We start from the raw sequence: 61881 nt of genomic DNA on the forward strand, positions 1-61881 counted from the left end.
CTCCGTAATTGTGTATTGAATGGGAAGGAGGGAGGGAGAGGAGGAAGGAGAGAGGGAAAGGGGGAGGAAAGGAAAGAAGCACGAGAAAGAATAAATTAGCATTGCAGAGAGAAACACAAGGCCTTCCCTATACAAGACTCCCCTGGTGGCTCAGACCATAAAGAATCTGCCTGCAGTGCAGGAGACCTGGGTTTGATCCCTGGGTCGGGAAGATCCCCTGGAGAAGGGAATGGCTACCCACTCAGGTAGCCTGATGGGCTATAGTCCACGGGGTTGCAAAGAGTCGGACACGACTGAGCAACTAACACACACACACACAACAACTTCCTTATACAAAGGAAAACGTCAGGGCCCCAGGTGAAATCAGAGGGTGGCTTGAGAAAATGGAGAAAGACCACCCCCTCTATTACCTCTGCCTTCAAGGATTCCAGCCACCCCACCCCATGGCTCAGGGGCCCCCACGCACCTGAAATTCTCCCTGGAGCTGGGGGGGACGGGAGCCTGTGCTTTGAGGTGAGCCCTCTCTCTCCTGTTGGGAAAGTAGATAGTAGAGAGGGTCCACTGAGCCACAGGGAGTCTGCCTGTCTGGTATAGAAGAGGTTCGTCATCTCTGAGCCAGGGTGGCCCAAGAAATACAGATGCCCTGAATGACCGTGTTCTTTGCCACCATGGCCTCCCCCGATGGCCTGAGGTCAAGATCTCCCACTAGACTTAAACCCACCAAGCCTGACACCCTGTGCCCCCAAACCCAGGTCCCCAGGGTCCCACCCTCTAATAATTTTCACCAGGTGTGTCCGGTTTTCTCCATCCCTGGTACCCCTCTCTGCCAGACCCTACTGCAGCCTCTTGGCTTATCTCCCTATGACCCCCTTTGACTCCTCCCAGCCCTCTGCTCACAGTTGACCAGGTCCCCTCTCCTGGCCCTGCCTCCACGACCCCCAAAGAACTCGGGACACGGTCTCTGCCACAGCCAGAGGCCCTGCCTGCAGCTTCCCAGAGTCACCCCCACCACCCCCACCCACACTCTCTTCCATCTGCTTCCCCCGAGGTCCCCTTCCACTTTGTACACACCGGCCCCTTCCCTCCTCCCCCCTCCACAGCCCCCACCCAACCCCCGGCCACCAACCCCGAATGTTCCCCCTTCTCCTTCAATAACAGCTTATAAGCACATGCCCCACCACCTCCATCAGGAAGCCTTCCTAGACTTCCCAGCCTAGGTGAAGGCCCTCTCTGGGACTCTGCCAGCACCCTGGGTTTCCTGTTGCACTCGGAAGAGTGAGCTGCAGTGGGGCAGAAACCGTGTTCTGCGCATCACTGCACCCCCAGTACTGGGCCGGGGAAGGCATTGGTTACATACCTGCTGAAAGAGTGAATGATAAACAAATGAACAAACCACATCTGTCACACCTGGGTTTAAGCCTCAGGATCCTTCGGAAGGTCTAGTCGCGGGGATTAAAAGCCATCTGAACTCGAGGCCTCCGGGGGTTTGCCTGGCCCCGCAGCCCCTTCTTGCAGGGAATAAAGACATAAGGAGTTTATCGCCTGTTCCGAGCACTTGTCCAACCCCACCTGTAATTCCCCCGCCAAGTAAAGTGAGCATGATATAGCTGATAAAACTGCATTAAAATTCCCCTTGGCCCGATTTCCCTACAGGAAAATGGTGGAACCCTAAATCTTGATGGGCATGAAATACAGCCGGAGGTGGGCAAGAGCCATGCTGCTGGGAGGAACCAGGGAGCAGGGAGATGCAGCCTCATAAATTGCCTGGAGCTGCTGCCCTAGAGGCTCAGCCCAGAGAAGGCATCCTGAGCCGCTCCCAGGCGGAGGTCAGGGGGAGGCATACCCTCTCCCAAGCAGCATGGAACACTGTCCAGATAGGCTAGGCCTGGAACATTTCCGGCGGGGGTGTGGGTAGGGGGAGGAGTTACGAACCCTTTTAAGCCTTCAGCCCCTCTGAAGCACCTACTTTAATTAATCCCTACAACAGCCCCAGGAGGAAAGTGCCTTCATCATGCCTGTTTCCAGATTTGAGGCTCAGAGAAGTTTAGGACCTTGCCCCATGTCACACAGCTGAACAGGGCAGAAGAGGCAGACGGAGGCCAGGCTTGAGGATGGTCTGGTATGGGGAGAGGATGTTTAAACAGTAACTTTTTCCTTTCCACCCTCTCTATATCCTTACAACTTCCTGTCTTTGGCAGCTCCCACCATCCTTCACAACAAAGGAGGTGCAGACCTCGAGAGATCTCAAGGAAGAGCAGGGAACGCCATCCAGGCAGGTTTCTCATGACAGCGTTTGCTTCCCACTGTGTTTATTTTTGAAGACACCTTCTGTTGGCAGCCAGTGATCTCGGTTTCCTGTTATGTTCAGTGAGATAAAGCTTCCCTTTTAAGAAATCTCTTCGTGTGTTTCAAGTGAGTCAACTTAAAGAAAATATTAAGTAAGTAACACAGGTGATAATGAGTTATACCCCAGACCCGCAGACCTCACCTCCTTCCTGCCGCGTCAGCTCCTTGTGTTTTGTCACTGCCTCCTCCCTGGGGCGAGGGCCACGAGGTAGGGATTGTTGCCAGCTCAGTTCATGGGTCTCTCCTGAGTGGCCTGGTGCTCAGCACTCAGTAGACGATCAATAAATAAACGTGAAATGAAGGCAGTGGCGATACAGGAGTGGGGTACTGAAAACTTGCACAGCCAGCCCCTTTCCGTGCAATTCTAAAATCCTCCAATCCTGATATTCTATTGTTGTCCAGTATTTAACGGACTCAGATTCTAGAGTCCTAGGGTGCGGGGAACCCAGGATCTTGGCTCTGTGGTTCTCTGATGCCAGCCTTCGCTGGATGGAAGGATGGGCAGTGGATGGGTGAGTGAGCGGACAGAAGAATGAGGAGAGAGACAGGACAGTTTAATGGACGACTGCTTGGCAAATGGTTCGTTTCATGAAGAGTGTCTCTCCCCTCTTCCCAAAGCTTCCAATCATCCACCAGCTTCTTCATCCCTATCCTGTGCAAGATACGTCCCAAGAACATAACATCAAGCTAATGACTGCAAGAGAGAACTGCAAGGAGATAAGAACAAAGCTTCAAATACTGGTGAGACCTGCCAGACGAGAGGAAACCAGCGCTGAGAACGTAAAGAGGAATGAACGGCTTTCTCAGAGACCTGAAGCAGGAACTCAGTGGCACTCAGGGTATTTAAGCAGCAGAACTGAGAGCCGTGGGACTGAGGCTCTGCACCGAGGAGGAGAAGAGGGCCTCACGGGTGGAGTTTGCACTGGGCTTGATGCCACGGGTTTCGGACCCCCGACACGGCGCCCGGCTCACCGCTGCTCCCAGGGGGCAGGGAGGGGTGGGAGGGGGACAAGAGCGGCAGAGGAGAGACAGGGCGGCAGGGCAGGGAGGCGGCCGAGCGCAGCTCGGGCCTGTTCGGAGGGGGACCGTCAGGTCTTGGCGATGGGTGGCCTGTGGAGAACGGCCAGTGCAGGAAGCAGGGGTGACTCTCAAGTCTTCTGGATTTCAGCTCTGAGAGCACGGTGGGAGCCGAGATGGAGCTGGGGAAGCCTGGCTGGGATTGTAGCTGGGACGCCCAGTGCTCCTCTATTCCTCCATCCACAGAGAAGTGCTTGATGAAGCACCTACTATGTGCCTGGCCGTGCACTGGACTCTCAGAGAGAATGTACCAACTCCCCCACCTCCCGGCCACCCAGCACATCACGTACCCGACCGAGTTCCCACCAGCTCACCAAATCCCCTGGGAGTGACAGGACCAAGTGTCCGGGGGTGTCAGATTCCCCCCAGTCCCTCCCCCCCAGCAACCAGCTGGCCCCGTGTTCATGGCGCCAGGCCGCTCAGAGTGCAGGCGACCTTCCCGAGTGGCCGGTGCCCTGGGTGCTAATCCCTGCCTCCCCCCCGCCTCCTCCTGGACGGGCACACCCGGGACTTACACAATGGTGGCCTGGGTCACCCCCGGAGGTCATGCCCTCAGAGAAGAGACAACAGCTACCCAGCTGGCCCTCGCCAACTGCGTGACCTTGGGTGGGCCATGTTCTGGGAAAGATCACCCTTAGAAGGTGTCATCTGTTGCCCCATGTTCACACGGCACCTTCTGTGTGCCAGGCTCAGTGGGAACAAAAAAGACCCTTCTTGTTGGATAACTGCCTCCCCCACCAACACCCTACCCAGAAGCAGATGAATCAAGAAAGATTTCCAGAGCGAGGGCCTCTGGGGAAGCCCAAGAGAAGGCACAGATCATCACAGATCACACATCCCTTCTTTCACCTCACCTTCATGTTACCCCTGGGACAGCCGGGGAGACATGGGGAAACTGAGGGCCTCAGAGCCGGAAGCTCCTTCCCAAGTTGCACACATATCACATCTGCCTCTTACAGCAGCTCCTGAAGTGTTCGTCTTGCTATCAGCTTTATCTGACAATGAGAGAGCCAAGTGACCACGTGACCTGGAGGCTCGTGGGCAGAGAAGAATAGACTAAGAAATGGAATGTGTTCTGGGGGTGTCTGATGGAGGACTTGAGGGTCTCTTGCCTCCTCTGAAACCCCTCTCCTGACCATGCCAATTCTATCCCTTCCAAAAAGGATCTGAGAACTCCCCAGGTCCCACATGAGAGCCAGGGTTGGAAAGATGAATCGGTCAGGGTTACACAGGGCTTTGCCTGTTGCTAAATTTACAACTGCAATGTGAACCTCAGGACAGAGTAAAAACACTTGGGGGGAAAGACTGGGGCCAAAGGGAGAACTTCAGACACCTCTCCAGGCCCTCTGAGTCCAGCAGAGTGAGGCAGTTCCCAGTTGGGCCCAGAGAGAGGCTCTCAAAACCAGCCTTGCAGACGGTTGGAGAGTTACCAGCCTGCCCAGCCCGAAGAGTTTTGCAAGCCTACCCTGGTCGCTGGAGCTACTCTCTGCTCTCTGGCTCTTGCCTGGAGGGCCTTGTTCCCGATTCCAGGAGGGAAGGAGAGAGAGAGAGAGAGAGAAAGACCCTCTTTACTGGCCCTTGAAGCAAATAATTTTTTTGTAAAAGGAGCATCTCTCCCTACAAACATCTCCACACAGATTAAGATATTAAGTTCATGAGTACTGATAGGAAATGTTCAGAGCAAGCACAAATCCATACCTTACAAATATCTGCTAGGCTTGACCTACTCATCATGAACATACATTTCACGTGCAATGTCCACAAATACATTTAAAAAGGATGTGCCTGTGTGTGTCTTGCTTCTATTGTGTGCAGACACTCACCCACGTGGCACATGTGAACACGCACAGGTGATAAGCACAACACATGTACTCACATAAGATTCCGGACCCAATTTGCTGCGCGCGCGCACACACACACGCACCCTACATCAGCATCATACGTAATTCATGTAGAGCTAACTGTGGGCCAAACGGGCTTCCCTGGTGGCTCAGACAGTAATGAATCAGCCTGCAGTGCAGAAGACGCAGGTTCAATCCCTGGGTCAGGAAGATCCCCTAGAGAAGTGAATGGCTACCCACTCTAGTTTTCTTGCCTGGAGAAGTCCATGGACAGAAGCCTGGCAGGCTATATAGTTCACGGGGTCACAAAGATTCAGACACCCCTAAGAGTGACTAACACTTTTACTTTCACATAGACCAAATACCATTCCCCATAGCCCCTGTTCTTTGTGACCCCCATGGACTGTAGCCCGCCAGACTTGCCCTACCTAAACAAGGGCTCCTATGGGCATGGCCCCACTCACTGAGAAAAGGCAGCCCCAGCCTCTGGCCCTTGGCACTGCCGGGGTCCCACCGGCTCCCAGTAAGTCACAGCAGGGGACTCCAGGGGCAACTCTGCAGGTGGGGAGAGAAAAGTCCTCTAGGACCCGGGTCCCCAACCCCCAGGCCACCGACCAGTACCTCTACATACCGCCACATCAACACACTGGTGTGAGGCTGTCACTTCTCTGACGGGGAAACAAAGGCATGAGCCTCAGAGTCGCCTGCCCAGGGTGCCAGAGCCAAGTAAACAAGGAGGCTGACAGGTCTAGCAACTCTGGCTCCAACCAGCCCCGAGGCCCTGTGCCCCGTTCCTGCTCCCAGCCCCCCGCCCCGGGTTCCGACCCCAGACAGTGCCATTTTCTTCCTGCTACCCAGATGGTGCCTTCTCTCTTTGTCTTGAGGGGTTTTCTCCCTTCCCTTTTCTTTTTTTCCTCCGCTTTCTTTTCCACCTCCCCCCGCTCCCCAGTTCGAAGGATGAAGGAGCAACTCCCGGGATGGCATCTGAAAACAAAAGTGTCTGCTGTCACCCAGAGCTGGGGGATATGGAAATGAGCTGGTGGGTATGCAAATGAGGCTCCTGGGTGATTTGCATAGAGGCAGCCAGGGCGGGGCTGCGGTGGAGCAGGTGGGAGAGGCTGTGGGAAGACCTCCTGGGGGCCCTTCCCCCAGGTACCAGGCTTCTCCAGGCCCACCTCGCCGCCGGGAAGGTCTCCCTCAATGCCCCGGCCTCTGCAGCGAGAAATACCTGGACAGCTGTTAGGGTCTAATCGTTTCTCTTTGGGTAAACGAAATTAAATTTCTGTTTGCTATCTCGTGGTGCACACACATGGCTGGTTTAATTTTTTTTTTTTTAATCAAGTTTGGAGGGTAAGTTTGGGATGACTTAACAAGATATTCCTGGATGGAAGAAGGAAAGTGAAAGGAAGGAGGGAGGAGGAAAGAATAAAGGTAATGGATGCATGGATGGATAATGAGTGGATGGATGGATATGGAAGGATGGATAATAGGTGGACGGATGGTTGGATGGATGTATAGATATAGATGGATGGATGGGTAGATTAGATGATGGAAGGATAGGTAAGTGGAGAGAAAGAAAGAAAAGAGAAAAGAAGGAAAAAGGATTGGAAGGTGTACAGTCAGCTTGGGCTGCCATGACAAAATACTACAGACTGGGTGGTTTGGAACAACAGAAATGTATTTCCTCATCACTCTGGAAGCTAGAAGTCTAAGATCAAGGTTCCAGCCAATTTAGCGTCTGGTGAGGCCTTGGTTTATACCCTTCTTGCTGTGCACGTGGAGGACCCTTCCTCTGTGCATACAGGGGCAGAGAGAGCTCTCTGGGCTCTCGTCTTAGAAGGACTCCTATCCTATTGAATCAGGCCCCATCCTCATGATCTCATTTAATCTTATTACTTCCTTGCTGTGCTGTGCTTAGGCACTCAGTCCTGTCTGACTCTTTGCGACCCATGGACTGTAGCCGCCAGGTTCCTCTGTCCATGGGGATTCTCCTGGCAAGAATACTGGAGTGAGTTGCCACACCCTCCTCCAGGGGATCTTCTCAACCCAGGGATCGAACTCAGGTCTCCCACGTTGCAGGCAGATTCTTTACCATCTGAGCCACCCGGGAAGCCCTGTGTTACTTTCTTAGAGGCCCCGTCTCCAAATACAGCCACACTGGAGTTTAGAGCGTCAGTGTATGGATTTGGGACGATACAAGCGTTCAGTCCACAGGTAGATGGGTGGATGGATGGGTGGGTGGATGCGGAAGCTTCACATCCTTCCCTGATATTCTTCCAATTATCCAACAAGCCCTCCTGAAGCATCTGCACTGAGCTCCAGTCCAGGTCCTGGAAACACAGGAGGAGGTTTATTCTCAAGGTCACATGCAGGGAGGGAGTAGGGACAGTCCAGGCTGCCTTAGCCTCCGGCCAGGATGAAGAAGGTTTGCGGGTGGCCAGAAGGCAGCTGCTCCACGTCTCACACCCTCCCCTGCCCACGAGGGGAGGGACACATGTTTCCTCCTTTGTCTCTCTGCCCAGCCCTCGTGCCATCAATCCCCCTGCCAGTCATGGGACAGCGCGGGCATGCCCTGCCCTGCCTCTGGACGTGCCCCGTGGAAACAGCTACATTTCAGGGTGGAATTACTGCCCGACCATCTCCACTGGGCTCTTCCAGTGGATCTCCCGGTGATTTAAAGTCTTATTCATATTCTATCAATAAATGAAGTTCTTGGGCCCACATTTTGATGTAAGCACTCCTGAGCTTCTGGAAGGTGGAGGAAAAAAAACTCCTCGTGAAAATGCAGTGTCTCGTCGAACAGGATTCTATGACTTACAGTTCTCTCCTCTTCGCTGCACTTGAATATTAAATGTTGTATTAATAGCTCACTCTTAATTATCCATGAGTAATGTACTACAGCTCAGAAATTAATGAAGGCAAAGACCCAAGCGAGAATATTTCCCACTCCTCTGGGGGCAGCAGGGCTGATGGGAGCGGGGGGTAGATTTGCATAAGGTTTGTATGAGCCGCTGTGGGTCTGGCGGTCCTGGCTGGGAGGGTGATAGGAAGACGTGAGATCCAATGTGGGGGACTGCCGTGGATAGACTCAGCCCCTTCCCAGCTCTTTCCAAAGAGAGAACTCACTTCTCTCACTCCCACCTTCCAGCTTGTGCCCATTTGATCCTCTTGCCAGGAATGCCCAACCCACACACCTCTATGGACAGAGGACAGAAACTATCACACTAGCTGCCATCCCAGGAGATGCTAGTGGTAAAGAACCAGCCTGCAGATGCAGACTTAAGAGACGCAGGTCGGGAAGATCCCTTGGAGGATGGTATGGCAACCCATTCCAGTATTCTTGCCTGGAGAATCCCATGGACAGAAGATGCTAGGGGGCTACAGTCCATAGGATTGCAAAGAGTCAGCACATACACACAAGGACAATTCATCTCAGACACATATACAAATATATTTATATGTGCAGCACGCATGTACAAATGCAAATGCCCATGCACAAACACACATTTACTACCATTACAAACAAAGTTCAGGAGCTTCCCTGGGGGTCCAGTGGTAAGACTTCACCTTTCAATGCAGGGTACGAGAGTTCAGTCCCTGGTAGAGAAGCTAGGATCTCACATGCCTGGAGGCCAAAAAACCAAAACATGAAACAGAAGCAATATTATAAAAATTCAATTAAAAAGACTTTAAAAATGATCCACATAAAAAAAAAATCTTTTTTAAAGAAAGTTCAGAAAACATATGGTAAATATACATGTCTCAATGCTATTCTCTCAAATCATCCCACCCTCACCTTCTCTCACACAGTCCAAAAGTCAGAAAAGAATCCACAAAAATTTCAACTTGGATTTACCCTGCTGCTGCTGCTGCTAAGTCACGTCAGTCATGTCCATCTCTGTGCAACCCCATAGACGGCAGCCCACCAGGCTCCTCCGTCCCTGGGATTCTCGAGTCAAGAACTATGGAGTGGGTTGCCATTTCCTTCTCCAATGCATGAAACTGAAAAGTGAAAGTGAAGTCGCTCCGACCCAGCAATTCCTCGACTGGGCATCCACCCAAGGGAAATGAAAACACGTAGACATAGAGAAACGTACATGAATGTTGAAGGCAGCAGCATTACTCATAATAGTCAAAAGGTAGAAATAAGCCATATGGCCATCACTGAAGGAATACTAAACTAAACATGATGTGGATTCATAGGACGGAATATTATTCAGCTACAAACAGGAACGATGTACTGATGCATGCTACAATTTGGATGAACCGTGAAAACCAGACACAGAAGATCATGTTGCATGGTTTCATTTATAGGAAATGTCCAGAAGAGGTGAATCTATAGGGACAAAGTCGATGAGCGGTTGCCAGGGGTCGGGGGGGAAGGAACGAAGGGAGTAGGGAGAGCTAGGGGTACACAGTTTCTTCTTGAGGTGATGAAAATGCTCTGAGGTTCACTGTGCCCTCCAGGCCCCTCTGTCCATGGAATTCTCCAGGCGAGAATACTGGAGCAGGTTGCCATTCCTTTCTCCACGGGATCTTCCCGACCCAGAGATTGAACCAAGGTCTCCTTGCTAGCAGACTCTTTACTATCTGAGCCACCAGGAAAATGAATATACCAAAAGCCGCTGAATTGTAGACTTCAAATGGGTGAACTGCGTGGTTTGTGAGTTATAGCTCAATCAAGAAATTACAATAAAAACCCACACGTTGGACCTTGCCTGACGGTTCGATGGTTAAGAATCCATCTTGCAATGCCGGGGACCTGGGTCCGATCCCCGGTGGTGGAACTAGGATCCCACATGACACACATGGGCCACAACTAGAGTCCGCAACGAGAGATCCCACATGACGCATCTAAGACTCAACACAGCCAAACAAATAGCACACATTTAAAAACCCACGGGTTTATGTCCTGTCCTACCTAGGACTTTGCATACGCCATTCCCACCGGTGGAAACACCCTTCCACATCTCCCTTCCTCTGACCAATAGTGATATTCCCTGGGGGCTGAGAAGCAGAGCCTCAGGTAGGGCACGTGGGGTCTGTAGAGACCTGTCGTGACGACCAGCTGCTGGGCTGTGTGATGTCGTGGGCGAGTGACCCTGTAGCCCCGAGGGTCTGCTGAGTCTGAGCGTGGGGGCACGCGTGAGCTGGTGGGAAGAAGGCTCACAGACCAGGCTCTGGCCCCACCTGGGTGCCCAGTGAGCAATGGTCCTCAGGCCTCCTCTTGCCATAGGGCTGAGGTCACAGGGTCGCTGGGAGGCCAAGCAAAGCAGGACACGGCCAGCCTGGCTCTGGGTGATGCCCAGGAGCGGGGGTGACACAGGGCCTCACAGGCGGGCAGGGCATTGGCTTGGCCAAGGAAGGGATTTGCTGTTCCCAACTCCCTGCAGTGGGGTCAGGCGGTCCCCCACAACAAGTGCACGGGGCCCTTGGCCTGTGGCCCAGCTGATGGACCCACCTATGGGGCACTCCCCCTACCCCAAGGATGCCAGAAGGGAAGGGCAGGGGAGGGTCCTTGCATCAGGAGGCCGGCAGACTGCCAGCCACAGCCCTACAGCAGCCAAGGACCTTTCAGAACGTGGATCTGGTCACGTCCCTCCCCTACTGAAACCCTCTGCTCACCTCTGACGGCGGCCTGTGTGTCCTGGCCATGCCCAGCAATCTGACCCCGTCCCCTCCCACCCTCACCCTTACCCAGCCGAGCCAGCATCCAGGACTTCACCCTTGCCGGTCCCTCCAACTTTCTCACTGCTTCCATCCCTCTGCCCCAGCTCAGGGGTCACCTCCCAGTGAGACCATCTTCCCCCACACTCTCTCTTCTCCACCTGACTCTGTCTTCAGCTCCCAGCCCTCCAATCACAAACTCCAACTGCTCAGGCCTTCGTCTGATAACCCAGGTTTTGCAGCCACCCTCGTGGAACAGAAGCTTCGGGAAAGCAGAGACCAAGTCTGGTTCAGCCCTGATCCTGCAGGACCTAGCCCAGTGGCTGGCATACAGCTGGTGCCCACTAATGATTGTCCAAAGAATGTGTAAAGCGGGCAGCCTGGGTCCCAGCCTCGGGGCTGCTCCTGATTTGCTGAGAGACATTGGTCAAGTCACACATCTTCTCTAGATGACACGCCTGGCCTTTTTGAAGCCAAGGAATTCTTTTTGATCAAAATTCTGGGTGGCCCCACAATATCAAAAGCAGCCAGAGACAATTGTCTGGGCTCAGAGTGGGGGGGTCTGGGACCCCAGGTGCCCAGTCCCTCCTTTGCCATCCTTCCCTACAAAACCGTGGGACTTCTCAAACCCCAGGGATGGGTCATGTCCATCGGAGATCCCCACACTTGGAATATTCCAGTGCTGAGTAAAGAACCCCAGGGACTTCAATCGATATGACGTAAAACTAGCACATACCAGACTGTACATTTACGATGAGGCCAACCATGTAAAGAGAAATATGGAGCGCAAAATATACCCAAATGCCGATGTTGATTGTTCTGATGGTAGAAAGATGGGGATAGCGGTTTCTGTTCCTTCATACTTTGATCATTTTTTCATTTCCCCACAATGAATAGTTCTTTATTTATCAGAGATAAAAGATTATTTAAAGGAAAAAGTCTAAAAAATCATCTGAGAATGTAGAGCTAGATAATGTCTCAAGGTTCCTCCAGGTCTAGAAAAGGCAGTGAGGAATTGAAAAAAAGGTGGGGGCGGGGGAGGGGTGGGCAGGAGGGACCCTTGGCTTTTTCAGAACAGACGGAACACAGATGGGAAATTTCAGGGAGTATGACAACCCGGTGGAGCAGACATCAATACATCATGCTCCTCTATCATTTCTCATTCGAGGTCTGCAGAACTCTCCCCTCATCTTGCCCATGGGCTTTTCTGGTTTCATTCGTTCATTAATTCACTCATTTTCTCCCTTAACTCACATGCGTTGAGCACCTCCTGACCTTAATGTTGCCATCTGAGAAATGGGTATATTCCTAGCACCCACCTCTGTGGTCACTGTGAGAGCTAAAGATCCAGATCGCTGCCTGGTACCTGGCACTGAAAAGTGAAAGTGAAGTCGCTCAGTCGTGTCCGACTCCTTGTGACCCCATGGACTGTAGCCTACCAGGCTCCTCCGCCCGTGGGATTTTCAAGGCAAGAGTACTGGAGTGGGTTGCCATTTCCCTCTCCAGGGATCAAACCTGGGTCTCCTGAGTTGTAGGCAGACGCTTTTACCATCTGAGCCACCAGGGCACCGAAGAAACTCAAAATAAACGAGTTAATGTGAAGAAGACAAAGAAGGACATGCAGCTCCACTCTCAGGGACAAATCTGGACAACATTTTGGTTCACTTCCTTCCAGATATGTTTTCTCTGCACAGATTTACAGAGATATAAAATGAAGTTGTACAACAGTTGGGATCATGTGACAGTTCTGTTCGGTCATTGGGTCCTCTTTTCATTTAACAACCTGAAGGTTATCATGTCAATACATTCTCTTTGAAAGCTGATTTCCACCGCTGAACAACATTTCAGTATGCAGCCATATCATAATGCATTCAAGCAATACTAGTCAAAATTAGTCAACAGTAAGAAATCGTATATGAGCAGCAAATAAGCAACCATGGTTCTTTTGTGTTCATCTTTTAGTTTGTTTCTACTCGTTCAGTATAAACAGTGGGGTACTTGTTGATAAATCTTTGTCTACAAGAAAGAAATGCTTTAGTATTTCCAGAGATAACGAATCCTCAAAGCTGAGACTACAAATAAGCTTTCCTGAGTGTTGTCCCCAGGATATGCTAACAGAGCAGGCGACCAATCTTTTGGGTCATTTTTTAGGTAGCAAATGTTATGTTTTGCATCTGACCAGTCATTGAGTCTCCATAATAACCTGTGAGATGGGTACTCTTTCCCCCATTTTCCCCGTTTTAGGTCTTCCCTAGTGACTCAGATGGTAAAGAATCTGCCTGCAATGCAGTAAACCCAGGTTCAATCCCTAGGTCAGGAAGATGCCCTGGAGAGGGAAGTGGCAACATACTTCAATATTCTTGCCTGGGAAATCCTATGGACAGAGGGGCCTGACAGACTACAGTCCGTGGGGTCACAAGAAGTTGGACACAACTGAGTGACTAACACCCCCACTTTCCAGATTAGGAAACTGAGGCCCACAAGATTATAATATCACCTTGAACTTATAAGCCTGTTCATGTTTAGTTACTTTAATGGGTATACATGAAATATTAGCTAACTGCTCCCCTGACAGTTGTATGTGATAAAGCCTCTTTGCCCCCACCATTGCTGCTGCTGCTGCTAAGTCACTTCAGTCGTGTCCGACTCTGTGTGACCCCATAGACGGCAGCCCACCAGGCTCCCCGTCCCTGGGATTCTCCAGGCAAGAACACTGGAGTGGCTTGCCATTGCCTTCTCCATTACCCATTGCCAATGTTGGGTATCATGATTTGTGTCAGTTAGCCACTGCTGTGTAACAAACCACCACAAAACTCAATGGCTTAAAACAGTAAGCATTTCGTACTGCTCCTGTACCTACAGGTCAGTTAGGCAGCTCTGCCAGGCCCGCTTCTGCACTATTGGTTGGCTCTATTAGCTTTGACTGGGCACTCTCATATGTCTGGAGCTTGGTTCTGCTCCACACGGTCCCTCATCCTCCAGGAGGCTAGCCCAGGCTTGTTCACAGCGTGGCAGCAGGGTTCCAAGAGACCAAGCAGAAGTTGCAAGGCTTCTTGAGGCCTGGGCTCAGAATGGGCACTGCATCGCGTCCGCCACATCCTATTGGCCCAAACAAGTCACATGACCGAGTCTGATTCAGAGGGTGAGACATAGACTCTGTCTATTGATGGGAAGAACTACAAAGCTCATTGCCAAGGGGATAGATACAGGGAGGGCCAGAGAATTGAGAATATTTTTGCAACCATTTTATCGTATTTTTTTAATCATTTAAATTTTTTAATTTCTGCCAATTTTGTAACTTAAAAATTTTTTGTTTTAAGGTATATTTTTGGATCACCGACTACTGTGATGACCTTTTGTTTCCCTCCCATCTGCTTATTGGGGGGAGATTGATTCCTTGCACCCAAGCACTAGTCTTTACATCCACCTTGGCCCACGGTCCCCTTGGAAGTCCTGCTCGTGCCCCTTCTGGAAACCACCCGTCATCCCCACACATCAGCTCCTCCTTCCCATAATGAATAGCCCAGGAGCCCGCAGGAGAGAGAGCCGTGCCCGCCCCCTGCCCGCACTCCCCCCCTGGGCAAGCCCCGTGATGACACCATTCATCACTGTCACCCTCAGAGGCTGGACGCCCCAGGCCCGGCCAAGGAGGGGAGGAAATGCTGCCCACAGCTCAGTGGAGCCCTTAATGATTACGTCAAGTGGCAAGCCATCTATTAGTCTCCTTAGCAGCCAAAAAAAATAAGACCCGAGAAGCCGGCAAGAACATTGGGGGACTGCGGTTTAATTTTTTATGACGGCGTCAAGCCTCAGACACAGAGGGGGATACAGGCCTTGCTGGTTGGGGGTAGCAGGCAGGAGTTCTGGGCTCTACGCCTGTCTCTGCCAATAGACATGGGTACAGAGAGTTCCTGCGTATCCTGTCTGAGGTCACAGAGCTCCTAGGTCAGGTCTGCGTCCATGTTAACAGCCCCCGTGGGGAGCACGGCCAAAAACAGGTTTTTGGAGTTTGGCAGCTAAAAATCAGCTGAGTGGACATGGGTGGGGAAAAATAGAGAGTGCTCTGGAGTGAGTATACCAGGGCTCTAGTCCCTGCCATTTCACTCCCTGGAGCCTCACTTTTTCTCATCTGTGAAATGGGCGTGATCAGGATCTGCTTTAGGCATGTGCGGTCTCTGGGGTCAGAAGGGCTCCACACCAGCTTTCACATTTTGCAGACATTTTCTCAAAATTTATTACAGTTTTATCTTAGAATCTGTATTTTGAAAGTGAAGTCCAATGAGACAGTAGAGGGTAGGCATGAGCAAAAGAAAAGGAAGGCTTTATATTTTAGTACCTCTGTGGGGACAACCCATGCTGTTTGAACAAGGAGCCTTGAAGTTTTAAAAAACTATTTTTTTATTTCTCTGGCTACATCGGTACACGGGTTTTCTCTCTTTGTTGCTGTGTGAGGGCTTCGCTGCTCCGTGGCATGTGGGATCTTAGTTTCCCAACTAGGGATCGAACTTGTGTCCCCTGCATTGAAAGTCGGATTCTTAACCACTAGACCACCAGGGAATTCCAAGCCCTGCATTTTTATTTTCCACTGAGCCCTGCAAATTATTTCGCTGGCCCTGGGCTTGACGATCTCTCCCAGGTTTCTCTTGTACCTACAAGGCTCACTGCACCAGGCAAGGCCCCCATGTCCCCCTTCCTCATTTGATTTGGCTCCTCACCTCCATCGGGACCTGTATCATTCCAGACAGCACCCCCTCTTCTCAGGCCACATCCGGACCAGAACCAAGTCCTTCCATGCCGCCCTCTCCTCTACCTCACCACTGCCTCTGCTCTGACCTAGTCCCCCAGTATCATACCCCTGACCTCACCCATCCCCACATACTCGCCTCCCAGGGACAAGTCAACCCCCCCAGACCCTTCCCTGGCTCCCCAGGCTCCCAAACCAGGCCCACCACCTCCCACTCTGGGCTTTAGACATTCCCGCCAACCACCGGCTGGCAGGTGCCAAGTTCCACGTGTCTTTTACTCCCCACACCCTCTCAGCAGCGCATGTTTTATTGAGCATCGACTGTGTACCAGGTCTTGTGGATTAGCTAAGCACCCTACATGGATTACCTCATTAAGGCTATGAGCATCATGATATCTTCAACTTACAGGTGAGGAAACAGAGGCTCAGAGCAGTTCCTCCACATGCTCCAGGTCACACAGCAAGCGGCAGAGCCAGGATTTGACCCCATACATCAGCTCCAGCACCCACTCCCTTAACCATCATAGAACTCCTCCCCAGTACCTTAGTACAAGTCAAGGCTTTCTCTGGAAATGCTCTTCCTGAAAGACTTAACCTGCCCAATGATACTTGCCAAAATGATGAGTAAGTAAATGATTCTGCCCCTTGTTTGCTGTGTAGCTTTGGGTGAGTCACTGCCCATCTCTGGACTTCCATTTCCTCTCACGTCCAAAGAGGGTGAGCTCAGAACCCCTCACTGAGCAAAGCGAAGCCTCAGATTCACTGGGATTGGCCACAGCTGCTTGGGAGGAAGCTAGATAGAGATACTGCCTCCTGGGGCCAAGATTATATCTGGGCCATGACTAAATGTGCCCAGCCCTGTCCCATCCGTCACTGTAAGGAGGGGTGGAGGGTGGCATCCCTGAGCTCCAGCCTCGCAGGACACCTCCCAAGAGGGTAGAGCTGGGTGTTTCAGGCTGCCAGCTTCTCAGCCATCCCACCACACAACCACAGCCCCTCCAGGGCTCCCATCCTTCCTTCCTGGGCAGGAAGGGCCAGGAGGAGCTCTGGGCTGGTCCCAGCTCACCCTCGGCCAGGACCTTGAGGAAATCCTCACTGTGGCCAGGCACCAGGCATCAGCTGTGCCACTCATCCTGCTAGCCAATGCCAGGCTCTTAGCCAATGCTGTGTGTGTTACCTCCTTGAACTCCGCACCCCCAACCCAACCTTGGGATGTGCATACTCACATTAGAACCACTTCACAGAGGGGGCAAACTGAGACGTGCGGGGGGTTGGGACCATTTCGAGGTCAGACAGAGGCTGTGGCTGGAACCACTGGGCTTTCCTGCCCACCTTGTGCAGATACTGGAGGGAGAGAGGGGACCCAAGGCAGATGCAGCACCCACCACCCTCAGGAGGCTTCTAGAAGCCAGTGCACTCATGCAAGTGGCCCCGTCACTCTTCCTCACCAAGGCAAAGGGCCTGCCTCGACCCAGGCCCTTGTAGATGGAGGCAAACGGGTTCCTGTCTCCCTGCTTGTCCAGCCGTTGGCGAGCACCTGATTTCTTCCCCATTTCAAGGTTAAGCTGTGTGACCTTGGGCAAGTCACTCTGCCTCTCTGGGCTGCCCATTTCTCCTTCATCAACAGGCTTGCAGATGCAGTCGACCACGTGACTCGTCTAGATGGAGCCTCAACACCATCTGTAGAGGTTGGTGGGTGATGATTCCCATTATCCAGATGTGGAAACTGAGGCTCAGAGAAAGGGAAGCTACTCACGCGAGGTCAGGAAGTGCATTCAGGGCGCAGCAGAGGATGTGGTGTCCACAGGGCATAGGTGCTTCCTGCCCAGGGCTGAGGCCAGGGCCAACCCGAAGGGAGGGACAGTAACCCTTTCCTGGCCATGCTCCTCCCTCCCACCCTCCTTCCCCTGCCCCCTCTGAGGCCTCCAAACAAAGCTGCCTTTATCCAGACTGTAGCTGCATTCCTCAGTGACACATGAGGACAAAGGCGGGGGGCCACCGGCAGCGACAGGAAAGGCCGACCGCCCCAAACCAGTTTGCAGCCTTCCCACGCCCTGCCCCCACCCACAGGGCCTCCCCGGGGCCCCCAGCCTAGCCCAGGGGAGGTCTGGGAGGAAGCCTGTCCAAGGCCTTGGGCCTCGGGCCTCGCCTGTCCCCACTGGGGCCGCGCTGGTCATCCTGGTGAGGGGCTGGGCTCATGCAACTGAGGCCTGGGTCCCTCCACAGGCCTCCTCCCCTCTGGGCCTCTGTTGCCTTGTCTGTAAAATGGGGGTGGATGTCTGGGAGGGCTCGGAGAGTTGATGCGTACGGGAAAGGGGATTGTTGTTGTTATTACTGATTTCCCATCTCTGCTCACTTCTAAGCTGGTTTCCGTCCACTCTCAGAGTTTTGTATATCCACTCCCTTCCGCCCTTCCACCCTCCCCCGCTTCACTCCTGCAGGTGTTTCCCTAGACACCCCCTCCTCCAGGCAGCCTGTCCTGACACTTAGGGGCTTCCTGTGGGCTCCCACATGCCCTGTGCATCCCCAGCACAGCCCCAGTGCCCTGAATGACCATATCTGTGGGCCTACTGTCACCCCCACCAGGCACCCAAGGGCGAAAGCACAAATGTTTTGTTCCCTGTTCAATTCCCAGAACCTGGCACGGGCCTGGCCCAGCTCTGTCGGTGTTTTTGAGGTAGATGGTGTGTGGTTGAATGGATGGAGAGATGAATGGATGAATAAGTGGATGGGCAAATGGATGGAGAGATGTGTGGGTGGATACGTGGATGGGTGGGTGGGTGGATGAGTGGATGGGTGGATGGATGGATGGATGGAGGGGGATGGATGGGGGGGATGGATGGGTGAATGGATAAGTGGATGGATGGGTGGATGAGCGGATGGGTGGATAGATAGATGAATGGACAGATGGATGGGTGGATGGGTGACTATGTGGGTGGATGGATGGGTGGATGAAGTAACAGGTGAATTGCAGGACCCTATTTCCTGAGAAGGAAGGAAGGCAGTAAAGCAGTGGTTTGAGTCCCGTGGGTGGGAAGGGAAGGGCAGGGCTTGTTACCTCTCCAATCCACCAGAAGGTTGTCAGGGGAGGTCTCTGAAGCAGAACTGGCCTCCCAATCCCACCCTATCTCCATTTTTGCCTCACTGGTGGCAGATTCTGAGGCCAAAGTGATTCCATGAAAATAAGAAGTGCAACAATCTGTCCCGTTCCACCCCTGACCCTGGCCCAGCTCTCCCAGGAGAATGAGCTCCACTCGGACAGCCAGAGCCCTCCAACCAGATCTGCACAGTTTGGGCCGCAGACATAGCTGACTAACAATCCACTCACCTCATTCCCACGCTCCTTTCTGGAGTACCTTCTATGTGTTAGACAAGATAGAAAGATAGAACTGAGTCCAGTTTTCCCAAGAACTGGCAACCTGGACCCGTAGCTCCAGAACGGACCTTTGAGATGATCTGGTCAGATCAGAGAGGGACGGATATTCGCCCAAGGTCACACAGCAGGGTACAGCAAAGTGAGAATGAGGACCCGGGGTTCTAGACTCCTGACCCCGTGCTCCCTTCTCTACAGCACAGGTCCAGGTGGGGAGAAGCCTGAGTGACAGAGCCCAGGAGAGATGGGCCAGGGAGGAGAGGAAGAGGTTCCAAGCACCTGCTGTGTGCCAGGCCAGTGCCAGATACTTCTCTCATCCAGGATGTTGAGACCTCTCCCAGCCACCCCTGGAGGCTGGTTTTACCATGCCCATTTAGTAGATAAGGAAGCTGAGGCGCTAGGGCAGGAGTGGGACTGGGGTTCAATTCCAAGGCTGCTGAATTTCACAGCCTGGTCTTTTAACATCAAAAGGATGCCCATAGAGAACAAAGACGCTGGCATTACAAGCACCTGGCTTGCAGTAGGTTCCTAATACGCGGTGGTTAGAGGAAGGAAGGGAGGAGAAAGGGCGAGACGGCTGCCCACAAGTTGCTCACAGTGGAGGGTGGATGGAGGGACCTCCACGCAGACAAGCCCAGGGCTGCCTTGATGCAGGAGCACAGGGTGGGCCCCTGGGCTCCCAGTGTGACCATCTGTGAGCGTGAGCAGCCCCGCCTGGGGGTGACAGTCCCCCAGGCAGCACCCCCAGCCCTGGGACAACTTTCAGCCTGCCTCCAGCTTGGACGGGCGGCTCCGGGGAGGCCCCCGGGGGCCTTGCAGCTGGGCATAAAGGCTGTGTCTAAAAACAAACAAACGACTTCCGGGGCAGAGGGCAGGGAAGCGGTTCTAGTGGGGTGTTTGGGCGGCATGTCGGCCATTCAGTCAGACCCGCTGGGCTGTGAGGGAAATGGCAGAGAATCAATCATGGGCCGTGTGTGTTTGCTAAAGGACGTGTGTGGCTGTGACAGCGGCAGGAGCCCCCAGGGAGGCCCCCTGGGGACACGTGTCCACCACCTGGGCTCCCATGTCCGCTTAGCCCCAGAGGCCACAGCTGCTTAAATACAGTTTCCCAGTCCCCGGACTACAGCCTTGCAACTGAATTGCCAGAGATGGGACCCAGGACTCTGCAGTTTTCCTCGAGGGTCTCCCAGGCACTTCTGGTGAGCAGCCAGGCTTGGGAGCCCCGCTTGGGAGCACCAGCAGTAGTTGGGACCACTACTCCATCTCCAGCCATGTTTGGGCTACTATGAGAGTCCGTTGGACAGCCAGGAGATCAAACCAGTCAAACCTAAAGGAAATCAGTCCTGAAGATTCACTGGGAGGACTGATGCTGAAGCTGAATCTCCAATACTTTGGCCACCTGATGCGAAGAACTGACTCATTGGAAAAGACCCTGATGCTGGGAAAGATGGAAGGTGGGAGGAGACGGGGACGACAGAGGATGAGATGGTTGGATGGCATCACCAACTCAATGGCCATGCGTTTGAGTGAACTCCGGGAGCTGGTGATGGACAGGGAGGCCTGGCGTGCTGCAGTCCATGGTGTCACAAAGAGTCGGACACGACTGAGCAACTGAACAACAACAGTGGGGTCAGAAAGGAATGTCGGGGCTGAGGAGAAAGCTTATCAGCTGGAGAAGCTGCCCCCTCCCCGCCCCCACCCTGAGGCCGTTAGCACGCTGTCTGCGCTTGGGCTTCCACCTTGCAGAAGCACGGCCACTATCTTCATTCCAACCAATCCCTCCCCCGGACCAGGCCATCAACCATCTTTTTCTGAGCCCTGGCCCCACCCCTGTCCACTGCCACAGAAAGTCACCCACAGGACCGAGCCACCCACTGCGCAGACAGGGGGATGGGCAGGGAAGGGAGCACTGGCCCAGAACCGCCCTGAAAGTCTATGGCAGCCCTTACGACCCGCATCACGGGTGGTGTTCTCTCTCAAAGGCAGCCTAGAGCCCCAGACTCTCAAAGGGCATCCATTTCATTCAAGTCCATGCCCCTCCCCTACAGATGATGTTACAAATGACAACCCAAAACCCAGAAAAATAAGATGACCCGCCTGGAACCGCTTTAGGACCACCTTTCAGGTTTTTTTGACACAACCCTGATTGTCTGGATGGTGCAGGGGGTGTTGGGAGTAAAAATGGAGAATTGGTTAATCAAGAGTTAAGTCCTTCATGTGCTTGGCCTTGCATCCTATGTACATTTAACTGACTTTAGTTCACTTTGGTTAAGGTCAACGTCCCGAAACTCACTGACTGCCCTTCCTCCCAAGACGGGGGACGAGGGATTCCCCACACCCCTGGCTTTGAGGTGTGTCTTCCATAAGCCGTGACCTCACCTCCGGCCCCAGACCTCCCTCTGGGTGTGAGCACCAGTGACTCGGTCTCTGTGGCCCTCTCAAACTTCTCCTGTATGTGGAGTCTGAACGAGAGAAAGCGTGATCTGTCTTCACGTGGGAGGAAAAACTAGCCGTGCTGGATTTATTGAGAGATGGCAGTGGGCTCTAACATGACGGCTTCCCAAGGAACTTTCAAGGGTGTTGAAACTATACGTGATTTTCCCCTTGCACACTTGTCCTCTACATAAGATGCAATCCCACTGGCTCACTGGCAATGAGAAAAGAAACAAGAAAATTGGCATTTTTTTTTTCATCTCTACCAAGGTATAACCTACATAGAAATGCATACATTGCAGGCATACAGCTCAACAAAGTTTCACCTGGTGGACATTCCCAGATAACCAGCCCCCAGAAGTCCCCCCTCACACCTCCTCCTAGTCACTGCCCCCCTAGGGTAAGCACTTTCCTGACTTATCTCATTATAGGTTACTTTTACCTCTTTCTGGACTTTCTGTATGAATGGGATCATGCAGCGTGCATTCTTCTTGGCTGAGCTTCCTTTGCTCTACATGGTATCTGAGGTCTCTCTACATCCTGCGTTCAGTTCAGTTCAGTCGCTCAGTCGCGTCCGACTCTTTGTGACCCCATGAACTGCAGCACTCCAGGCCTCCCTGTCCATCACCAACTCCCGGAGTCCACCCAAACCCATGTCCATTGAGTTGGTGATGCCATCCAACCATCTCCTCCTCTGTCTTCCCCTTCTCCTCCCACCCTCAATCTTTCCCAGCATCACGGTCTTTTCAAGTGAGTCAGCTCTTCGCATGAGGTGGCCAAAGTATTGGAGTTTCAGCTTCAACATCAGACCTTCCAATGAACATCCTGCGAAGCAGTAGTTCATTCTCTATACTGTATGCTATTCCATTGTGTGACTATTCCTCATGTATATTACTCTTGAGGATGTATCAATTAGCTATTGCTGTGTAACAAAGCATCCCAAAGCTTAGTGTCTTAAAACAACAGCCACCTAATTAGCAAACGCTTCTGTTGGTTGATTTGGATTGGAATCTGCTGGGTTGTTCTTCAGGACTGGGCTGGGCTGATCTCAGCTGGGTTCGCTCACGTGTTCCCTCACATTGTCTGCCATCTGCTGCTGGGGCCGGCAGGTCTAGGATGATGTCAGCTGGGAAAGAATATCTCTGCTCCACCCATCTCTCACCCTCCAAACCTCTAGCCCAGACTTTTCACGCAGTGACCACAGAACAAGGAGAAATGTGTAAGGCCCCTGGAAATCTGGGCTCAAAAGAAACACACATTCTGCCACACACTATTGGCCACAGCATGTAACAAGACCAGCCCCAATTCAGAGGGAGAAGAAACAGACTCTGCCTCTTAATGAAATGGGCTGCCAAGAATTGAAGCTGTTTTTGCAGTCTACTGAAATAGGCATTTGGTCATTTTCAGTTTTCAGCTGAGATAAATAATTCCATTGTGAACATTCTATGCTTGTCTTCCGAAGACTGCAGGACTCATCCCGAGTGGGGATGTTCATAGAGGTGAAGTTGCTGGGTTATGAAGAGAGCTTTCATTCAGCCTACTTAACTATTTGTCCAGATGAACAGAAGCTGCTGTGAGATTTATCTTCAGGGAATCCCTTAAAGGGGCATGTGCACATTCTGAAGCCCCTCCCACCTCCAGACAAGCCCCCTCCTCATGCAAGAACTGCCCTGTCACCCTCTGGACTGGATTGACTAGTGCCCCTGCCTCAAAATTCAGGTCCACCCAGAATCTCAGAATGCAACTCTACTTGGAAATAGAGTCTTTGTAGGTGTAATCAAGTTAAGACAAGGCTCTTATTTGGTGATTAGTGTCGTAAGAAGAGATGGGGGTTGTTTTTTGGATACAGAGGCAGAGACAGAAATTTGAGGGATGGATCTATAAGCCAAGAAACAAGGGTGCCAGCAAACACCAGAAGCTAGAAGAAACAAGGAAGGATTCTCCCCCTAGAGCTTTCAGAGGCAGCACAGCCCCATGGGCACCACGATGTCAAACTTCTAGCTTCCAGAATTACAAGAGAATAAATTTCTGTTGTTTGACACTCTCCAACTAGGGGTACTCAGCTACAGCATCCTTGGGAAACGACTATACACACCCTCCTCCCATCGCCGTCCTGTTCTGTCGTCTGGTCCAGAGCAGGAGCAAAGGACAAGTTCCCTTTTGCCCCTTGCACTTGACCTTTCCATGCCACTTGGTCCCCAGGGTCGTCCGTGTAAGCACGTTACTCAGAAGATTTATCCCAAAGCACGCACAGGGCACAGGTCCCGTGCAAACACTTGCTGCTGGTTTGATGTGATTTACTCACAGATTACCCTCCAATGGGGATGGGGGGAGGAGCGCCCAGCTGATGAGCCTCTCTCATATATCAAAAAGGAAATCCTGAAGACATCCCTATAAACGCAGCGGGGAGGAGAACCTGCCGATGCCATAAAGTTACACGATGCGGTGGAGTCAGATGGGCCATCTGCTTCATTCTCCCATCCAGATGTGAGCGGCGGAGTGGCTCACTTCCAGGACTCTGCGCGTACCCCAAACAGCCCCTTTCCCATCTTCTCTCTGCACCATCAGCAAAGGGGCAGCCCATAGGAGGGTCACATCAGGCTAGAGAGAGGATCTGAATTATAAAGCTAAGGGTCTTCAAACCTCGGCTATACTATGACAGTGCCATGAGTCCTGGGCTTGAGCCATGCCTTCTCTGAGTTTCAGCCATCCTGTCTACAAAATAAGAGCCCTCCCCAAGTTTACAGAGCAGAGGGGAAACTTGAATGAGAAAGTGTCCTGACTGGCTCCATACCTGGCCACTCACCCCGTCCACTCAACTCCTTACTGCTAGATGGTATTACCAGGACTCCTTGTTGCAAGTGACAGAAACTCAACTCATAGTAACTTAAGAAACAGGCAAATGAGGATAATTTGTTTTCTCACACATATCTGAAAATTTTCTGAAACTACACTTTCAGGTATGGCTGGATCCAGGGTTTCAACAATGCCAACAAGAACCTTCCTCTCTCTCTTTTTTCTTTTCTTTTTTCTTTATTTTCCAGTTTTATTGAGACGTCATTGACATGTAACATTGTGTAAGTTGCTGTCTGTCTCTCAAGTCAGCTTTCCTTTTGATTGACTTTGTTCTCAGGCCAACTCCCCTTGGGGTAGCTTAGCAAATCCAGCGGAAGAGAGGAAGATCTTTCCATATGCCCTGGACTGACATGAGAAAATTCTGATTAGCAACAAGGCTATGACGAGGTGGGAACAAATTCCAAGACTCATGTAACAAGATATTTGTGAGATATTTGCCATTGCTTATTTCACCCTCGTCAATCTTTGCATCCTCTCAACAGACAATATGTTTGTCTACAGGCCCATGACTTCTGCTTACTCGACAAGGTTCCCACTGTCCTCCATGGGGTACCGTCTCATTTCCCTCTGCCCCCCAGCCCAGTTCCTACCCTTTCTTCCAGGATGACAATAACCACTTTTGCCTGACGACTATTCCACATTGTCAATTGGGAATTTTGTGCCCTGGGTCCTTCAAGGCTTAGCCTACTGAAGCTCAAAAGCCAGGTCCTAGTAACTTAAGACAGACTTTTGAAAGAAAAAAGCCAGCTTCCCTGGTTTCTCAGTGGTGAAGAATCTGCCTGCCAATGAAGGAGACACAGGTTCGATCCCTGATCTGGGAAGATCCCACAAGTCGCAGAGCAACGAAGCCCACGGGCCACAGCTGCTGAGCCTGTGCTCTGCGATGAGAGAAGCCACCATGATGAGGAGCCTGTGCGTTGCAGCTAGAGAGTAGCCCCTCCTCTCTACAGCTAGAGAAAAGCCCATGCAGCAACGAAGATCCAGAACAGCTAAAAAGTTTAAAAAAAAAAAAAAACTTTTTTAAGCCACAAACTTAACTCTTTTATTTTTCTTTGCTGTTACATCCACTACTTAGGCAGAAAATACAGAATGCCCTGTGGCAGCCTGAAATAGAGGAAGGATGGGTGGGAAGCAAGGGAGACACTGGTTAACATATTGAAGCATCACCCTGACAGTTCCCACACGGAGCTGGCGCTTACCCTGGGTCAAACTGCCTGCCCACCATCTCTTCTCAGGGAGGAGACCCCACCCCACCCCAATTCATCTGAGTTTCTCTGCCCTCCAGTCAACAGAAATACCTCTTCCTCCATGATGTCCTTCTTGGTTTGCCCAAATAAGAATGGTTCCTCTACTTCCTTCCTTCTCTTGAGAGTCCCTTGGACTGCAAGGAGATAAAACCTAAATGAAATCAACCCTGAATATTTATTGGAAGGACTGATGCTGAAGCTGAGTCTCCAATACTTTGGCCACCTGATGCAAAGAGCTGACTCACTGGAAAAGACTCTGATGGGAAAGACTGAAGACAAAAGGAGAAGCAGGCAGCAGAGGATGAGATGATTAGATAGAATCATCAATTCAATGGACATGAATTTGAGCAAACTCCAGGAGTTAGTGGAGGACAGGGAGCCCAGTGTGCTGCAGGCCATGGGGTCGCAAAGAGTCATACACAACTTAGCAATTGAACAACAACAAACCATGTTTTAAGCAACCTGGCATTTACAAATTAGTTTTATAGCATGATGATAACATGCCGTGTGAGATCTAAATGTGTCTCACTTCTTCTAAAAGACCCTGAGCTACTTGCCAGAAAGGGCCTGTTTTATTCTCTTTTCTGTCCCTGACACCTGGAACCCAGGAGCCACCCTGTTTCCATAAGACAGAAGGGAGTGACTTCCTTATTTACACCCAGAACCACCAAATGAAATTGAAAGTCCCCAGGAAGCAATCTAAGGAAAGACTTGGAACCATCAGAACTGTGCAGAGATGCAATCGCCTGCCTCGTTAAGGGGTGAGCTCCCTGTCACAGGGGGCAGACAAGCAGAGCCAACTTGACAGAGACATTTGAAAGAGGATTCAAGTTTCAGATGGGCAGTCGATTACCTAGAATCTGAGTAAGAGAACTGAACAGCTGAATGAATGAATGATCTTTCATGTACCTTTCAGTTCAAGATCTGATATAAAATTCCAAGGCCTGCATGTCCTGGGAATCTGTCTGTCCCACTTTATCCACACTGCCAGAATGACAGAAGGCCAGGGCTCCAAGCTGAAATGGGGCAGACCCAGGGACAGACAGAGCTTCTGGGGCCTCTGGACCCCAGATCAAAGTAACCCCAGAGACCTGGGCTTCCCCAAGAGGTGCTTACAGGAGCAGCTCTCACCCATGCACAGCAAGGGGAAATTGAACCCATTTGCTGGGGATGACCCCACACAGGGCTCTACTTGGAACCCAGCAGGCCTGGAAGTTTGGAGGCAGCCCTAGGGTCCCTCCAGGGCCCCCAGAGAAGTTTAGCCCCTAAGGCACCAGGAAGATTTGAGTGCCTTCCCTGTGCTGGTTTCTCTCTCGAGAAGTCAGTCCAGGGAAGTGTCTGGGCGAGAGCCTGGTACACAGTAAGCGTTAAATAAATGATTGCTGGCATCACCTTTGTCACTCTTCATGGTGACTCCAGGCGTCTGCTCATCCCTCTAACATCTACTGCATGTCACTGCATGATAATGAACCAGAGAGCCAGGCGGAGAGTTACGACAGACATCAACCTTGCCCGGGCGGAGCTTCCGGCCTGGACACCACCCAGCAAAGACACCGAGAGATGCTGCCAAGCGGTATGTGCTATGTAGAAGGTGCCAGAGCTACTAGCGAGAGCCCGGGGGCTTGGTCTGGCCCATGGAGGGGAGAATCCTCTGCCTCGGTCTCTCTGATTTCTCAGTCTGCCCTGGAGTGTTCTTGAAGGGGGGATGTTCCGCTGCATGGACCCTTCATCCTGGTGGGTGCCCGGAACCAGCCTGCAGCCGGCGGTTCCACCCTGTTTCAGCACCCATGGGCTGGTCCACCCCTCCCCCTGGCTGCTGAGCCACCCTGGAGCCGGGGAACTTGCTGAACTGGGAGGAGTCTCCCCGGAGAGGTTCAGTGGCTGCAGGTCAGGGGACAGAGTGAGAAGCAAGGCTGGTCTTGGTGCTTCCTGGATCTATAGCCCAAGACAGAACTGCCCGTTCCTTGGGCCACCGGAGGAAGTGTCACGGCCCCCGTGTGTCTGGCTGTGCATGCCAAGAGCTGAATTTCTTCCTCGTGTACCTCTTTGCGCACCCCGACGTGGCTTCCTCGGCCGGTTGGGGCTCTGGGTTCCCTGAAACCTCTCTCTCTCTATTCGCTGTTGTTCTGCGAAACTTTCTGCATAATTGGTTGACTGACATTGCCCTTGAGTTTGTAAGAGCCTTAGAATGAATGAGGGGCAGGCACCTGAAAGGGCTGGTCTGAGGGCTGAGAAGGGAGGATCTTGTAAAGCTGGCATTCTTGGAAACCCCATGGAAGAGGCCAAAAGTGGCAAATCAGTACTTCCCTGGCAGTCCCATGGTTAAGACTCTAAGTTTCCAAGGCAGGGTCGTGGGTTCAACTTCTGGTCAAGGATTCCCCCATGCCATGTGGCATGGCCAAAAAATAAAAATGTTTTTTTAAAAAAAGACTTTTTTTTTAAGTGGCAAATCTCTCACCTCCATCAGCTGCTTACTGGATTAAAAGTGGGCTGGCTATGTTGAACTGTGAGGAGCAAAAGCTAAGTGGATGCTATAATATCCTGAAAAGGGGTCATCAGTGACTTTGCCTAAACATGGTCCGCTCAGGGATTTAATAATTCAGTTTAGCTCTCAGGGAGTAAAATCCTCACCTTTGTATAACATACGAGTTTATTGCTCAGTTTTCACACATTTGAATTTCATATCATGCACGCCCATCTGTAGCACAAAACTGGGGGGTTGGAGGAAGGCATATCCTCAGCACAGGGCCTCCCCAGGGCTTGCTCTAGAGCTGCCAAGAGCCCAGGGACCCTGGAGGACTGGGAGGTGCTAGAATCCTGACAGGGGCCCAGCCATCGGCTCCCGGCTCACCGAATCTGGAGACCCCGAGTCCACCCCCAGGAACACTGGCCAGCCAACCTCGCCTTCTTGTTCGCAGGCAGCCCCAGGAGCAGGTGACAGGGATGTCCCTTCTTCCGTGAGCCCCCGAGGAATGCGAGAAGGGGTGGAAAGCATGTAAGGAACCCGTGCGTCTTCCTCGGTAGGCCAAGGGCACCCGGGACGCGGAAATTAAAAAGGAGGAGGGGAGGCCCAGCATATTAACCTCCTTAATCTTTCATTTCTGACACAGATTGTGGTCCCTCATTTCAAAGAATTTCAAGCTAATGTCTGGAGGGCAGAAAAATCTATTTCCCAATATGCGGCTGCAGCTTTTTCACCAATCGACTGCCCTTCCTGGTACAATCAGCCGAGCATTGATTTTTTTTTCTTACTCTTTCTCTCTCTCTCTTTTTTAATCCTAGAGCATCATCCAAAAATCTATCAATATGAACAACATCTTTGGGGAAAATACTGGCAAGTCCCAAGTTGCTTCTCCATTAACCCCAGAGCTGCTGGCCTGAGACAGTGGGGTCACTCCTGGGAACCCCCAACACTGGGGACACATTTGTGCTTCTTCTGAAAATGTTCGTCTCCCCAAGGATGTGTGGATGTTGGAATCTTTAGTTTCCCTGTGTCTTACTGCTTAGCCCTAGAGCTACAAGCGGCAATTTCAATGTAAATTAATTGGCATTACATTAAAAAAAAATAGTTTCTCAATCAAATGAGCCACATTTCAACGGCTCAAAAGCCACATGTGGCTTGTGGTTACCCTATTGGATAGCACAGGCCTAGAATATTCCTAGAATTTCTGCTTTAGAACTTCTCTAAAGAATCTGATAGTTTTGACTTTATGGACCATACAGCCTCTGTTGTAACCACTCATTTCCTGCCACCTTTGTAGCACAAAAGCAGCCATGGGCAATAAGTAGACAGATGGTTGTGCTGCATTTCAATAAAACTTTATTTACAAAATACAGGCAGTGGGCCAGACTTTGCTATCTCCCGGTTTAACGACTTCTTCAGAAAACTTAAGGGTCTCAGAAGGTTAGAATAATCTAAAACACTAGAAAGGGACATGGAGGAGCTGTCAGGGACTGGAACTATTTCTTGATTCAGGCATTGGTTATATAGGGATAATGTAATATCTGTGTGTTTACTTGATTCAGATGGTGGTTATACAGAGATAATGTAATATCTGTACATTTTACTGCGCATGGGCTTCCCTGATAGTTCAGTAGGTAAAGAATCCACCTGCAATGCAGGAGACCCCAGTTCAATTCCTGGGTTGGGAAGATCTGCTGGAGAAGGGATAGGCTACCCACTCTAGTATTCTTGGGTTTCCCTTGTGGCTTAGTTGGTAAAGAATCTGCCTGCAATGTGGGAGACCTGGGTTCAATCCCTGGGTTGAGAAGATCCCCTGGAGAAGGGAAATACCTAACTCTAATATTGTGGCCTGGAGAATTCCATGGACTGTATAGTCCATGTGGTCGCAAAGTATTGGACATAACTGAGAAACTTTCACTGCACTTACTGTGCATAAATTGTCTCTCACTTTTAAAAATTCTTGAGAATGTTAGACTGTTTTAGGGAGATAGAATGTCTTTGGGATACGAAGCAGGACTTGGAGCTGGAACCCCTGAGAGGAGGTCTGTGGGTGACGGGGGATGAGGCTGTGCACAGGAGTCTCTGGGACCCCAAGTCCCACTTTGGCCAGGGAGGTTCCATCTTCTCTATGATGCATATTGGGTTTGTGAGTAAGAATGTGGCTGTATAGAAGCTCTTTTTCAAAAGTTTGCTAACCACTGCCTTCTGGTTTTGGAGTCAGAGTATTTTAGCTCAAAGCAAGCAGCAGAGTAGAGGGCTAAAAGCACAGACTCCAGAGCCAGAAGAAGGGTTCAAACCCCAGCTCCAGCTGTGTGACTTTAGGGCAGTGGCTTCCCCTCTTTGTGCCTCAGTTTCCTCTTCTGTAAAATGGGGTCAGTGATAGGAACCCTCCCCCACCATCCCAGGTTGTTATGAACATGCTTGAATAGCACTTTGAACCATACTAAGCATCTCGAGTTTGCTAAAGAAGAAGGACATTAGAGTCTGTCTAGGACCACCTCCTCGCTGCTTAAAGATCCCCTTAACAAGCTCCACTGATGGAGAAGCCAGGCCTGGAGAAGGGGCATCCTGGCCAAGTCACAGCAAACACCCTTCTCTCCTGACTCCCAGGTCCCACCCACCTCCTGCCTGGCTGCTGTTCCACCACACAGGCACCTGGAGCCAGTGCCAACCAAGACCAGCAGCTAAGCAGGAGACCCCACCCCCAACCCAGGAACCGACTCTGCATCAGGAGCCGCCAGTGTCCAACGTTCCCAGCTGAGCTGGGGAAGGAGAGGCTCCCTGGTCCTGACCTGGACCTGGCTGCCTCCAGCACCCCTGCACCTGCCCAACTCCCTCTCCCAAGCCTGGATCCTGCTCCCTGTTCCCCCACAGCTAGAGGAAGCCTCTCTCCAGGGCCGGCAGATGGCCTGAGGTTCTTTCCCTGCAAACACTCACCTGCCCATCCATCCATCCTGATGACGTCTCAGACCTGAGGATCCCTCATCCTCAATCAGTCACTCACTTAACAACGATTTATAGAACACCTTTGCTGTTGTTGTTGTTTAGCCGCTCAGTCGCGTCCAACTCTTTTGCAACCACCTGGACTGTAGCCTGCCAGGCTCCTTTGTCCATGGGATTTCCCAGGCAAGAACACTGCCATTTCCTCCTCCAGGGGATCTTCCCCACCCAGGGATCAAACCCGCGTCTCCTGCATTAGTAGACAGATTCTTTACCGCCAAGCCACCAGCGAAGCCCATAGAACTCTTACTATGTGCCAGTTCGGCTCCCCAGTATCATGGGAAAGAAGAGAAATGCAGACTGCCCTCATGAAGTTTCCATCTAGTTGGAAACAAGAAATAAGCAAGCAGAGACCATTTCACCTAGAGGTCAGTTCAGAGATGAAAATAATCCAGGCACAATGGGAATGGATGTGGTCAGGGAAGGCTTCCTGGCAGAGGTGATAATTACACAGACACCCAATGAAAGGGAAGGAGCCAAACAGGCAGATCTAAGTGAGGGGCATTCCAGGCAGACCGAAAAGCACATGAGAGCAGTCAGTGCCCTCAGTAGGCCTCTTACCTGTCTGCTCAGCGGAAACCTTGCTTTGATCAACAAATGAGCTGCCATTTATTGACAGAGCCTGCTAGTTACCCTCTGCAGGCTACAACCACAGGGGTCTGGGTGCAAATCCTGCTTCAGCTGCCTCCCAACTGAATGATCTCAGACAAGGCTCCTCCCGGGCCAGGCCACAGCTTCCTCACTGGAAAATGGAGAGACTCGAGCATCTGCCAGGAGCTTAGAGTGAGGGTCAGAGTGAGGGTGCAAAGGGCTTAGCACAGTGCCTGCTACGGGGTGAGTGCTCAGCCAACATGAGCCAAGACAGAAAATCCGTCACCCCTGACGCCAGGCGAGGCCTAATTATAGATGCCAGGGGTCACTTTCCAGGTCCCTGTGACTCAGGACCAGGGCCAAAGAAGCTCAGGCCACTGACCCAAGGGAGGTTCTCCCTATGGTCACATGGTCTCTGCCCACAGGCTGGCCTGCTCCCATTCACACGCGGCTCTGCAGGACGTGGATGACAAGAGGTAGCACACGGCAGCTGACAGGGCAAGAGATGAAGATCCCAGTTGAAAGGATGTGCCTCAGTTTCCCTGCCATCCACAGAGCCCGCTTCCCAGGGCTAAGTGTGGGTTCAGGGGCCCAGCACCCAGAAGGGGCTCTGTCAACCCCCACAGCCCATAGCTACGCACACAAACAGGACCGTAGCTGTCATTTAGATAAATTTTCCCTCGAGGCTTTCTTCTCGTTAATTCAACAAATAGATGCCGAGACTTTTGGTGTATGTCTGGCTCTGGGTTAAGTGCTGGGTGGACAAAAATACCCATGACAGCCACCCAAGGGTTTACAGAGCCGATGAAAAGGGTCAGTGAGGTCGCAGGGGCATGTTTAACCTGCTCAAAGAACAAACTAGAGGTTCCGGAATGAACAATCTTTTTTCTTTGTTCTTCTGCTGGTTTGTTTGTTCAGTGTCGTAGGAACCAGACGTCGTCCATCATGCCTTGGTGTCTGAAATCTGCTGGCAGGAGCGGGGAGGTGGAGGGTCCCTTTCCCCAGCCCCGAGAGTGGGACCCTCTGCGTGACCCTGGCCTCCAGGATGGCCGTGTTCACCTCAAGATCTGAGTTCAAGTCCTGAGTCTTCTCCTGCCCCACCGTGATACCTTGGGCAAGGCACATGGCCATGTGTGTGCCCCAACTTTCTCATCTGTGACAGAGGTGATAGTACTAATAAAAAGATTCTGTATGGGCTGTTTAGGGGGGTGATTGTGATCACAAGGGTGCTCTGTGTCCTGCAGGCTGATTCCTGCAGGAATCAAAGCTCTCTTTACTGTCTGTCTAGGAGATGATGGTGATTTCAGTTCTAACATCACCCCATGTCAAGGAGGGGAGACACATCCCTAAACAGCCCCAGTACCAGCCCCACTGGATAACTTTGGCATGACTGTTCCTCTCTCAGACCATGTGCAGGTCACCCTCTGGAAATGAGAGTGCGGGGCTAAGTTGAGGTGACCACCAAGGAGATTTGCTCTCTTTCCATATCACACAGTCATTGCTGGGAAGTAGCGGATCAGGCTGGGACTACATTTCCCAACCCTTTTTGCCTCTAGTTAGGGTCATGTGACTAGATCTGGCCAATAGACTGTTAGAGGAAGTGGCGTGTATCACTTCAGGACTGATGTAGTTAACAGGTGGGTGTGTCTCCCCATCCTTTCTTCCCCAGCTGCTAACTGAATGGGGTGGACCCCAAGCCACATGTTGAAGATAATAGAGCCACAGATAGAAAGAACCCGGGTTCCTGAATCACTGCATGGAGAAGGGCCACCCAACCAGGAATGCCAGCAGCAGGCTGTGACATTAGTGAGAAATCAACTTTTACTGTGTTAAAACACAGAAGCATCAACTATATCCATGCAGCTAGCATTGCCTTAACTATTACATATACACAGTATATATATTTTTCAGTTGTATATAGTACTCAGCAAACTTCTAACACCAGTAATACAAGTTTCTAATATTTTGAGCATTTAATTTGTGCCAAATCTGGGGCAATCTGGGTGAAGTTTTTTGCACCTATTTTCTTCTTTGTCTTAACCACAGTTCTATAAGGTGACTCACAGGATTATTATTACTAATATTCCCAATTATTGATGAGGAAACTGACACTCAAAAGCATTCAGAAGCCTGCCAGGGTCATCAGCTAATAAATGGAAGTATCTGCATTAGAACCCAGAGTTTACCTTATTACTTGCTACACTCCATGCCTGCCTGCCAGACAACCCAATAAGGTAGCTATTACAAGCCCTGATTTACAAGTGAGGACACCAGGGCTCACAGGAGGGCCATAACTTGACCATGGTTACAGAACTAGTAAGCAGTGACTGACTTAGAGCCCAGAGTGGTCTGGCTCCCAACGTAGTGTACTTACCTTTCCCGCACTGCTGTCTCGGTTGCCCTCTCCAGCAGACATATAAGCCCTGACCCTATTTCCATTCACCAGCTTTACGGTGCCACGGCTGAAGGCAAACTTGGCAACCACAAAGCCTGTTACGACGCTAAATAAATTTTTCTCTTGGCAGCCTTGGCACTTATTAAGCACCTGGGAGGCTGTTAGTGCTTCATGCTGTCCAAAACATTCTTAATTACTGTCTAATGAAGATATCTTTCACTGTAGGAAAATAAGACAGATGATAAGGGGAAACGTTCATGCATGCAACTTTCGGGTTCTTCCTTGTGCATTTCCCCTCAGCATTGTATCTCCTGAATCGTGGTCAGGGAAGAGAGTAAAGAAGTGAAGATGGAGGGAAATTGTCACTGAAAGAGACTTTCCTTTCCCCCAACAATATAACTTCCTGGACTTGATCTAGAAGTAAACTGGAATGAGTGAATGGTGAAGATGGACTTTCCATGGCTGCTGGTCATAGAGAAAAACTGAAGACATCTAAAATTCCTACTGATGGGGCATGGGTTAAATAAACTTTGGTTCATTCATGCAATGGAGTACTATGCAGTTATTAAAAAGAATGACCTGGAGTGCTTTGGAGTGATGTGCAACAATTTGCAGGAAAAGTAAGATGCAGAACAATAAAATTCACATGCTCCCAGTTGGGTAAAAACAAAAGGACATTTGTTGTCATTCCCAGCAGTGACTGAGGGCTTAATATATCACATTTATTGCTTCATCTAATCCTTTCAAGAATTCTATGATATAGGAACTATTTTCATCCACAGATTGGGGATGACAGTATTGTGGCAGGCAGAATCAAATGCTAAGCCCCCTGCCCCGAGAGTACCAGACACATCGTCAGCCATGGCACCCAGGATTCCCACAGTTGCAGCCACACCAAAGATGAGCTCGCAATCCCAAATAGTAAAACATATGAGAGAGCAAACCACCACAAAACTGCCTGGCAAGACACAGGAAGAACTGATGGCAGTGGGTGCCTTTGAAGAGTGGTAAGTGGAAGGATAAAGCGGAGCCAAGCTGGGGTGTTTCACTTAACACATGAGTTGAGGCAGGTTGAGTTTGTTAAAATGAGTTAATGCTGCTTTCTTCTTCCCATTTTAAAGTAAGAGATATTTAAGTTGAAAAGAAAGAAGGGAAGGGATTCAAGAGAATGATGGGGAAAAAGGAAGCAGGAGAAGATAGCTTTTTGTGGCCCCAGCCCCCACTCCAGGACCGCTTCCCAACTTTACTTTTGCTAACTACGGCTGTGGCCACTGGCTTTAGTAATGCTTCATAGAACAGGACTTCATAGAACCTTCCTACGTGCCACTGGCTTTAGTAATGCTTCATAGAACAGGACTTCATAGAACCTTCCTACGTGCCAATGATGTCTTCATATAAGTGATCAGCTACTTTATCTAAAATGCATAGTTAGGGTCCGTGCCCTAAAATTGCCTCCAACAGAAGGGAGGCCCCACTTTAATTCCTCTGCTGGCATCAATCTATCACCAAGTTCCTTATTTCCACTTAAATATTCCTCAAGCCCCGCCACCTTGTCCTCCATCCCCAATCCCTCCTCTGTCCAGAAATCAACTCAGACCTTGCTCTGAACACAGTTCCGCTGGCTCTTCTGCTGACCCAACTGGCCCATCCTAAAGCAGCCTGAGAGATCTTCCCAAGATGCAAATCAGATTACCCCCCTGCTTGAACTGCTCCATCAGTTGCCCTCTTGCTCAGAATAAACCACAAGTTCCTGGGTGACCTGGTCCCCATTGGCCAGTCCCACATCATACCTACTGTCCCCTTCTCCCCACCTCCACTCCCTCTGCTCCAATCAGTGCCTAACACAGCTGTAATCCCGTGTCTTCCTGCTGGAAATGTCAGCCCCATGGAGGCAGGGCTGTATTCCTCTCCTTTACCTTGTGTCCCTGGAGTCTGGCATAGGGCCCGGCATCCTGGATAAATGTTTGTCTGGTGGCCAACTGAGTAAATCAGCCTTTTAGATAAAGCGGAGCATCCTCCAGAAAGCAGAAAGCACTCACACTGCCAAAAGCCTCCTAATTGGTCCTTGGGGGCTGCTTTAATGGAGCCCAAGTTCCAGCTACAACCTCCCTCTGCATGCAAATATGGGAAGTGCCAAAATCCCTCAGGGAGTTTGCTCTCCTAAATGGATTAAACGTGCCCTCTGCCACCAACACCTGCTAGTACAGATCAGGCTTGCTGACCTCTGTGGGTAGGACTGAGCCACCGGGTGGGGTCACCAACTCCTGATGATGGGCCCCCAGGAAGATCTCTCCTCTTAGCAGAGGTCCTTAGCCAGCCCTCCAAGGCTTTCCATGACTGCACCTGCTGAGCTTGCCTGCCTCCACTTTCGCATCCCAACTTCCCTCCTGGATTCCAGCCTCTCCAGACCAGTCAGTGGTTCCTCTTTATCCCCTGCACCTTTGCACATGCTGGTCCCTCTGCCTGGAATATCATTCCTCTCTTTCTGACCCTAGAAAATTTATGCTCAATACCCAGCTAAAATGTCCCTTCCTCCAGGAAGTCCCTCTGTCCTGAGCGTCTGTCTCTGATTCTGGTCTGTCATTCTGGCTCCATCTCCCTCTCTGGCCTGGGAGGTTCTCAAGGGTGGGGACTGTGTGTGACACCCTCGTGGTCAGTCACGGTCAGTACGCGGAACTCCTTTGGAACCACACACCTTAAAGTCCTGAGTCTCGGCTTCCTCAGTTGGAGAATAGGATCATCACACCAACCTCCCAGCACCACGGGGAGGAGGAAACAAACATGGCATGTGGAGCCCCTCAAGGAAGATGAACAGGGAAAGAGAAGCTGCACCTCACCCCAGCCGGAGCAGGGCCCGCCCCCACCTGGCAGGGGGTGAGGGTGGAGGTGAGGGTGCATTAGACTCCTGCTGGAATAAGAGGCAGCAAGCACAGTGCAGACTGCGTAATGCTCAGTCACCTCCTCCCCTTCTCTCCTCCCCGTGACCCGACCGAGCCCGTCCCTGCCAGGTCAACACTCGCCGACCTCATACCACACCGGTCAAGAGACCGAAAGGAGAACCCGTCCCCAGTCCAGGGCCAGCTGTCCTCACAGACGTCACGAGGCTGGGCACCAGTGAAAGCTGAGCCCAAGAGTCACCGAGGCTCCTGCCTTCTGCCCTTAGCCAGGGCACAGGGAGACAGAACTGGGCCGGGCTCCCGAGGGTGCCACAAGTTTCCCAAACGTCATCTCGAACGCCCACACCAGCCCGACGTGGTGTGTGCCCTGAGCATCCCCACTCTACAGATGGGGAAGTGAGGCTGGGTGTCCAGGGATGGGTCCCAGGTTTCACAGCCTCGGGGCGGTGGGGGTGGGGGGGGGCAGTGGTCAGGACGTGGCCCTGTGTCTGTTGAATGTCCCCGTCCTCCCGGCTTCCTCAGCTTGGCAGCTTCTGTTGGTGGTGTTTTCAGCCAGGGGACGCCCTCCCCTCCCCCAGGGTCGCACTGTGGTTTCGTGTGTACAGCAAGGAGGCCCGAGAGAAACGGCAAATGAAGGCATGGGTTCTTACCCAAGGAGCCTGGGGGTCGTCTGTCTCCACCAGGGAGTGGGGTTCGGGGGGTCCAAGGGCTCCTCCTCTCAGGACCCAGCCGGGCCACCCCTGTCCCTCACAAACAGAGAGAACATGGGCCAGAAGACTGAGCCCCTTCACTCAGCTGCTGGCTGGGGAGGGTCAGGACGAGGCCCAGCTCCATCCTCCCACCCCGTGACCTGCATTTATTGGATACCTGCTATGGTCACCGTGCCCAGGGAGGGTCCTTTCATCCCTTCTTTGCATGTACCCATTATCATCTCACCTCCCAGACTTTATACCCACATGTCCCCCCTCAGCCCCTCGGGGCACATCCACTGATCATTAGGACAGAGCTGGGCAGAAGTTGGACACAGTCCCTGCTCTATCATCTCATGGAGGAGGCAGACAATCGCTAAGCAAACCAATCGCTAAATATTAATAAGTGAAGATTGCGTGAGGCATGGGAGAAGGGAAGAGGGTACCACGTAGAGACCACAGCCTGTGGGGAAGTCAGGGAAGGCTGCCTGGAGGAGGAGGTCCCTGAGCTGAGAGCTCAGAAATGAGGAGCCACCTTGCAAGAGTCTGGGGGAGGAGCATGGGTTAGCGTGAGCAGGGCGAGAGAAGGCTTTGCCTCGCCCCTGCCACAGACAGGGGCTCCATCAAGGTCACTCTCAAGTTCTGCCTGGCCCTCCACGATGTGACCACACCATCCTTCAGCTGCTGGGTCTCACACTGCAAAGCGCACCATAGTTTACAAGGCCTGTTCCTCCTCAGGACCTTTTCTCAGTTCCTCCCATGTACCCTGAGGAGTGTCGATGAGGAAAATTGAGGCTCAGAGAGGAAAATGTCAGCCAAGGTAACACGGCCAGGTGTCCCCCTCCTGGTCCAAGCCCCCGCCCCACTCCACCTGGCTCTCCACCTTCTCAGAGGGCAGTGGCTGGAGGACCCTTGCCGGCACCCCCTCCCAGCCTCCCGGGAGGGGAGCAGTTCTGCAAGAGCCCATATATAACCCGCTCTATGCACCTTCCCTGCATTAATAAATGGGGAACCAAAGGGTCATAAATCCTGGTGCTGCCGATGTCCCCGGGACCAGCTCTTTCTCTGGCCACGCACTAGTACTCTTTACAACCCATTAATTAGTCCCTCTAATAAAGTTTGACAAAATGATAACTTGCCCATGAAAAGTGTTGTAATAAATACATTTTCCCTAACTTTCGACCATTCGAGCATGGCCGACCCATAAACCCTCCGCCACGGTTCACTGCCTTATTGTCTCTCTATATTTCTCCATCACCGTCAAAGTTCGGAGCCTGGGGCCTCGTGGGCTCCAGATAGACCTGGGCCTGACTCCAGGTCCCTGCCATCTCCAGGGAGACAGTCATGAGCCGCACCTCCCCTTGCTCCCAGACCTGCCGGGGCTCCGCTGTCTGGGACAAGCCTCCCCCAAACTCCAGTCCCATCTTCCCAAGTCCTGCTTCATTCCCAGAGCGCCCAAAGGAACAGAGTCTGAACATTATGTTTCCTTCAAATCGATTTCCTTAAATAAACTTATTTTTCAAGAAAACTTTATATCAGCATTAGAGAAAACTGGAAACGCAGAATAACAGACCCTGAAGAGGAAGTCAAGACAAATCCAAAGAAACAAAAGGATGTCGCTGAATCCCAGACAACAAGTCCTGCTGCCTGCCGCGCATGCCCAACCGGGGGGTCTGCCTCTGTCTTTTATGTAAGGGGAGAAGGGCTCAGTGGATGCTAGAGAGGAGCCGGTGACGCAGTGGAGATTTTCTCCCCCTGCAATGACACAAGAGTACACTTTCTCCTTGGTGCAGATGGAGGGTCTGACAGTATATTTCAAGTGGCACCATCTTCTCCCCTGGAGAACCTCTGTGGTTGAACCCTGTACATCGCCTAAGAGGGGTTTCACGGTTGGAGTGGTTCCCAGGTGGGCCTGGGGGTGGGGAGGAGTTGGGGCCTGTCTGGAATCCCCAGTTGCTTTCCCAACCCACCGTGGTTCAGGTCTGTAATGAGAGACAGCGTTCACAGGTTCTTCCCATTTTACAGAAATTGGAGCGGTCAGATATCGTTCATATGACAGTAAGAACTCCAGGGTATGGTTTGCAGGGTGCAGGCTGGAGTCATCGGAGTTCACCCTCAACTCCTCAAAATCAGTTGTCTGTTCCCCTCCCCACAAAGGAGGATTTAGAATGACTCCTAAGCTTGCCACCAGTTCAGCACTGACCTGCCTGGGGTCCCCGGATACCAGACCCAAGATCTCTTAGATCTCCCCCACCCCCATCAGGTCACCATCCACCTCAGGGCTCCTGGCATTTCTCACTCCTGTCCCTTAAGGTGAGGATTTGGGTGTAGGGTTGTTATTCTCTGTCTGTTTCAGAGCTTGACCCCACAAGGAGGAGGGATCCACTCAGTGTTGCCTGAACGAGTGACTGAGGGAGAATCTGGATGTCTGGTGATGGATCATCCCCATTTCACAGATGAGCAAAGCAAGGCCCAAGAGGAGGAATGACAGGCCCAGGATCCCAGAGAGTCTGGAGCAGAGCAGAGATGCTGGAGCTGCCCTGTCTGTGCCCAGAGCTGCTTCTCCTGCAGCCACAAAATCCTCCGGGGTATCTTGGTTACAATCACTGCCCATATCTTGGGACCCAGCCCCTTGAGCCCACCTGGACCGGCAGGGGCTTCCTACCTCTGGGCTAAAACCGCAGAGATTTGCAAATCCACCAAACCAGTATGGCTCACTGGTAAACCATGCTTGCTGACACAGAAAGCCCGGACCCAGGCTCAGGCCACCACCCAGGTGGCTTTGAGTTCTGTGAACCACACTGTTGGAGAGGCTCTCTTCCCGTTTGTCACTGCTGAGCTTCTCAATAATCCTCCCCAGATGGGGTGACTCTGCCCATTTCATAGGTAGACAAACTAAGGCTCCAAGAGGTGAAGGCACAGGCCCAGTCCCAAGCACACCAGTCTGCACTCCTATAGGGTGATCATCGGAGCCGACCCAGTTGTAAGGCACAGAATTATGACTTGTCCACCACTCAGTGCTTAAATCCCACCACTGGTCTCTCCCATCTGTGATAAAAGAACCTATTGCCTAAAGGCCTCCTTAGCATAGAGCAAGGAAATCTAGAACAAAGGCTATAACCAACACAGAGTATTAAAAAGCAGAGACATTACTTTGCCAACAAAGGTCTGTATAGTCAAAGCTATGGTTTTTCCAGTAGTCAATGTATGGATGTGAGAGCTGGACAATGAAAAAGGCTGAGCGCCAGAGAACTGATGCCTTCGAACTGTGGTGCTGGAGAAGACTCTGGAGAGTCCCTTGGACAACAAGGAAATGAAACCAATAAATCCTAAAGGAAATCCACCCTGAATATTCATTGGAAGGACTGATGCTGAAGCTGAAGGTCCAATACTCTGGCCACCTGATGCGAAAAGCTGACTCATTGGAAAAGACCTTGATGCTGGGAAAGACTGAAGGCAGGCGGAGAAGGGGACGACAGAGGACAAGATGGTTGGATGGCATCACCAATTCAATGCACATGAGTTTGAGCAAGCTCTGGGAAATAGTGAAGGACTGGAAAGCCTGGCGTGCTGCAGTCCATGGGGTCACAAAGAGTCGGACATGACTGAGCAGCTGAACAACAACAAGAGCTTTGGATTGGGAATTAAAAGACCCAGATTCTAGTGGTAATTTTTCTATTAACTCTGATCTCAACTAAGTCTGTCCCACCACCTGCCCTCAGTCTTCCAGGAGAAGAAACAGGGGAGGGGGTTGGAGGAGAGCATGCTTTCCCACGGTATGGCAGGGAGAGGGGAGCCCTGAGAGATAATTTCAGGAGTATGTGTGGACCCAGAATTAATGAAAACATTGCCTCCTTTCTGATCACTTGCCCGATTTCTAAGAAGAGAGTCTCGGTTTGGTGTCGGTGTGTCTTTAACGCCTCCCCATTGGCTACCCTCTTTTTAACAAAAATCCAGCAGGGCTCAGAACCTTCTGTGGACTGCAACGCCTGGCTGGAATTCTCAGAGAATCACTCTGCTGTTTTCATTGCATTTTGGTTGAAGGGCGCCTTCTATTTGGGGCAAGTGGAACGCACTTCCCATTCACCGCAGCCGTATAAAATGTCCTTTGTAAATACACTCCTTGGAGTGGAAAGAATGAGTTGACATAAAGCAAAGCACTGAATAAATGTGGGTGTTGGCAGAACTGGAACTAGGGAGACTTGTGAGTGGAAGGTGAGTGTGGATATAGGGGAGACCCCAGCCCAGGGGCTCTGTTCAGGGCAAATGGGGACACTCTGTGGACAGCTAGTCATAAGCACGTGTTTGAGTCACAGTTTACAGAAGCCCTCCCCAAGCGCGGCTGTGGTTGGTGCCCCCCAAGCCCAGTGACCCCACCTCACAGGCCCTTTCCCATGGCCATATCCTAGAAGCATCCCAGCTGCCAATCACAGGCTTGAACCATGCCCTACTCCTGTCCTGGGAAAAGGGCATGACATGAACCCTACCAGCCAGAGGAGGAAACTAGGCTCAGAAAGGCTAAGGGACTTGCCCGAAGTCACGCTGCCATCTATCAGGGTCGCATGGCTTAAAACAACAGGCCTCATTCTCTCACTCTTCTGGAAGCCAGAAGTCTAAAATCATGGCATCAGCAGGGCTGCAAGCTCTAGGGGGAATCTCTCTCTCGTCTCCTGCAGTTTCTGGGGGCTCCGGGGCTCCTTGGTTCATGGCTGCAACACCCTGATCTCTGCTTCCATCTTCCCGTGGCCTCCTCCTCTCTGTCACTTCTCCCGCTTCTGAGGACACTTGTCATTGGATTTAGGGACCACCTTAATCCAAGCTGGTCTCATCTGGAGACGCTTAACCTAATTACATCTACACAGACTCTTTTTCCAAATAGTGCTGAGCACTGGTTCCAAGGACACCTTTGGGGACCCGCCATTCAATTCACTGCAGGTGGGATCAGAATTGACGCTCAGAATGGAGCCTCCTGGTTCCCTCCAATACACACACACACACACACACACACACACACACCAGAGCCTCCCCCCTCTGCCCATCACAAGCTGCCCATCCCGCCACCTTCATGCCTAGGCCTACGGGGCTCCGGGGGCAGGAGGGCTCAGCTCTTAGGCCCGAGTTACCGTTTAATTAGGACAGAAGACTGAACTCAGTTCAGTGATACCAGCATCAACCCACCCAACCTGCCTGGGGACCCATCTCTTTGAGGAAATTTATGGCCATAATTTAGCAAGGAAATTATAGCAACCAGCATGAGAGCTCTGAGAATCACCCAGGCACATTAAACCTACCCACTGATGCCCCTCAATGCCAGAGCTGCCCTCACAGAGCCTGTAAAGCAGGGGATGGCAGAGAACGGGGCCCTCGAGGGAGCCACCAGGCCCCCAGGATTGTGGCAGCTTCTGGAGCTGGGGACTGAGGCCTGGATCTCCTCCTGGCGCTGCCCGGCTAGGTGAGCCCTGGTGGGCCCCATGCCCATCCTAGGTGCCCAGTGGCCTGGTAGCACCGAGGGGGATGCATGGAGCAGCAGCAGCTCAGAGAAGGTTAGAGATGCAGGAACTCATACATGCTTGTTCTGTTCAGTTCAGTTCAGTTCAGTTGCTCAGACGTGTCTGACTTTTTGTGACCCCATGGACTGCAGCACACCAGGCTTCCCTGTCCATCACCGACTCCTGGAGCTTGCTCAAACTCATGTCCATTGAGTCAGTGATGCCATCCAACCATCTCATCCTTTGTCGAACCCTTCTCCTCCTGCCTTCAATCTTTCACAGCATCAGGGTCTCTTCCAATGAGTCAGTTCTTCGCATCAGGTGGCCAAAGTATTGGAGCTTCAACTTCAGCATCAGTCCTTCCAATGAATATTCAGGACTGATTTCCTTTAGGATTGACTGGTTTGATTATGCATGAGGTGACTACAAAACCAGCGTTGCAATTTTTCCTTCTTTATTCTTTTTTTTAGAGAGAGAGTCATGTGTCAGAGGTTAAGAAGCTCAAAACATTTTTGGTGATCACCTTTCTCAGTGCCATGAAGACCACCACGTTGATTTTTATTTCCTCCGACCTGAGCTTTTAAAAAGCTTAGGACAAATGAAATCCTATTCCACAAGGGAGATAAACATAAAAGTCGCTGACTGGGGGCACTGATTAGATTGATGACAAAGGTAAATAATAGCAACAGCGATAATGGTAACATAGCCTGAGCCCAGCTTGCTGGCTGCTGACCCTGAGGTGGCTGGATAGCATCACCGACTAGATGGACACGAGTCTGAGTAAACTCCGGGAGCTGGTGATGGACAGGGGGACCTGGCGTGCTGTGATTCATGGGGTCGCAGAGAGTCGGACACGACTGAGCGACTGAACTGAACTGACCCGTTTCAATCACCCTCCGCAGCTAGTTTCAGTCTCTGGCACTCTGCCGAGGTGAAGATACACTCAGAAGCCAAGTTCCCAGTTAGGTTGTTTGGAATTCCTCACCGGTGCAATGAACGGACCCCAAACTCCATTAATTATGTTTTCCGCGGCTGTTGTGCACGGAGGCTGACGGATCCACCCTGTGTTGCTAGTTATGGAGGCACCACAGCATCAGGGCTCCTGGGGGCTCCAAGCAAGGCTTCGAGCAGACCCACCAGACACTTCCCTGGCGGTCCAGTGGTTAAGACTCCATGCTTCCACTGCAGGGGGTGTGGCTTCAGTCCCTGGCCAGGGAACTAGGATCCCACATGCTGTGCAGCTTGGCCAAAAAATAAAATTTAAAAGAACCAACTTACTTTGCTGTATGGTTTTTCCTGCAGTCATGTATAGACATGAGAGCTGTACAATAAAAAAGGATGAGTGCTAAAGAATTGATTCTTTTGAACTGTGGTGCTGGAGAAGACTCTGGAGAGTCCTTTGGACAGTAAGGCGATCAAACCAGTCCATCCTAAAGGAAATCAACCCTGAATATTCATTGGGAGGACTGATGTTGACCCTGAAGCTCCAACACTTTGGCCACCTGATGTAAAGAGCTGATTCATTGGAAAAGACCCTGATGCTGGGAAAGATTGAGGGCAGGAGGAGAAGGGGACGACAGAGGATGAGATGGTTGGATGGCATCACCGACTCAATGGACATGAGTTTGAGCAAATTCCAAGAGATGGTAAAGGACAGGGAAGCCTGGTATGCTGTGATCCATGGGGTCGCTGAGCGACTGAACAAAAACTTTGCTGTATACCTGAAATATACTTAAATTTAAAAAAAAATTTTTTAAAAAGCAGACTCACCAGCCTGCCTTTGGGGTGTGGCACCAGCAAGCTCAAGTGGGCCAGAGCCAGGCACTCAGACCTAGAAAGCAGGAGGTCATGAGACCATGTCACCCGAGAGGAGCAAATGTCCTGACTCCTGTGTGTGCCACTGTGTGTGAGCATGGGGTGCGTGCCTGTATGTGTGCAGGATACGTGACTCCAGGTGCATGTGTGCAAGCACAGGCAGGGGCGGGACTGGAGGGATCTTTGAAGGCATGAGTATGTGTGCCTGTGTCGGAAGGCTAGGTGTCCCTGTGAGTGTGGGTGCGTGTAGGTGCATAGAATAGGCTGAGTGTGGGAATGTGTGTGAAAGAAGCGTGCAAGTGAGTGTGGGGCCCAACTAGGAGCTCACAGAGTCCTGGGAGAGACAATGTTTGTGGAGTGTGAAGAGTGCTTCAAATTAGAGATGTATGGATGGACTTCTTTGGTGGTCCAATGGCTAAGACTCCCACTCCCAAGGCAGGGGGCCAGGGTTCAATCCCTGGTCAGGGAACTAGGTCCCACATACCACAACTAAAGATTTCACATACCGCAACAAAGAGCTGGTAGAGCTGAATAAATAAAATATTTTTATAAAAGAGAGAGAGAGGCATGTGGAGTGACAAGAGTATGTATCCTCTTTCTTAACTCTTCCTACTTAAAGAAAGTTCTTTTCACTTTATCACCATAGCCCAGAGAAAAAGAACAAACTTCCCCCTGGAGAACCTAGCACAGAAAAGGGAGTACTTTTTTAAAACTACTTATTGAATGAATGAATGGGCACTGGAGATCCAATTCATGGTTAGCACTCAGGCCCCCAACTGCCAATCCCATGTCCGTGGCAGACATCACAAATCAATTCCAGCATGCTAAGCCATGGATCCCCGATTCAGTCTCTAAATTCTTAAATCAACAGCCCAGGCAGCCACCTCCAATCAACGTCGGCATGGAAGAAGAGATGAGATTTAGCTAAACCTGTTTTGCAGATGAGGAAATGGCAGCTAAAGAAGGTCCAGTGAGGAGTCCATGTGGACCAGCTGGTATCCTCTGGCTGCCTGCTTTACCCAGCCTCTCCAGAAGTTCCAGAGAAGCCCTTGTCTGGCTGGGCAGGTCGGGGTGCCAGGGAAGAGCACAGCTGGGAAGCTGGCATGGGTCCCTCGCAGCACTGCCTGTCCGCGCCACGTTCGCCACTCTGGCGACGTCCCTGCTGTTTTCCGTCGCCCTCTCCCCACAGCTGCTCTTTTGAAAGCCCTGCATGGAAAGCTGTTGATGTGTCTCTCTGCTCCCTTTGCAGACCATTGTCCTCTCATTGGCGCCAGCCGTGTTCTTCTCTTGGCCGCTTAATTAACAGTATTATTAATGCCAAGAGGAAAGAGTCACCCAGATCCTTTCTCATAGCAACTCGTGCTTGTGAGTATGAGCTGCGGGCAGACAGGAAGCAGGGGCTGATGCCAAGAGGTGCCCTCCTCCCCACCCGTGGGGCCCTTCACTTGCCAATGCCCAGCTGGACCCCTTGGCTCCGACTCCCAGGAGCAGCCATCGGGGGTCAAGGAGGAGATGAAAAGTGAAAGTGAAAGTCATTCACTCATGTCTGACTCTTTGCGACCCCATGGACTATACAGTCCATGATATTCTCCAGGCCAGAATACTGGAGTGGGTAGCCTCTCCCTTCTTCAGGGGATCTTCCCAACACAAGGGATCAAACTCAGGTCTCCCTCATTGCAAGCAGATTCTTTACCAGTTGAGTTACCAGGGAAGCCCAAGAATACCTGGGTGGGTAGTATATCCCTTCTCCATCGGATACCCGGGAATCGAACCAGGGTCTCCTGCATTGCAGGTGGATTCTTTACCAGCTGAGCTACCAGGGAAGCCCCAAGGAGGAGATGGTTTGCGGCAAATCTGTCTGGAGGTCCCCAAGCCTGGTTGATAAACCCTGCTCTGAGCAACGGGAGCAAGTTAAATCTTTGGGGAGAGGGGCTAGGGCCCCACCCCTGGGATGAGGTGGAAGACAGTCGTCTCTTCTACATGCAGAGAAGAAGCAGAAGTAGATGGAGAACCCGCAAGGAGCTGTGTGACCTTGGGCCAACTCACCGCTGCCTCTGTGCTCACTTTCCTCTCTGTAAGAAGCGCTTGCCACACACATGCTCCTGGGCTAAGCCCCGATGTGCCTGGTGTCACCTATCCCTTGTTGCAGCGATCTGCTGCTACGTTACAGATCACCCCAAAACTTAGTGCCTTAAAACAGTAACATTTTGTGTGCGCATGAATCCGTGATCTGTGCAGGGCTCCACAGGTATAGTCCACCTCTGCTCCACACAGCATCAGCTGAGACAACTCAGCTATGGGGTGGGGGAGCAACTTTCAAAGGGGCTCACTTGCATGGCTGGCAGGGTGGTCCCAGCTGTTTGCTGGCAGCTGGGCTGGGGCTGTACACTGGACAGAGTGGGGTAGCTGGGGAAGGAGTGTGTCTCCACTCCTCTCTGCAGGCTGCCTGGGCTTCCTCACAACACGGTGGCTGGGTTCTGAGGATAAATATCCAAAGAAAACCAGGCACAAGTACATGGCATTTTTATGGCCTAGGCTTGGAAGTCATAGCATCACCTCCACAGTACTCTATTGGTTGAAAGTGAAAGTGTTAGCCGCTCAGTCATGACATTCCATGACATTCTCCAGCAAGAACACTGGAGTGGGTTGCCATTCTCTTCTCCAGGGGAATCTTCCTGACCTAGGGCTCAAACCTGGTTGAGGCAATCACAAATGCCCACCCAGTTTCAAGGACAGGGGATTTAGACTCCATCTCTTGCTAAGGGACTGGAGAGGGATGGGAAATATTGTTGTGACTGCCTTCGGAAGATACGGTTGGTCACCTTCTTCAAGATAGCTGTGAGGCAAATATGATTCTTACTCCCATTCTACAGATAAGGAAAAATGAGTTTCAGAGAAGTTAAGTAATTTCCCCAAGGTCACACAGCTAAGTGAGTGAGAAAAGATTTGAACATATGCAACCTGACTTGAAAATTTAGGGCTTTGATCTTTTTATTTTTCTGTTTTAGATGCAAAATTCTTCTTTCTAAGAAAAATCTTTCGGGGAGAGACCTGTAAAGGGAAGCAGGGAAGCAGTGAGGGGAGAGCTGTGATCCATTTGGTCTTCAGGAGGAGTCCCTGGCCGTGGTATGGATGATGGATTTGAGGTAGGGGGAGTGCAGCTGGACTGGAGGGGTCATCCTGGGGCTGCAGAGCAGGGCAGTGCCATCTGCTCTGGTGCTCAGCGGGGATAGGCACTCCTGGTGGAAAATGGAGTGGAGGGTCCCTTGTCCTCAGGAAACTCCAAGAGACAGGCCCAAGGAAAGAGGAGCTGAGACGTGACAAAGAGCAGGTGACTCATCAGAACCCCCCCACCGTCACCCCCAAGCTGCCAGCCTGGTTGCTCTGACGTCAGCCTGAGGCCTCTGTCTGCCCGTTCGTCACTTCCCAGAATGCCTGGGCTGCTCCTTATGTGGTGGCTTTGACGTGAACATGTCTTTCCTATAAAAAGAAGGGTTTAAAAATAGCCTACTTGTCATGAGGTGTAGGGAAGAGAGACACCCCTTCCCCACCCACAGGAGTGAGGTGGAAAGTCCCCATCACTCGGCAAAGCTGTGCTCATCACTGCCACCTGCTCCTCACCACCCAGAGCCACTCAAGGCAAGTTCACGGAGATTTACTAAAGTCCTAAACTCAGGAATCTTCCTGCTACTTTAGGCAAATAATCCTAGTGATCAATGATACGACAGCTGCCAACTTTTCTCTCTCCTCTTGGGGATCAGTGAGGCTGAGAAGAAATGCCTGAAGTCATCCAGGGGCCAGGTGGTATCCAGGGGCCCGCGGGGTGGGGGTGGGTAGTGCTCATAGACTGGCTCTGGGCACCGGTGCATCTAGGTTCAAGTCCTCTCCCTTTCCCTTCCCCGCTGGGTGTCTTGCACAAGTGATCGAACCTCTCTGGGCTTCGGTTTTCCCATCTGTAAAATGGGTCCCGATGAGAGTCGGAACATAAAGAGGGCTGAACCTGGAATAACTGATGCTTTTGAATTGTGGTACTGGAGAAAACCCTTGAGAGTTCCTTGGACAGCAAAGAGATCAAACTAGTCCATCCTAAAATAAATCAACCCTGAATATTCATTGAAAGGACTGATGCTGAAGCTGAAGGTCCAATACTCTGGCCACCTGATGTGAAGAGCTGATTCATTGGAAAAGACCCTGAGGCTGAGAAAGACTGAAGGCAGGAGGAGAAGGGGATGACAGAGGACCAGATGGTTGGATGGCATCACCGACCCAATGGACGTGAGTTTGCGCAAATTCCATGAGATAATGAAGGACAGGGAAGCCTGGCGTGCTGCAGTCCATGGGGTTGCGAAGGTTCAGACAGGACTGAATGACTGAACAACAACAAAATGGGCCCCATAACACAGGGAGACAAGAGAGGCCTTGGTGCAGAGGGCAGAGGAAGATGTGGAAACATCTAGAATTTTGGAGCTGGCATCCCCCTCGTCCATCTTGCAGGTCCAATGAGTGGCCTGCTTCCCATGCGGACACTCGGCAAAGAGCATGGCCCACGGGAACCGCCTGAGCACCTTCAAGCTGCTTGATGAATGTTCCATTTAGTGCAATAAACAACACAATTACTCAACTCCTGCAAACTCCACTCTGAGGGCAGGGGGCGGAGGCAGGCAGGACAGGCCTTCTGAGTCAACCCTGCTATTAATTAAGGCACTGAGGCACAGTGCTAGAAGCCTATGTCACACCTTCTCAGCGGCTGAAAGGGTGGGGGTGGGTGACGATGGTATCTCGCGGCCCTTCATTGTGGCGCCCACGAAGAAGGCCCAGCCAGAGGCGGCCCAAGAAAGACACCCTCCCCTCCACGCACCACTGTCACTGCTTGTTCTCTTGGTCCCAATAAATCGTCATGACGAAACAGTGACAACGTCAGCGGCATCCAGTGCTTGGCTGGGTTTCCTCTCCGGTCTGGAGCTGAGCTGCCTGTTGGCTTATCGACGCTGGCCTCAGCGACTCAGTTCTGTTCCACATGGCTCTGGTGCTTCAACAGGCTTTGTTGTTCAGTCGTTCAGTCAGTCAGTCCTGTCTAGCTCTTTGTGACCCCATGGGCTGCAGCACGCCAGGCCTCCCTGTCCTTTACCATCTCCCAGAGTCGCTCAGACTCAAGTCCATTGAGTCAGTGATGCCATCCAACCATCTCATCCTCTGTCATCCCTTTCTCCTCCCACCCTCAATCTTTCCCAGCATCAGGGTCTTTCCAATGAGTCCGCTCTTCAGGCTAGCCCGGACCTACTCTCACGGCAGGTGAGCAGGAATCTGAGAAACAGTAGAACCAGCAGACCCTCATTAAACCCAGCTTGGAACAAGCATAGTTCCATTTTCAGCACCGTCCTTGGCTAACACAAGTCACACGACCAAAAAATCTAGATTTGAGGGATGGGAATAGACGTTGCCTCTTGATGGAAGAAGATGCAAAGTCACATCATAAAGAGGCATTGAGAGAGGAAGGGACCGGGAGAATGAACTGAGGTCTTTCTAACACCTCCAGCCCCCTGGCATAGAACTTACGTGTGCCATTTTGGAATAGCACAGGCAACCTGGGTTCGCCATTTGCTATCCACGTGACAGCTGATAAGTTGCCCACCTTGCTAAGCCTCTTTGCCTCACTTGCAAAAGAAAATAAAAGGAATAAAAAATGGGATTGACCTCAGGGGCCATCGTGAGAACTGAAAGACATGATGTGTCTGAAGTGATGGCCACACAGTATGTACTCAGTAAACCTCTGCTCACCATCATCAATACCACCATCACAGACCAGTGACAAGGGGGTGGGAAACTTGACCTGAGTTTGCATTCTGGCTCTGCCACTTGACAGCTGGCAGTCTCTTAACCCCTATGCCTCTCCATTTCCTTATCTGTAAAGTGAGGATATTAATACAAACTGCCTCCAAGAGCAAGGTATGATGCAATGAGATGATTCCTACAAGAGACTTAGCTCAGTGGCCGGTACAACACTGAGTTCTTGTGAAATAGAGATGATTATGATTACTAATATCCATAAATAGGAATATTAATACTTATCTCAGAGAGTGGCTCTGAGGAACAATGAGGGTAATGAATCATACGGATGCCTTGGAGGCCAGGAAAGGCTTGCATTTATCAATACTGTTTTAATCTTATGCGACAGAAACACAAGTCCGAAGCTTGTGTTTGAGCTTAAGAGAAGCAAAAGATGTTTTGGCTCTAGTCACCAAAAATTCTGTGAGGAAGACAGGTGTGAGACAGGTCTCCAGGATGCCAGCCTCCTCTGGACATTTGCTTTGTCTTCATCTGCGTCTCTCTTTACTGGGTACCTTCTTTCCCTCAGACCTACCTCTCCACAGAACAAAGGACAGCTCATCCCATGGAGGAAAAGAACTTGCCTGCATCCAGCCCAGAGCAGAAATCCCAGAGAAGGCTCTGATTGGCCCATGTGGGTCACATGCCCATCTTCAGACAACCACTGCAGTCAGTGGGTGGAAAATTATGATTGGCAGCCCCCATCATAAGTGTTAAGATGCCTAGAAGGAAAAGGAAGTCGGATAAAAACAGGATACTTGCTTTGGTTCGACCTGACACTCCCCAGTTCTGCCTGCCCACATTTCACAGGGAGTCCCTTAAGTCTAAGCAAGGTCAAGAGTCTCACTTGGGGGACTTCTCTGGCAGATCAGTGATCAAGATCCACACTTCCACAGCAGGGGTCAGATTCCACATGCAATACAGTGCAACCTCCAAAAAAAAAAAGAGAGAGAGAGACTCACCCAGGTTACACAACAGGAAAACAAAACCCCAGTCCTGACACTGTGTGATGCTATTTCTCACAGGGAAGAGTCTCTTGTGCCTGGGCAGCCCTGCTCAGCACCTTGCCCAGCCTGACTGAATTCCCCCTGCGTGTTGGTCCCTATCCATGTGTCCCTGGCACATTCACAGGAGGAGCCGTGGTGTTTGGTTCCTCACTCCTGGACCGGTTGCCCTCACCCAGCACTGCGGGCCATTCTGCTGAGTCTTGGAGTTGTCAAACATCTCAGAAGCAATCGCCCGCATAGTTTAGGTCTAGCCAAGGCCGCCTGCCTTTGTCCAGCATCATTTGCTGTATATTCCAAGAGAAATTGGATCCACATGGACCAAATTCCTCTACACTCATCTCACACTGGCAAGGGTTTGGCACAAAAGAAATAAGGACTGTGGAAAGTCTTCTTCTCCTTCCCTGGGGACCAGAGCACAGCCTCCAATGCCAAGGGGAGGACAAGCTCCCAGCCGAAGGTGCAGTCAGCGCCGTCAAAGCCTAAACTCCTAGGGTCAGAGAAGGACAAAGGCCAGAGAAGAGAGAAACCTGCTCTCCCGGACTCCCGGGCTGGGGGAGGGGTAGAACACACACAGCTTCTCCCACCTGCTGCCTGGAAGCAGGAGGCATGGGTTAGGTTAGGTTAGGCATGGGTTAGCTCATGAGGCATGAGCTCAATGCTCAGTGGTTAGACTAACTGGCACCGCACCCCACCCCACTCTGCTATTCTTCAGTGAGGTGGCCATGGGCAAGCCTCAGTTTCCTCATCTGAAAAATGGGGATAAAAATGAAGTCGACACCACAGGATAGTGGTTTAATCATAACAATGAAGTGAGGAATATAAAAGTCAAGATTAGTCGCTAGGAGTATTTGTGTTGTTGTGGGCTTCCCAGGTGGCTCAGTGGTAAAGAATCCATCTGCCATTGCAAGAGATGCAGGTTCTATCCCTGGGTCAGGAAGATCCCCTGGAGTAGGAAATGGCAACCTGCTCCAATATTCTTATCTGGAAAATTCCATGGACAGAGGAGCTGGTGGGCTACAGTTCACAGGGTTGCAAAGAGTCAGACACGACTGAGGGACAAAGCACATATTTGTGCTGTTCCCACCGCACATCACTAACACCATCATTATAACCATCATCACTTCTACCAACACCGTTACCAGTATCACCACTGTCAACATCATTACATCATCGCCGTCAAAATTGTCATCACAGCACCACCAACACCGCCACCACCACCATCGTTATAACTGCTTTCGTCACCACATCATTACCACCATCAACACCATCTTCACCACCATCAACGCCATCTTCACCACCATCACCATTAGGCAAAGCCTAATTGTCAGGCCGGGCGTCCCTCGGAGCTCAGTCGGTAAAGAATCTGCCTGCAGTGCAGAAAACCTGGATTTGATTCCTGGGTCGGGAAGATCCCCTGGAGAAGGAAATGGCGGCCCATTCCAGTGTTCTTGTCTGGAGAATCCCACGGACAGAGGAACCTGCCAGGCTACAGTCCATGGGGTTGTAAGAGTCGGACATGACCTAGCGACTAAACCACCACCAGTTGTCAGGCCAGCCCTCATATCTTCCTTCCCAAAGCCACCATCCTCCTCCAAGTCACTGACATCTTCAGACTGCCTACCTGCGTCTGGTCTCACCCTCTCCAAACCCCTGCTACAGCTCAAAATCCTTCCCTGACTCCCATCACCCATAGACTAAATCCCAAGTCCTTTTGTGTGGCACTAGGGCCCTTTCCCCTGAGGACCTTTCCCCCTTTTGTCACCAAGCCCTAGGGTCCTGTCACATCAGGCAGTGCCCCTGTCTCTCCCCAGACCCCCAGGTCTACACCCCATGGGTTCCCTCCACTCGGAACACCTCTTCCTATTCCCTGATGAACTCCCAGTGACCTTTCTGGGATCAGCTCAGATGGCTCCTTCTTAACCAGTTGTTTGGTCTCGAAGTCGTGTCCAACTCTTAACCAGCTGTTTAGTCGCTCAGTCGTGTCCCACTCCGTGACCCCATGGACTATAGCCCGCCAGGCTCCTCTGTTCGTGGAATCTCCAGGCAAGAATACTGGAATGGGTTGCCGTTTCCTTCTCCAGGGGATCTTCCCGACCCAGGGATCGAACCCGTGTCTCCTGCATTGGCAGGCAGGTTCTTTGCTGTTGAGCCATCGAGGAAACGGCCACTAAATTCTAGCGAGACAGCACAGCCTGCAGAAAGTTCTGGACTTCTTGGTTAAAATGGGAGATAAGTAAGAGCTGGAGAGAGATGTTAAAGTCACGTTAGCACCCACAGGAGTCTCCCCTGATGTCATGGAGCTGGGAGGAAATAGCTGTCTCGCTAGGGAATTCAAACCAATTCGTCTCATGTCCCACCCAGGAGACTGCACCCCACTCTTCAAGAGACACTGGCAGGTATGATGTGCCCCGTGGGGTGCTTGGGGCAGGACTCTGTCTCCCCAGCATCCCCACTGAGCCGAGCCAGCCCCACACGTTTAGAAGTTTCGCCTTTTTTTACTGAAGTTGTATCATGTATCCTCTGAAGCAGACATTCCCAGTGTACATCCCCACTCCGCCCTTTCCCGTCTGTTTGAAGGACCTCGTTTCCTCAACTATACAAGGGTGGGTTGTAGCAAAGGACCTCAGAGGACCCTTCCCTTCCTGTCCTGAGCGGGGAGTCGCAGGACTTGAAGCCGACAGATCTGTTTTCCACCTGGCAGAGCCGCCCACCCTGACCATGAGCGTCGGGGCTCCCCTGCCGTGTGCTGGAAGCAGCACGCTTGGACCTCGGTGTGGACGGTGGCCTCCGCCCTGTGCCCAGCGCCCGCAGAGTCTGAGCTGTGCTTTCTGAACACAGAGGAGCCTGTGCCAACATGGGCTGGGTATGACTCAACCCTCTCTCCACCTCCTCTCCCAAAGTGCAGTTGGCTTGAGCAGGAGGGGACTTGGAGAGGGAGCCCGGACAGGCTGGACGCCCGGAGGGGCCAGACCCCATGCCCACCAGCTCCCGTGATGCTCCTTTTAGAGCTGTAGGCTTCGTGACAGAGCATTTGGCTGGAACCTTCACAAATAAATGATTTCAGAGAGAATGCAAATGACACAGGAAAATGAACTGCAGATGGTGCCTGCCGCCCAAAAGAGGGCCTCCCTGGCCCTCTCCCGGGTCCTACGTCAGCACCCCTCTTGCCCCGCTCCCATCCGGCTGACCCACTGTGGCCTGGAGGAGGTGCCCTGGGGAAGGGGCAGCAAAGTGGGGAAGGCCCAGCTGTGTTCCTGCGAAGCAGAGAGGAGCGAGGGGGCGGAGCTGCCTGTCGCCCACCCGCAGACCACCTCCTGGGTGTCGGCCCTGCCCTGGGGACACTAGGGGGACTTCATCTGATCCCTCCAGCCCAGGAGGGAGGCAGAGAACCCCAAAACCCCAGTGCCTCATGGGACGACTCTACGTGAGGCTGGCCCACCTCACAGGCTCATTTGCAACCACCGTTTCCTCTCTCCTTCTTCTCTAACTGCACACAGCAAGGGCTTCCTGCCCCAGGGCCTTTGTACTTGCCAATTCCTGGGCCTGGAAGGCGCTTTCAAACTGCACCCCTTCAAAAGAACTTCTCTCGTCACCTGGAGTAATCCCAGGCTTTTATCCCTTATTAGAGCACACCATTTATGTCCTTCATTCATGTTTTCACAGCTAGGAACAATGTATTGGTGTGTGTTTACTTCCTCCTGGGCAGACGAGGGAAGTTTATTCACCAGTGTTTCTCTAGGACCTGGCACCACGCCCTGGAATATAGAGGTACTTAGGTATTTATTGGATGGAGAGGTGTTTGGGTGCTTAAAGGAGCAAAGAAAAGGCCACCTGAGCAGGGTTCTGAACAGTGAGTTCAACAGGTGGAGGGACAAGAGGTGATGAGGCAGAAAGGGCAGTGAGGTGTGAGCAGGCAGGCCCGTGGGGGTCTGGCCTGGTGGTTCCGGACACGCAGGGAAGCACCGAATGGCCTGGGCTTAAACCCTGTTACCCCATTCACAGTGACTTTGGGGGAGTCGCCTCAGCTCTCTGAGCTCAGTTTCCTCATCCCTGGTGGCTCAGAGGTTAAAGCATCTGCCTCCAATGCGGGAGACCCGGGTTCGATCCCTGGGTCGGGAAGATCCCCTGGAGAAGGAAATGGTAACCCACTCCAGTGTTCTTGCCTGGAGAATCCCATGGACGGAGAAGCCTGGTAGGCTACAGGCCACGGGGTCGCAAAGAGTTGGACACGACTGAGCGACTGAACGGAACAGAACGGAAGATAATGGGGTGGAGGAAGGGGGATGTGGGGAGAAGGCACATGGTCAGCCCCACACTTAACACACAGTCATCTGGATCAGCAAAGTCACTATTGCTTTCATGTAGAGACTCAGCTGAAGAACTTGTAGGACCCAAACCTGGGAAAGAAGGAAGGGAGGGATGGAGGAAGAAGGAAGGAGGGAGGGGAGGGAGGGAGGAGGGAGGGAAGAAAGAGAAAAATCTGGCGCATTTCGTCCATGAGGCCAGGCTCTCAGGGATCCTCCAGCTCCATACAAAGAGCCAAGTTCCAAGGAGCAGTCTTGGCTGGGGGCCTGGCCCAGGAATCATCCCGGTGGGGGGTGGGGGTGGGATTTAGAGTCACGTGACCTTGGGACTCTCCTCTGGGGCCTCTGGCTCAAACCTTCACCTCTGCCTTCACTGCTCCTGCTCCAGGTTCTAGGCTTTGGCAGCTTTCCCGTGAGACCGTCTCTAACTCCAAAGCCTTCACCCAGGTCATGACCTCTTCCTAGAATGCCCTTTCTTCAGCTGTTGAAACTCTCAGCAGATTCGCAGCCCGTCTCTGATGACACGTCGGTCAGGGGCTGTCACGTCTCACCCTCTGGCCACCTACCAAGGGGTGATGGGAGCTGTGGCCTCTGGCTTCAGGGTATGCACAGGGCATGGCCCAAACAGTGAACCTAGGCTGGGAAGAAGGGCCCCGTCCTCTCCTCAGGACTAGGATCAGGTCAGTCTTGCCTGGCACAGAGTAAACCGTCATTCAACATAAGGAATAAGTAAGCCGGGGTTTGAACTGCAGGAGTCAGGATAGTAACGGGCCTCTGTAAACTCAATCCCAGAGCTGCCCTGGTGGCTCAGTGGTAAAGAATCCACCTACCCATGCAGGTGACGGGGGTTCAATCCCTGGATCGGGAAGATCCCCTGGAAGAGGGCATGGCAACCCTCTCCAGTATTCTTGCTTGGGAAATCCCATAGACAGAGAAGCCTGGCAGGCTACAGTCCTCGGTGTTTCAAAGAGTCAGACACCATTGAGCGACTGAACAGTGACAAACTCAATCCGCTTCTGTTGCTCACCAGTACCCCATCCCTGTGAGGCAAATCTGATGACCTCCAATCCAATATGGAGGGTGCTGAGGTCCAGGAAGGTACCAGTCTGGCCATCCATGACCTCACCTGGGCGCCTGCTTCTCCATGGGCCTCAGTTTCCCCCTCTGAAAGGGAAACAGTGTCCTCCGGAATAGGACCAACTTCTCAAGCTTGTGACATGTCCAATCTACACACCCCATGCTCTCCAGGGCCCCACAGGTGGTTTAATGTTTTGCTATTGCTGTCTTAAAGTCCCTAATAATTTTATCCTAAAATATGTTTTGTCAAGCGAAGTCTCTTGGGACAAAGGGGCACACATGCAAGCAGATGAGATACGTATGATATGGGTGTCCGCTACTGTTTGTTGCTGCACGGTACCTGTGTAGCTTTCACGATGCCCCACGAGCAGAGTTCAAGTGGACACCTCCTAAGCGTGGGGATGCAACAAGAAGCAAATCAAGGGCAAGGTGAGGAGTTTGCATCTAAGATTGAGTAAGCAGAGGAGGTTGCCAGCCGGGAGAAGCCCCCTTTTCCGCCCGAACTTACTTCACACGCAGCAAGAAGGCACTAAGAAACACAGACGGCCAAGGGACCTGGGGAACCTTCCTGACGCGTGTTTCCCGATGCCGCAAACGGTGTCAGGAAAGGGAGAGCAACCCACTACTGCTCCTCCGTTCAGTAAGCCTCTCTCCAAAGGCAGGGTCTTGGAAGAATGCACATGTATCGAGAAGTGAAAGGAAAACATCCGGGTTCGTTTCTTTGAGCAGCGTTTCCACAGTTCTGGTTACGATGCGTTTGTACCAAACACAAATGCAAGTTGTGTAATTTCGATGATTCCGCACATAAACACTCTTGTATTTGTGCTTTGAACTGGTGTTGCTCAACATGAAACTGAGTGGTGAAATCCATGCTAATAACTTAAAAGTTTAATTTTTCTTCACTTAGACCCACATTAAATAGCAAAGAAAAAAGCACCAGCGGCCGGAGGAGTCACCGCAGCAGAAAGGCTCTGTATGTCACTGCCTTTTCTGTGGGTTTTGCTTCCTGCTCTTTGAACAAGGGGCCCATGTTCTTATTCTGCACTGGGCCCCCAAAGCTGTGTAGCCAGCCTGTCCTGAGCGGCCCAGAAGCCAGCGCAGCCGTGTCTGCGCTCGCCGCCCACGGCCCTTGGCCGTCCACCTCTGTCGGAAGCTGGCCTGGCCGCCCTGCCCTCCTTGCTGCTCAGGGTCAGCCGCCGTGAGGACAGGGTGCCGGCGGATGGGGCTCTCAAGCTGAGTTTCATCGCCTGGCCCAGAAGCCGACATGGCAAACGCCACATCCAGAGAGCCAGGTCAGAGCATCTGGACGGGGACCAGGCCCTCTGCGGCCTTGTATGCGTCCCCCTGTCCTCGCTCCGAGCAGTACAGCTGCTCAGTAAACCCTGCTCTCCAGACCCCAGAAAGAAAAGCCACTCGGTTTCGGAGCCTGGGCTGCTAGAGGCTTTCTGTAACTCCAGTCCTGCTGGAAGGCCTCCCAAGGAATCCCTGAGCCCACTTTACAGCTGAGAAAACAGAGGCCCTGGAGGCAAGAGTCTGGCCCACTCAAGGTCATACGACCAGCGGAAGGTGCCACAGGACTCAAATCCCACAAAACACCCCAGCATCCACACAGCGCTCGTCCAGCCCCAAACGGGGCCAGACTCTGGGGCCACCGACCATTCAAGCCCTGCCTTGCCTGCCATGAAGTCATTTCACAGCCAGACTTGTCTCCTCATCTTCAAGCGGACCATGACCGTGGTGTCCACTTCACAAGCCCATCACTATTCCATCGCCACGTCCACCTTTAACACGATGCAGGGAAAGGATTCTAAGAAAACCTGAGTGTTCAGTGTGTGTTACACGGGCTTCCTCACCCATAAACAAGGTGTGTATGCTAAGCCACTCAGTCATGTCCAACTCTTTGCAACCCCATGGACTGTAGCCCGCCAGGCTCCCTGTCCATGGGATTCTCCAGGCAAGAATACTGGATTGTCATGCCCTCCTCCAGGGGATCTTCCTGACCGAGGGATCAAACCTGTGTCTGTTATGTCTCCTGCGTTGGCAGGCAGGTTCTTTACAACGAGCGCCACCTGGGAAGCCCCATAAACAAGGTGTGATGACCCCACAAACCTCCAGGTACCTGTAGACACAGGTACAGCCAGTCCCCCCACACGTCTCAGTGTGAGGGCCGTGGAGCAGGGGTTTGCTCTGTTCCCTGCTGGGTCCCTGAGACCTGAAGCAGCGTCTGGCATGCTCAATAACTATTTGAGCATGAATGAACTATTTGCGAATGAACGAGTGGATGAATGAATTATAGCAATGAAGGACCATATTCTGTTACGTGCAATCCTGAAATCCAAAAGGGCTCTAAAAACAGAAAGTTGTCAGATTCACATGCCTGGAGGTCTTCAGCCTGCTAATGAGAGCATTCTGATGGCTTCTAATATTTGTCGGTAGCCCCACCACCACCCAGGAGCAGGGTAGGGTGGGTCACTGAGCACATGGCATAGGTCCCGTGTGTGTGTGTGTGTGTGTGTGCGCGCGTGTGCGTGCACACATGTGCACACTCAGTCGTGTCCAGTATAGGTCCTCCCTTACCCAAATTTTTAAGTTCTCCCAAATCCTGGATTCAGAAACACAGCTGGCCCCAAGGGTTGGATGCAAGATGGTAACAGTAACTATATGAAAAATATTCAACCCTGTACATTATAAATACAACGTGACAGTTACAGTTGATCACCAGCCACTGTGGACTCTCAGCACCTCCCAATCACCCCATCTCACAGATGGGTAAGTCAAGGCTCCCAGAAGCAAGGTCCTCAGTGTTGTGGGGGTTGGTGGGGCACAAGCAGCCTTGTCAGCTCTTGTCAGGGACTCCACTCTGCTCCTCACCCACCTGGCCTTGGAGCCTCAGTGAGCCCTTTGTCCTCCGAGGGGCTCAGAACTCCTAAGGGTTCCTCGTTGGGACAAAGGCTGCTTGGGGTGGCTGGCAGGGCTCCAGAGGCACAGCCAGGAAGAACGTGCTCCCGCAGGTGAGATTCCCATGGGTCTGGCTCCCCCAAAGCAGCTGGATGGGCTGTCATGGTGAGATGAAGGTGTTGGCCTTGGTGCCCAGTGACACTGACCCCCATCCCCACAGCCCCCCAGCCCCCAACCCACCAGCCAGATCTGCAGGGCTCCAGCCCCAGGAAGAGCAATCCCTACCTCCCAACAGTGGGCAGGAGCGGGGCTGCTGGGAACACCCACCTGGCCCAGGCCAAGAGAGGGGAAGCACTAAAATCAGGAGACTCCTCCCCCTCAGCCTCTCCTCCCAGCCCAAAGGATGGGAGGTTTGACCACGCCCTGTCCTGGGTAGAGGGTAGAGCATTTATCGAGTGATTGCTCTGTGCCCTGCAGGGCAGGCAGAACAAAGAAAGACCTGACACCTGTGCTCTGCCACTGGCAGGCTGTGTGTCCTCAGGTAAGTGGCTATGCCTCTCTGAGCTTCATCTGTATCACCCATTAGGGGCTGGCCAGTCCTGGCCCTATGCTGAGCATGACTGAGTCCTCATGGTCCCAGGACGGGGAGCTACCACATGCTTCCCAGGTGACCTCAGCCAAGTGGCTTCACCTCAACTTCCTTCTCCGGAAAATGGGGCTCATAATAGAGCCAGCCTTCAGTGCTGTCAATATAACTCATCTGTGGGAGTAAAATGCTTTGCTCAAGCCCCTGCATATTGCATCATGTGAGTGTTTCATATTATTGTTTATTACCACTAGGTCTGTTTTGCAAGGGCTTCCCAGGTGGCTCGGGTGATAAAGAATCGGTCTACCAATGAAGGAGACACAGGAGACCCAGATTCGATCCCTGGGTTGGGAAGATCTCCTGGAGGAGGGCATGGCAACCCACTCCAGTATTTTTGCCTGGAAAATCCCAAGGACAGAGGAGCCTGGCGGGCTATGGTCCTTGGGGTTGCAGAGTCGGACACAACTGAGCAACTGAGCACCCCAAACCACTGATCAAAAAAGTAGAGCCACCAGCTCACATCAGGGAGCGTCACAGCTGTTCCCCTGGAGCCTCCAGGAGTGCCCTTCCCCACAACCCCAGACCCTGGGGCTGTCCTTTTGGGCCTGGCAGCCTCTGCACACACACCCCGATATCACACAGATCTTTGTATCACTCTCTTCAGTCAAATAGAGTGAGGGGATGGCTGATAACTAGTGAGCTTTGAGGAGAGCCAGAGACTCAGAGACCCTGGGACATGCATCAGGCCCAGGGAATCAGGTAGCAAGTGGGGTCAGAATGCAGGTTCTGGGAGCCCAGGAGAGAACAGGGAGACAGAGAGGATGATTTTTCAGTAGCTGTCTTCAGATGCACCAGAGGAAGAGCTTTGGAGGACAGGGACCAGTTCCGGAAAGCCCCTTGCTGCTCTGCCTCTCCACAAACTCTGGGACCATTGAAATATGGTCGCACAGGGCCTTTGTACATGCTTCTACTCTGTCCACATAGCTGCTTGGCTCACTCCCCACCTTTCTCCGTCTCTTCCCCAGGCCTTCTCTGGCGAGGCATTCCTAAGCCTTCCCTCTCTCCTTTCCCAGCTGCATTAGTCTCCTAATAGAATTCACTCCAGACCCGCTGTGGGTTTCGTCACCACAGCCATGAGTGGCACCAGAAGTATATTGATACATCAGCCAGAGTCTGAGCCTTAGCAGTCAGCTCTCACCCCCAGACATTAGCCCTGTTCTCCATCCATTAACCCAACAAGGAGGGCTTGGAGCAAGAAA

The 61881-nt window shown here is 51.9% G+C and overlaps 1 long non-coding RNA gene across 1 annotated transcript; it reads right to left on the minus strand.

Annotated features, from left to right (window-relative positions):
• Nucleotides 1–47907: 47907 nt before the first annotated feature.
• Nucleotides 47908–57855, minus strand: LOC148774914 (uncharacterized). The gene is made up of 4 exons (XR_016035368.1): nucleotides 57647–57855; nucleotides 51598–51680; nucleotides 51335–51472; nucleotides 47908–48404 (listed from the first exon to the last, which is right to left on the minus strand). It is a non-coding gene; the product is annotated as an uncharacterized LOC148774914 (long non-coding RNA).
• Nucleotides 57856–61881: the final 4026 nt, after the last annotated feature.

This window comes from Moschus berezovskii, chromosome 19 (assembly GCF_049115385.1).
Source record: "Moschus berezovskii isolate FMDL1 chromosome 19, NW_MosBer_1.0, whole genome shotgun sequence".
NCBI classification, from domain to species: Eukaryota; Metazoa; Chordata; class Mammalia; order Artiodactyla; family Moschidae; genus Moschus; species Moschus berezovskii.